This window comes from Mustela nivalis (genome assembly GCF_964662115.1).
Source record: "Mustela nivalis genome assembly, chromosome: 13".
NCBI lineage: Eukaryota > Metazoa > Chordata > Mammalia > Carnivora > Mustelidae > Mustela > Mustela nivalis.
In genome coordinates this window covers 49,234,068-49,306,156 of record NC_139032.1, presented here as the reverse complement: position 1 = coordinate 49,306,156, position 72,089 = coordinate 49,234,068, and the positions used below count along the sequence as shown (strand labels likewise).

General features: G+C 35.2%; 1 protein-coding gene across 1 annotated transcript; it reads left to right on the top strand.

Moving 5' to 3' along the window:
* The first annotated feature begins 37,199 nt into the window (after nt 1-37,199).
* On the top strand, nt 37,200-39,947 carry IZUMO3 (IZUMO family member 3). The gene is made up of 7 exons (XM_082695208.1): nt 37,200-37,642; nt 37,780-37,854; nt 37,989-38,078; nt 38,293-38,310; nt 38,772-38,852; nt 39,289-39,379; nt 39,700-39,947. The coding sequence occupies exons 1-7, from the start codon at nt 37,411-37,413 to the stop codon at nt 39,833-39,835; spliced, it is 723 nt and encodes a 240-aa protein (XP_082551334.1). The 5' UTR covers nt 37,200-37,410; the 3' UTR covers nt 39,836-39,947.
* Nucleotides 39,948-72,089: the final 32,142 nt, after the last annotated feature.

Genomic DNA, 72,089 nt, shown 5'->3' with positions numbered 1-72,089 from the left:
CCCTCTCTCTGCCTGTCTTTCTGCCTACTTGTGATCTCTGTCTGTCAAATAAATAAATAAAATCTTTAAAAAAAAGTTCATTACAGTGGGGCACTTGGGTGGCTCAGCCAATTAAGCGTCTGCTTTCTGCTCAGGTCATGCTCTCTGGGTCCTGGGATTGAGCCCACCCCTTCACCCCTCCCACCCCACCCATAGCAGGCTCCCTGCTCAGCAAGGAGTCTCTGCCCCTCCCCTTTCACTCATGCCAGCACTTTCTCTCTCAAATGAATAAAATCTTATTAAAAAAAAAAACTCAAAACAGTTACTTTAAATTTGAGGGAAAATATTTTCAACTTTTTAAAAAATGCATTGTCTATGCAAATATAACCTATTTTAGAGTTGTTTCTAGATTTCTCAAAGTATTTAACCATGTTTTAAAAGATGTAATATGGGGCACCTGGGTGGCTCAGTCGGTTAAACCCTCTGCCTTTGGCTCAGGTCATGATCTCAGGGTCCTGGAATCAAGCCCTGCATCCGGCTTTCTGCTCAGCAGGGAGCCTGCTTCCTCCCTTCTCTCTCTCTGCCTGCCTCTCTGCCTACTTGTGATCTGTCAAATAAATAAAATCTTTAAAAAAAATAAAATAAAAATAAAAGATGTGATATGTTTTCAATTAATGCTTTCTTATCAAAGTATAATAGGCCTCACAAATAAGTGCAAACTTGGTAAAGGTATAGTTTGTCATTGAAAAACATAAATTTATAACATTTTCAAAGATTGTAGGCTTATTATTTAAGTCAATTAATGTGGGATTGACAATAATAACCAATGAAAATGCATCATTTATATATAAGTAGAGGCTTATAAAAGCAGAAAACTGTACCCTTAGGACAAATATGTCTCTAACAATAGGCCAGTAGGAAATTTCAGGTCAATTTCAAGCTAGGCTATAAATAGATAAATGTTTATATGAAATATGAATCATTGGTGTTTGAATTAATATTGTCTCAATAAGGAATATATTCCTCATCACCACAGGATTTGTTTCTAATCTATATCTAGTATAAAAAACACAATGCATAAAAATATTTTACTTTGAACCTGTAATATAATTACTAAGTAATTAATGAACAGGCATTTTTGGATGACAATTTTTCTATTTAAATATAAAAAGTCTTTGGTACATATACACACACACATAACCATATATATATATACATATATATAAATAAATTGTAAGTTAAACATGGTAAGAAGTTTGCCTGATTGAAGTTAATATCACTAACGAGAAATTATTCAATGAAAATTAACTTTTTTTTCTTATTAAGTTAGGGAGAAATCCTCCAACAAAGTGATGAATATTTTCTTGACTAGAATTATTATTCTTGGTAATGAGTAGTGTTCTATGAAAATGAGGATTTAATATGTAACCAATTAGCAAAAAAATTAAGCTAATTACCAAACACAATTTTCCATGTTAAACATTAATTAAATTCTGTAGTATTTTTAATAAATGTAATATAGAAAAAGTGAATTAAAAGAAAAGTTCAATTTAACCTATTAATCAAAATAGTGTTTATCATTTTATATCAATATATTTTTATCAGAAAAGTGTTATATGTGATAAATTACTTATGCATTATTTTAAGGGCTAATTTACTATTTGGAATTCTAATCATATTTTATGCAGCAGAGAAATAGATGTGTTTTGTAATTAATGTTTAGTTGACACACAACTAAATCCCGAATGGAGTAATATAGTAGAAAGGAGATCATGCAAGATCATTCATTTAGGTTAGTGAAAAATATGATAGAATTATAGAAGTGAGGGTAAATGCCAAAGTCAGTGTTTTTGTAGCAATGAATATGAATGTAGCCATACATTCATACATGTTCATAATATGGACACAAAAAATCACATATACACAGAGAAAGTGGCCTATGAAAATAGGTATAAGAAAACCATGATCAGAATCAGTGGTTCTCAATTCTAACTTTTAGAAACAACCCCGCGGTTTAAATGGTGTAGGCTTCACCTTTGTTTTTCTGCTTCAGCTGATGTATAGGTGGGCCTAGGAGCCGCATCTCACATTTTATAATTCATAGGATAGAAATTTAGTCAGTGTGCGTCAGTTGCTTCTCTCTCTCATCCAGTAAGCTGGAATGTACAGCAGCCTCCCTCTCTTAGCTGCCCACTCAGCAGGAGTTTTGAGAGAAGGCAGACATCCTCCTGGTACCTTTTGGTACCTGTTACTGTACCAAAAGCAGCTGTCACTTTACCTATGTGCCAGAAAAATAAACATGTAAAAGACAACATAAGAGAAATGCAGAATTGATTGCTAGCAGCTCAAGTAAACTAGAAGAATAAGCCTTAATACCATCCCTGCTTTTAAAGTAACTCGACAGGTGACCTCAAAGCGATCCCTATGTCGCCTCAGTGCCTTCATGTAGAAAATGGGGCTCCAGCGACTGCTAAGATGATGACCACCTGAGATTCCCATTGATTCTATAATCCTAGGGCAGAGAAAGATAAAAATGTGACCAAGCTGATGACTTTTGACAAGGAGGATACTGAAGCTCTGTGGCTATAAAGAGCAGGAGAAAGTGACTTCTGTCAACTTGTTTTTTGACGACTTCATAACTGTGTCACAAGAGAAATGAAAGAACAGCGTTTTGGAGGAGAGAGGCTTTGATTTGGGGAGTATATACTTTTCATTTTATAGCTCACTGATCTAAATCTTTCGTAGCAACTTTAATGTTGTGTATCTGTCCATTTTAATTCCTAGTAGTGAGTTGGCTTTCAGCAGATTTGAAACACTTTAAAAATTAGTAGCTTCTACAAGGGGATGAGTGACAATTGTGCTGTTCTCTCTAAAACTAAGTTAATATGGAAAAATGACTGGTTTTGGTAAGATAAAAAATCTATCAAAAATTGGATTAATGAAATACACAATGGGAATGTTATTGGACATATTCTCCTAGAAACTAATCAACAGCATTCAAATACTATGCAATACTTCGCTAATTAAAAACTTTAGGGACAGGAATTAAAATAGGCTACAATCTACCCATAGTTGACAGAAGGAGGATTAGAAGTGAATAGGAATAGGTATGGGATGCTTAGAAGCTTTTGAGTCAATTAAGACTGAATATTTAAATGCTAATAAAGTGCTAATATTTTGGAACAGTAAATAAAAAATCACTTATTGGATAATAGATAATGAATACATTTACAAAAGAATAATAACTTGATAACTGTTGGAATTTAAGAAATGGATGAGAGAGGAAATAATGTATTTTAAAGAATACGTTGGTGAGGGGCGCCTGGGTGGCTCAGTGGGTTAAAGCCTCTGCCTTCGGCTCAGGTCATGATCCCAGGGTCCTGGGATCGAGCCCCGCGGCGGGGAGCCTGCTTCCTCCTCTTTCTCTCTCTGCCTGCCTCTCTGCCTACTTGTGATCTCTGTCTGTCAAATAAATAAATAAAAAATCTTAAAAAAAAAAAAAAAAAAGAACACGTTGGTGATTTCCTTGAATGTAAGATACAGAATTTATTGAAGATTTCAATATGAAGGCAGAAAGCCTCCCTGAGCAATGAAAGACTTCACTTTTTAAATTTTTTGTTGAAATTTGGGGCTATATTATTTTTCATATCTGCATGTGTATGAAGCATAAACTAAGGTATTTGTATTAAATACCCCTAGTTTATTCAGAGGCTAGTAATTCAGTTATTTCTTTACCTTTTATTTGTGTTGAACTTTCTGGATTATCTATATTTAGATGGCTGTACTTGTAATGTTTATATTTTAAGGAAACAAAAATTAATTAAAATTAAAATTTTATTTTTATATCATATATATTGTTAATAAACATTTGTAAATTAAGTGAATCTGCTACAGTTAGAGGTAATAGGTGAATCTGCTACAGTTAGAGGTAAAATATAGATTTTGGTATTCAAATGTAATTACACTAAGACTAAATATTCATAATATAAATCTTACTGAAGAGATTAAAACATTATTCCAATTTGCACTATAGAAATTCTGAGGCACCTACAAATGGCATATGAGCAGGAAAACAACTTTTAAATAGAAGCTGATTAAATTTTTTTTCTGAAAATTTTAATGGAGTTAATTAATGGAGTATAATTAGGAGCAAACCACTTGATGAGCAACATACTCTCATAGCTCTTATTTCAAAAAATTGAGAGAAAAATATAATTGACGATTCTCATCTATTTATGAGCAGACTTTAAATATTATAGCCTGCCAGTGGCTTATTAGGTAGGTATTATTTTTATAGAAGTTTGTCCTGTCAACAAATTATCACCAGGATCGGCAAGACAGGTTAATCTAGTGAGAAATTAAGTAAGCAGACAAATGATTTGTATGTGCAGAATGGTGGCTTTCCCTATTCCATGGTCATGAGCATATTTTCCTCTATTACCTTCTAAAAGACTTGGGTCTAAATCTAAAAACTACCTGATTTTTGCATTTGGTGTCAGATTTTACTATTTTCACATAGAAGTGACATTCTCCTACCATATTTTATTTAAAATTTTATTTTATTTAAATTTTTATTTATTTAAATTTATTTAATTTTATTTAACAAATTAAAAATTTATTTTATAAAAAACCTTTTCCTACCGAATGGTGGGAGTGCCACTATTGGCAATGCCAACTTTGTAACTAAATATCCATTAAAAACATGGATTTTTCTCTGAACTTTTGATCTATTTTCCAATTCTTGTGACAATATCAGTGTCTTAATTACAGTAATATTATAGTAAGTATTAACAGCTGATTGAGCAATTCCTCCCTACCTATTTTTCTAGTGTCTTTGCTATTTTGGGAACCTTTATTTCTTTGTAAATCTTATAATCAATCTTAATCACCTCCCCCACACACACACAAAAAAAAAACCCACAGGATTTTAGGATTTGTACAGGGATAATTTAGACCTTTTCAATACTGAGTCTTTTAATGTATAAATATACATGTTCCTCCATTTATTTAGACCTTCTTTCTCTTGACACTACTTTTACAGTTTTCTATATAGAAGTCTTACATAAGTTTCATAGTATTGATTCCAATATATTTCACATTATTTATGCTATTAAAATTTATTCTTTTTATTTCATTTTCTAAATCCTTACTGTTACTATTTGGAAATACACTTGCCAAATTCACCTGTTAGTTCTAATTGTTTAGATTCTTTGAGGTTTCCTAGGTAATCATATTAAATGTAAATGATTATAATTTCATGGTTTCCTTCTCAATATCTACATTTTATTTCTTTTTTACATCTTAATATTGCATAGACTTCAAAAAAATGTCAACTAGGAGGGGAGATAGTGAACATGTGATCAAATCTAGAAAGAAAAGTTTCTAATAATTCTTTATTACTATGTTATTTGCTGAAGGCCTTTGAAGATAACCTTTCTCAGATTAAGGAAATTTCCTTTCATTCCAATTTTACTAATAGTTTCATTTTAATTAATTAATATTGAATTTTATTGGAAGATTTTTTCCTGTCTCTATTGAGCAGGCCATGTGATTTTCTTCTTTATTAATGTGGTGAATTCTAATTTCATTTAGAATTTTTGTTTCAGGATTTATTATTGATCTATACTTAATGATGATATCTAAATTTACTGTCAAGTTTATGCTGATCTCACAAAACAAGTTGAAAAATGTTCCATCTTTTAATAAAATTTACCCACCTGAGAAAGTTTGTGTCTTTAAGTGTATAAAGAAAGGTAATGACACATTAAAATTCTTTAGTAATTATTTAGATTTTCTATTTTTATGTTAGTTTTAACAATTTTAGTTTACTAAAAATGTGTTCATTTCAACATTTTCTAGTACATGGTCATGAAATTGCTCACAATATCACAGTTATCTTGTTAACTTTTTAGTCTCCAGATCTGTAGTGATTTCTCTGTTTATATTTAGGCTATTTATGTTTTCTCTCCTTTAATTTATCTTGCCAGGGTTTTACCAATTCCATTAATTGTTAAAAATATTCTAATTTGCTAATCTTCCTCATTGTTTTAACTTCTATTAATTTATACTCTTTTATATCCTTCATACAATTTTCTTTAGATATAATATACTGGTCTTTTTCTAATTTCCAAAGGAAACACAGTAATTCTTACTAGTCATTTTCAATTTCTTTTCCCCTTAATATGTACATTTAAGTCAAAAAAGGACCCTCTAAGCATGATTTCCTGCATCATACAAGTTTTCATTTGTAGTATTTTTACCATATTTTAGAAAAATATTTTCTAATACCCATTGAAATTTGTTATTTCACCCATGGACAATAAAGTTTGGGGTTTATAAGCTGTAATGATTTCAAGAGTATTAGAAATCTATTGTTCTAACATTTCTGCAAATTTGACTTCTGCCACATTCCTTTTCTCCTTTTTCAGACTCAAATTACATATATATGAACTTTATACTATATTCTCTATATGTCCTATCTATTTTTGTTTTTCATCTTGAAGTTTCAGCTTTGTTTTGGATGATTCACTTATTCATATCACCTATGCTGGTTGATAAACTCAAATTCTAAATATTTTTAGTTTTCTTATTTCATATTTTAATGTCCTTTTATAGTTATTATTTGATATAATTTTAGTCTTGATTTTTTAATCTTTTTGAATACAGTATGACATTTCAGAGTTTGCATCCAACACATCCATTATCTGAAGGTCTTTCTCTCTATTGCTTCTGCTTGTTATCATTCAGGTTGTTTTGTCTACTTATCTGCCTTGTCATTTTCTGTTTTATCTCAGAACTTGTGTTTGAAAACTCATTTGTTGAAATAATGCAAGAACTAGAATAATGTTATCTTCTTCCAGTGAGGATTTACATTTGCATTTGCCAGGCTCCCAGGGATACTAATAATCTAAGATTGCCTTAGTTTAATTTGAAGAACAAAAATTATTTAATACTAGACTTCAGATTCTGAGGGTTTGTCTACTTGTCACTGAGACTGACTTCCGTGGTGAAGATCTTTGAAATCCCACCTCGGAGCACCTAGGTGGGTCACTTGGTTAAATGTCTGCCTTCAGCTCAGGTCATGATCTCAGGGTCCTGGGATCAAGCCCCACATCAGTCTCAGCAAGGAGTCTGCTTCTCCCTCTGCCCCTCCCCCACTCATGCACATGCACATGCATGCTTTCTCTCACTCAAAAATAAATAAATAAATAAAATCTAAAATAAATAAATAAAATCTAAAAAAAGAAAAATATCAACAACAAAAAAAATTCCTCCTCAAAGTACAAAAGAATTAGAAGGACCATGTCAGGTCCTAAAATTCCAACTTTGTACCTATATATTCATGAGCCTTTCAAAAGGGCTTTTTCAGACTCTCAAAGAGCATTACCTCTTGCCAAAATCTGAATGCATTACTAGGACAAATTCCAGGCTCATCTCTCCAGATTTCTGTCTTCTCCCTAATCTTAGCTCTAGAAATCTTAAATATATTGTTAGATCTTTGTTATCTTCAAATATAAGTACTTGGTATGCTATTCAGATTTTCCAGCTATACTTTTTGAAAGATATGTTCTGAATTCTCAAAAATAGAAATCATTAAACCATTTTGGAAGGGTCTTGTGTACCAGGCTGAGGAAATTAAAGTTAATCTTCTAGGCAGTGATGAGCCACAATATGGCCTATGATCTTTTTTCTGAAATTTTATATAGATAAAATATATACCCCCCCAAAAAAAGATTTCAGAAAAGGACCAGATGCAGTAACTGTATGTTATCATCAACAATGGTCTAGGTGGTAGGGGCAAAAGAAAGGACTGTAAGGAACACTCCAGAATGAGACAGTACAGATGTTAGAAATAGATGGAGTGAAATAAAACAAACATTGAGTCTTTGTGACAAGGAGAATGGAAAATCAAGATAAGTAATAAATATGTGGGAAATGGGTACTGTAATATTTATTATAAATAACTGGTTTTGATATATTATGTTTATAATACAAGTGTAAAATTCTCTGGAGATATGTCACCAATCAATTGGAAAAGAAAATTTGGAGCTAGATCCTGAGATCTGGAAAGTATTACCTTAGAGACAAGAGCTGAAATCATGGAAATAGACAAGAACCTAGTTTTTAGCCCAAGCTCTGCTACTGAACAATCATAGAAAAACCTACAATAATGAAATCTATTTAAAAAGGGGACTATATTATCCTAATTCCTGATTCACCTATAAAGCAAAACTACAGATTTGATCCAGAAATGTTTTCTATAGCATACCTGAGAAAACAAAAATCAATATTCCTATTTTACAGATCCTGAGTAGTAGTAAAAATTTCTACTTCAAACCATATCATTCAGTGCAGTGAGACTATGCAGATTTGGCATTATAGTCTATCATGTCTTATAATGTCTTTTCCATCTGCATTTGTCTTTATAACTTCAACATTCATTGAACAAGAGATCCCCTTTTCTCCAAAGAGCTCTATCTTTCATTCATGGAATGGCTGCTATTTCAATGAAACATGTTTTTAAATGAGATAACTGAGTTCCAGAGTGGTTAAGAGACCAGTTCAATGTCATTAATTGATGTGAATTTCAGCTCCTCGACCTGTAAGTTTATGTACTTTCTACAATATGATCATAAGGGTGATGGGAGAATAGTAAACATTAATCAAACAATTAAGATTTGCATGGGACTCTGTGCATTTTATCTATTCTATCTTTTCAAATAAAAAAAAATGAAGTAACCCATGATTGATTTCTTTATCTCTAGATAAGGAAAATAAAACTTTAAAAACTTTACCAAAAGGAATCAAGTAAGTTGCTTAAGTTTACATATTAAGAAATAAGGAGGTAAATTATCATTCAAATCATGAGCTGAATGACTGCAAACACAAACTCCTCTAATGCTTTATGTTAATAATAATATAAACTGATAAAAATAATGGACGAGAATTAAAAAGTCTACAAATTTAAAAACTGTATAATTGTGGGGGGATAAAACTTTGAAAATTGCATATGTTGTTTATATGCATTAGTATTTTTCATATATATTTTTTACATATGGCATATATGACATAAATTTTATGTATAGTATAGCAGCACAATTTCACTCCACAGTGTACATACATTATCTCTGAATACATTCAGTGACACAGCTCAAAAAGTAAATATAACATTTTCACCATAACAAAGTAGCACTTATTAGCTGGAAAAATATGAGTTTTCATTTAAATTTTAACGTATTTCAATCAGCAGCCATTGAAAGATTTTCCTTGTGCCAGACACTCTACTAAGCAATGGGGAAAACAAAGATGAACAAGAATTTACATATAGACAGAGCAGAGGTATATATGCAATGTGATAAGTGCAACTTACAGTGCTCTGGGAGCACAGAAACACTGGTAAGAACAAAAGCTTTGGGCTAGGGTTGGGGGAATGAGATATGAGCCACAATTTAAAGCTGCCAATAGGTTTACCATATAGAGTATAGGCAGTGGTCATCTCAACAAAGGAGACAACATGAGCAAAGGCATGGATGCCTATATGTGCACAGCATCCTCTAGGGGGTGCCCATTGGTCCAAGCCTATCAAATATGTAAGAGAAAGCCTTGTTCGATCTTTCTTATTGCCTGGCTTAAACTGTGGGTCAAATATATAATAAAAACCATGAAAATATGCTTAGATTAAAGGGAAGGAGAGAACATGGATCCACTTTAACTTGCCTATAAGTCTCACTTCTTTAAACCTTCTTAAATTTCAAACTCAACCTTTACTTATATACCTAATTAAAGACAAGAATGAGCAAACCAATTCTCTGATTTTCTATTTTCATCTCACAGAATGGCAGATTGCTGTTTCTGATTCCTAAATTCTTTTCTCTTCCTAACATTTGATAGCAATTTATGTTCTTTCTCAAAAGCTGATGACAAACTAGAGTACACATCTGTTTATTTAAGACCCTAACTCATCTTTGGATTGCACAATGATACTCAGTAAATACACTTTTCCTAACTTCCATCCTCAGTTTCAACCCTCCACTCTTCTGTTGCAGAGAGATCTAGAATGGTTTGGAGGCCTGTGTGTTTCTCTTGCCTTTATCCTCGGAGTTTACTTTGGAGGATAAATCACAGTTTCTCATGCCTTATGGCAGTGTGTCATTATAAAATATTTCATACCTGATGACCTTTGAGCATTTCTTATTCAAAGATTCATGAAAGCTTAGCATGAGGTACGTCTAATGATCCCTGTGTAAACACACTGAAAGCTCCCTCCTACAAAGGCACAGGCAGGTGGAAGACATATTTTCGACACTCTGTCTTCAATCTAAGCGTCACTGGCAGTGCCTGACAGGTCTCATTTGCTAAATAAAGTACAATGTGTCAATCTGAAATAAATGTAAATTATCACCTTTCTTCCTTGTTAATTAAGGTCTGATTAATGCAATACAAGCAGTTGTTGAGAGTACTGTAAGAGAATGGCTTTTGTTGCAAAAACAAAACAAAAACCTTCGGATATAAATAATGGTCTGTCTCTGCCATTGAACTTTGGGTTAGAAAGGTTACTTACAATGATTTGTTCAGTTGGAACATGGACAGATGTTCACATCTCAGTCTCTTAATAAATGAATCCCAAGAAGTAGGTAGGAAAAGGCACTGATGCTTTAGAGGTACGACTTAGCTATGGAATGACCTACACTTTGAATAAAGCATGAAGGGCAAAATTCTTGGTTCAGTTTTACAAAGAAATATCCAAGAAATCTAACTCAAGGCCCATACATGTTATTTTAAGGAATGTTTTGGTATGCTAACAGGTGAATTTTCACATGGACCCCCTTTTTCTAGAGGCTTAAGAAATTATGTGTTGGGGGGTGAAGGTACAAGAATCACTGTTTAGAAAGTAAGAAACTAAATATAGAAAGAATATTATTAGATGAGAAAATTTAATTCATTATAACCTAGAACCACATTTGGTTAGTTGTGTAATCCTAAGGTAGCTAAGAAGCATACCAAAAATGCTGAATTGGGGAATTTTTAGAAGTAAAAGGAACGTGGGCATTTGTAATTCTTTGAGATTATAAAAGGCATTTATTTTCATAAAGAACACAACTAGTTGGGGCGCCTGGGTGGCTCAGTGGGTTGAGCCACTGCCTTCGGCTCAGGTCATGATCTCAGGGTCTGGGATGGAGCCCCGCATCGGGCTCTCTGCTCAGCAGGGAGCCTGCCTCCTCCTCTCTCTCTCTCTCTCTCTCTCTCTGCCTGCCTCTCTGCCTGTGTGTGCTCTCTCTGTCAAATAAATAAATAAAATCTTTAAAAAAAAAAAAAGAGTTTCGTCTCTTAAAAAAAAAAAAAAGAACACAACTAGTTAATGGCACAGTCCACATATAAAACACATGTTTCCAAACTCACAATTATAGTGTTCTAATTTACTCCTGATTTGGCTACCTCCCTCTTTTATAAATTTGCTCCCTATCTATTGATTTTCTAAAATAACACTGTTGAAAATGTGAAAATTTTTTAATCTTTCACTAAAATACACTCATTTATGAATCTATTAGGCCATTTTCTTAAAATGAAGTTTTAAATGCATGTAAAAATGTTCCTTATTTGTTAATACTGTTTTCTTGGATGAAAATGTGATTTTTTTTACACCAAAATACTATTATCTATAATTTCACATTAACTATATTTGCTTACTAATTTTTTTCTCTATATATTTCATATAATTTCTGGGAATTATGATTATATAATTATGATCACAGAAAAGCAGAGCCAGGTTTTAAAACTCAGATCTGTATGAATTCAAAGCCAGTAAAGCAAATGGCCTCACTTCAATTAGAATGGATCATACTTTTGAACAATGAAAAGAAATTTATCTATTCATTCGTTCAACAAATGGGGCTCTAGTATCAGAATGATGAAAAGGCTCTGAAGTTCTGGAAACTAGTCAGTTGCAAAATTAGACATTCTTTAATGTGTAAATATTATCACCCTCCACAGCAATATCAAACAGACCCTACTATATTCCCTGTGTGCCTTCCTTAAAGCCATCAGAGGTAGTAAAGACAAACAATAGTTGTGATAGGTTCCACAAAAAGATAAATATAAGATGATGTTGACCCTATTATGAGTCCTCCCTTTAATCTGCTTCCCTCTTTTTACAGGCATAGATACCAGATGGCAAAGAGGTTACAGATTCAGAATCTGCTCAAATGAGAAGCGGTTTCTTTTTCTTTTCTTTTTTTTTAAGATTTTATTTATTTATTTATTGAGAGAGAGAGAGCAAGAGATAGAGCACAAGCAGGGGAGAAGGAGAAGCAGGCTCCACACTGAGCAGGAAGCCCCATGCAGAACTCCATCTAAGGAAGAAACATTAAACCTATTGGAATTTGTGAGCAAACAGTAAAGAAGGGAGTTATTGGGGGAGGGGAGCACAAAAAACTTCAGAGGGGTGTGCTACATGTCATTTGCCAATGTCTGGGTTGCAAATGTGTAAGTCAAAACTCTACAAACACTAGCCAAGAAAAACGCTTTCAGAGATGGAAACTTGAAAAAAGATATCAGAAGTCTCATCATGGTGGGTTATACTAGAATCCCAGCTCTGCAAGAGTAAAGAGACCCCTTACAAGCATGTTGTGCATTCAGTTGAGACCTCAGAAGGTGGGAAGTTAGAAGTAAGGATCATGTCCTAGAGTAGGGGATACACTAGTACTAAAGACAAAGGGAAATACAGTTACTCTCATAAAGAGTAAAGCCAGCCTGTCAGGATAAAAAAGAGCTCTCAGGACATTCATTTCTTTTCAGAACAAAATCCAGAAACTTTTAAAGGAGGATTACATATTTCAGACTACCTACAATATACCATTAGCAATAGCTATTTGCTTTAATTCCTGCACATGTGAGGAAGCAGAGAACAGAAACCCAAAATCAAGAAAGAAAGCAATCAATAAAAAGATACTACAGAAAAGAACTTTGGAAGCAGTCAGTATAAATCTATTTAAGGGCTTAAACAAAAAACACTCATTATGTATTAGCCTATATAATTGGTTCCTTTGTTATATTTTTATGCCTATGTATTTATTAACCAGTGACAGATGAGAAAGTCATTTCTAACAGGCTAATACTGGATAAAGATCCATTGTTAGTTTTTAGGCTAAAATAAAATAAAGTCCAAATAAAAATGCGAATCTATAGAAAGTAAACTAATTAATTATAATAATAATTATTATTGTATTATTACATTATATATAATTATATAGGATATGTTATATAATTAATTATGATTATAATTAATCAAAACAACCATTTAAATAAAAATAACATATTTTGGAATTTATAACATAAAATAATGGGAAAATAGTAACACAAAGGATAGGTGGTTAATGGAATTACACTGGTATAAGGTTCTTATATTTGACAAAAGATATTATGATATAAATTTTAAGTAGAATGTGATAAACTTGCATACTATATAATGCCAAGATGAATCACACATATACACACACAGAGTTATTGGTTTAAAATAAAGGGCAGAATAATAAAAATGAAATACTGAAATAGAAAACATTCAATTAATCCAGAAAAGGAGGAAGAAATAAGAGAACAAGTAGGAAGGAAAAACAATTGTCTGATGGTCAATATAAACACAAACACATCAAAAATTATTGTAAATTTAAATTGTCCAAATACTACAAGGAAAAACTAGCTTATAAGATTATATAATAGAGTGGTACCTAATGATATGCCAACTGTAAGACAATTTATGTATAAAGACACAGTTGAATATATAAAGGGATGGAAAAAGTTATGTCTTGCAGACATGAATCATAAGAAATCTAAAGAGACTGTAATAATATCAGACAAAGTAGACTTTCTAAGAGATAGAACAAAACTTCATAATGCTAAAGAGATCAATTATTCAGGAAGACATAAAAATGACAAATGTATATGCATCATAAACAGAGTTTCAAAATAAATGAAGCAAAACCTGACAGAACTAAATGGAGAAATAGACAAATCTTTAACCACAAGAAATTTTAGCAATTCTGTCTTAGTAATTGGTAGAAAAACTAGAAAAGAATGAAGTAAGAATGAGAAGAATTGAACAATATTATCAATGTGAATAGACATTTACATAACAATACCTTTGTATAACAGCCAAACTCTTAACCAGCTTCAATACACACCATTCACCAAAATAGACCATATCCTGCTGTATAAATAAGTCTCAGCAAATTCAAAACTGAGTCCTTACAGTTATGTTCTCTGAACCTCTAATATTATGGAAGTAATTACAAAATAATAAAAAGATAAAGTTCTCAAGTATTTGGAAATTAAGCAGCATATTTCTAAATAAACAATGAATTTAAACAGAAACCACAAAGAAAATTAGAAAATATTCCAATATGTGATAGTTAAAACAAGACTTAGAGGATATTTTAATTTTAATTTTTGTTTTAGAAAAAAGAAACTTAAATGATCTAATTTTCCACATTAATATGTTATAAAAAGAAAAGCAAATCAAACCAAAGTAGGAGGAAGGAAACAATAAAATATGGACCAGTGGTCAATAAAATACAAGAAGCAAAGACCTAATTCAACATAAATGAAATTGTTTCTGTGAAAAGATTATAGATAAATCATAACAATGGTAACCAAACAAAAAGAAAACATAAATTTACAAACTGAATAATGAGAGAGATTACTACCCAGTCTAAAAACATTAAAAGGAGGCAGTTTTATAAACTTTATAATAATGAACTTAACAATTTAGATGAAATGAACAATTTTTTGAAAAATAGACCTTAGCAAAACTGACATAAGAAATGAAAAATGCGATCTACTTTTTAAATTTAATTTGTAATCGAATCCTTTCCATAAAGAAAAAAAACTAAGCCCAGATGTTTTCACAGGTGAATTCTTCCCAAAATTTAAATTAAAAAATAGCAGATTTTCACTAATTTTAAAATATAGTGGACAGATCATATTCTATGCCTTTTTTGAGCTAATCCTAATTCTGATACCAAAAACTAAAAAATAAATTATCACAAAAGCAATTATAGGTTGACCTTACTTTTGAAAATAGATGTAAAAATTATAAAATTATCAAAAAGTCATATAAAGTAATATACAAATGAGATCTAGTACTATATGAAATGAAGTTTATTCCAAGTATGTACAGCTGGAGTAATATTCAAAAATCATTTTTTTCATTCTTAACAGAATAAAGAAGAAAAACATGATCATTGGAATAGATGTCTACAGCTAACATTCTGTTTCATGGTGAGAATCTGAATGCTTCCCCCTAAAATCAGAACAAGTCAGGAATTTTGCTCTTGCCACTTCTAATCAACATTATACTGGATGTCCTAACTAGGTAAATAAAGCAAGATAAAGAAATAAAAGATAAGCAAATTTGAAAGAAAGAATTAAAATAGTCTCTATTCACAAATAACATGATCATCTACATGGAACATCCTAAGGGGTCTATAGAACAAATACCGAGACTAGTAAGTTTAGCAAGGGTGCAGTATCCTAAGTCTTTATTTTTTCAAATACACTTTTACATATTATCAGCAAACAATTAGATAATAAAATTTTAAATAGTATTACTAATATTGGTAAAAAAATTTGAACCACTTAGAGATAATGGCATTTTTATCTAAAAACTGCAAAACTAGGGACACCTGAGTGGCTCAGTCGGTTAAGTGCCAAACTTTTGATTTCAGCTCAGGTCATGAGCTCAACATTATTAAATTGAACCCTTTGTTGGGCTCTATGCTCAGGACAGAGTCTGCTTGGAATTCACTCTCCCTTTCCTTCAACCCCACACCCACCTTGACACTCTTTTTAAAAAAATAAAATATTTAAGAACTATGACATAACTAAATAAACAAATGGAGAGACTTGTCCTGTTCATTGATTAGAAGACTCAAGATTATTAAAATATCTCTTCTCCCAAAATTGATTTAAATATTCGATGCATTCCAAATCACACTTACAAAACATATTTTATAGAAATAGATCAACAGATCCTATGAATTAACATGGAAACACAGACACTAAAACAACCAATATACGTGAAAGTGAACAAAGAGAACTCACATAATCATATTTCAAGACTCAATGTAAAACAACATTCATCAAAATAATCTTGTACCAATTTAAAAATGGACAAAATGATCAGTGGAATGTAACAGAAAATCCAGATACACTCACATGCATATGGTGAAACAATTTTCTTCATTTCCAATGTAAGTCACTAAGAAAGAAATCTTAATTAAATGGTGCTGGAACACCAGAATATATAAATGGAAAGTAATCAATTCTGACTCCTACTGAACACCAAAACCAAAAATATATTTGGGATGAATCAGAAAACTAAACATAAAGCTAATCTAGAAGAAAACATAAGAGTATCTTGATAAGCGTTAAGTGGGCAAATATCTCTTAAACAGGTGACAAAATGTATCCAAAATTGGTGGACTGGGTTCCATCAATATCAGAAACTGTTATTAAAAAAATATGAGCATTTGGAAAATAGAAAAGTGGTATTTATGGAGAAAATATTAACAGTATGAACATTTGACAAGGGTTTTTATCCAAATTATATAAAAGAAATCTTATAGCTTAATAATAAAGGAGAAATAATTCCATAAGAAAACAGATTAACCCAAAGAAAAGAAGTAAACTGTTAATTTGTAAAAATGGTTTACAGAAAAAGATATATACAACAGGCCAGTGGGGACAAGAAGAAGTATTTGGCATCATTGGTTGCAGGGAAATGTAAGCAAAACCACAGTGAGATACAACTTTACACTAAAATAGCCAAGATTCAAGACTGTCAATACCAATACTAGAATTGTTAAGGATTTAGAGCAAATAGCACATATCTCTCATGGGACATCAAATTATACAAAAAATTTTGGAAAAGAGTTGTAGCTGTTGTCACGTATCTATCCCATGATCCAGTAATTCACTTTCTTCAACAGTTATCCAAGGAAATAAAAACATGTGTCTACAAAAATATATATCCAAAAATTTCATATTAGCTTCATTTATAATCATGACAAACTGATGCCATTCAAATGTCCACCCACAGAATGGGTACTCAGCATGTGGCATAGTCACACAATTAAATATTACTCCAACCAAACCAAAAAAACAAAACTGACACATGCAACATGTATGAATTGAAAACTTTGTGTTCAGCAAAAAAAATCAGATGCAAAAGAGCAAACAAACTGTGATTGTCTTTAAAGTTCAGTAAGAGCAAAAACTAACCTGTGGTGATGGAAATCAAATCACTGGCTTCTTCCGTTGGAGAGTGGGGTACTGAATGCAAAAGGCACAAAGGAACTTTCTAAAGAAATGCAAATGTTCCATATCTCTGTCAAAGGAGAGTAGACACTTCGATGTACACTTGATACACTTGTAGCTATGCATACTTAAAAATTATATAGTTAAGGGCACCTGGGTGGCTCAGTGGATTAAAGCCTCTGTCTTCAGCTCAGGTCATGATCTCAGGGACCTGGGATCAAGCCCTGCATTGGGTTCTGCTCAGCAGGGAGCCTGCTTCCTCCTCTCTCTTTGCCTGCCTCTCTGCCTACTTTTGATCTCTGTCAAATTAATAAATAAAATCTTTAAAATAAATTATAAAGTTAAGATATGAACTTTTTCCTACTCCATGTTCAGTAAGTTCATTTTGGTAGCTTGAAATTGGCTATAATGAAGTATTTACACGTGGAAATCTAGAAATACAAAACCAAGTTTTCTTTTCATGAAACTACCACCACCATCTATCTGTCTCTAGGTGATTGATATCATAATAAATAAAAACCTGAGACTATTGACATCCAGCTATCATAGGAATTGAGCAAAAGAAAAATCCTGTCTGCAGCAAGTTAGAGAAATGAAAGAGATATTCAAAGAGAACGAAAGAGACAAGACTGAACAAGATATCCAGCATTCCTGGGAAATGGATAGCACCACCTAAAAAGAAAAAGGAACAGGGGATTCCAGTGTGAGGACTGGCCAGCTGCTGTCTTTAACTCACTAAAATACCTCTGAAGACTTAGTAGAAGATGAATTTCAGAAGACCGAAAACAATCCTGGCAGAACGAAGTTATCAAATACCATTAACTGTAAGACCAAAGAAGCTAATTTTATTTTAGTCATTTTCTTCATAGCATTCATTTATCATTATCTGGTATAATACCATGTATTTTTTATTTTATAGCTGTCACCCCAGCAACAGAATTAGAATGAGGGCAATATCTTTGTCAGACTTTTGACTAAACAATGCCAGAACCTAGACAATGTTTAAGACATTACCGGTGGACAATAAATATTAGTGGAATAAACCAATAAATGAGGAAGAGAAACAGTATTCTTACATGGAAGATGAGGTTTTAAAAGTTCTGTATCAGGTGACTTACAGAAGCAAATTTGGTCTTTGATAAGGCATTCCATTTCTTTTCTTTTGACTCTGAGCTATAGATAGGATAAACCTGGTGGAGACGCAGAGATAACAGTTGACTTAAGGTTAGACTTTTCAGGGATGGACACGTGTATCTCCAGTATAGGTGATAATTATTCTCTAATGGGGGCGTTAAGCCAACTTTTTTGGTGTTATTTTACTTGTTCTTTTATCCTTAAAAAAGAGAGCATTGGGAGACCCATATCCACCCAAGTCTAAGTTTTTTGTGTTGTTTAATTAAAAGAGAAAACATTTTGAGCACACAATGATGTGAGAAAATAGCTATCAAGTGATTCATGGAAGGAAATTTTTAACAACAAAGGAGCAAGCTTACAGCCTCATGGAATTACTCATTTTCAGTGAACTCTGGAGAACGCAGACTACAAGAGAATTGCTGGTGCTGCCAATTTGACCTTATGCCAAAGTGGTGAGATCCTGCTTTAAATTTAAAGTAGCCTAGCATTTTCTTTAGCCTCAAGTGAAATTGTTAACACTCACTTCAGGCATAACTTCACTTCCTGATAAAGAGAGAATCAAAACATGAGAAAAAGTAGTTTCCAAATTTCCCAACAATGTGGAACAATCAATAGCTCAGTCTCTTTTTTCCCTCCCTTCCTATGTAACAACCTCCATCCAAACCACCCCCACAACACACACAAAACTAAACACACACAAAAAAAGGGAAGAAAACTTATTACTTTATTGACATCAAGCTTGTTTTTGCTGTTGAAATCCACTTGTTTTTAGTAAAGATAATAAAGATTTCTCCCTGAAGAAAAAAAGTCTCAAAAAAATCAGAAAAAAGGACTTAAGAATGAGATCTTTTCATCTCGAATAAATAATCTTAAATTGAAAATACTAGAACTTTTCTGGGGAATATGCAAGTTTTATTACTTAATGGTAGACATATTTTTCATATGAACTCAACAGAGAAGGGGGAAAAAGTAAGTCCAAGTTTTTTCCCGCCCCACCCTGCATTCAATGATGAAAAGAAGAAGGGAAGTCAGATCTCGTGTATACTTTCCCTTCATCCTACTCAGTGGGATAGGTCAGAATGAATGGACATGGCCAACCATATCTAAGCCAACTTCCTACCAAATTTCACATATGATAGCTCATTCAGTTCTCACAGTAATGATATGGGATAGTTGATCAGAGGTTATGCTAAAGTGGTGGTATCCACTGATACATTTGGTACAGAGGGAGACAGCAGAAACCCAGGAGCCCTGGAACAGTTTGGTCTATAAGCAGCTACCACCACTACTGCCACTGGGGAAACTTTCAAGAGAGTGAATAATACAAGAGTATGTTATTTTTAGCTGATCTTTGGCTCCACACTCCAGGATATTCCTTGGGGTGACCTGAACTAGCCTCATGTAGGAGGCATTTTTGCCTAGACTAGATGTAATGAATGAACAAGCCAGAAAGAAAGTTTCTCTGTAATGCTGGACCTTAACTGGCTTTATAATCTTCCAGCATTTTGGAATTGTATCAGGTCCCCTTACCTACATACTTAAAAGCACAAAAAAGTGCAGAGAGTTGAAGATGTCTGGGCTTCCATCCAGAAAGAACTGGGTACTTCTCTGGCTCACCTAACCACCCTCTCAGAATTGAAAAGAGCAACAGAGAGGACAATGTGCCATTTCTAAGAGACTTTTTACTTCCCACTTCATAAAAAAAGAGGATTAGAAAAGTCACAATCCCATGTGAGCTCAACTTTAACTCTTTCCATTAACACAATAATGAGTAAAATAATTTCAAACTCATTTTAACTAAATATCTCAGATTATTTTTACTACAAGGGACATAATTGCTAGAATGCTGAAATTAAGAGAATATTTATGAATTCACTGGGAGGGCATCCCAATGTCACACAAACACATAGCCAAGACCCATGAAAAGATGAAACTTGGTGGATTTCTAGGACCCCAATACCACACAAGGCCTTTCATGGTAGGACTTTACCACATTCACACTTTAACAATTTTTCCCCCCAAATACATAGAATTTTATGTACCACTCTACCAAATGTTCACTATGTACTTCCAGACATTGCTCTAACACTTTTCCTTTCCTTCTCTACATATTTTGTCTTTCCTGATCCCTATTCATCTTTCAAGCATCAAGACTCAGATCTTGTCACTTATTCAGAAAGTCCTCTGTGACACTCCTCCTCCAATGTCCTTTTTCTTGTTCAAGTATCACCATGTGTATGTATCTATTATATAATAATAAAAAACAATATGAACAATAATGCTGGCTAACCTATTATATGCCAGACACTCTAATAGTTTACTGAATCATTTTTTCTATATAACATCTTTATGTATCAGTTACTAATGGCATACTACAGATGCTGAATGACCATCCAAGGCTAGATAGCCCTAAGTGATATAATTTACACTCAATCCAGCTGTATAACCAGATTCCTGGGCTGAGACTGCTAACTACTAAGCTATATTCCCATTTATCATTATTTATTATCTTTAATTTTCTCTCTCCACTAAATTTTAATCAACTTAAATGCACTAACTTTATCTTTGATATTTGGATTCTCCACAGATTTTATACTTACCTTGAACAATAGGTGGTCATTAAAATGTGAAATAAAGAAGCATATAAATAAGTAATGTTCTATTTCTTGAGATACCTAGTGTTTCAACTATTCTATTACTGAATGCTGGAGGGAAATGTTGATAACAAAAGTGAAATAACTCAGGCAATGGCAGAAAAATCCAGTTTCAAGACTCATATGTAGAAGAGCAGCTTTAAAGAACTTCCTTTGTGCTCATCACTCTATATGTTGACACCACAGGACACTCAAGCAGCCCAAACACTGGACCTGGGCTCATACAGACCTTACCCCTGATTCCTTCCTATCCTCCATTCACAGCTGTTAAAGAGAATGGTTGTTAAAGAAATAAAAATATATTATCATACTTAGTGAGATTCTACCATACTGGCTTCAAGCTGCTGCATGACATAAAACAGTAGCTTAACCACAATTGTCTCTGGAGTAGCAAGAGAAAAATCTCTCTAGTGAAAGATCATTTCTGAAAATTTATCACTACTTCGTGACCATCTTAAAGGTGATTAACCCAAAACTAGTAGGAATTCAGACTGAGTGGCCTCTGAGTTACAAAGACCCGGAAATAGAGCAAGTAATGCAAAGCAACCTTAAGTATATTCCAACAACCACGCAAGATGTTTCAACTGCACCACAAAAATTATACCAGAATCACTCAAATGTTAAAATTTGATGACTTTCTATGTAATTTTTCTGTGTAATTCTTAGACTGTCACATAGTGTAGGCAGAATTGTTCTTGGGCAGATTTGGGGAAATTCTCCTCAAGTTTCTAAATAAAATTCAGTAGAATCATTGACAAGAGTGTACATTTCTCACCTACTATGTAATCCTGGATAAGCAATTTCATTCATCTATGCACACAGATATGTATGCATGTATTATGTTTCTCACTAGAAAATAAGCTTCTTGAGAGCTTAGATTTGGGGGGGGGGGTTGTTCACAGCTGTAACCTAGTTTTTAGAACAATAGTTACAACCCTAGTAGGTACTCTAAATATTTAACAAAAGACAGCTCAACTATTGAGTAAAGTGAAGGTATGAAATAAATAACCAGCTAATGGATAGGAACTACTAAGGGTCAAAAGAAATGAAAGCCAGAGTCAGTGTTAAGATTGGGTCCAAAACTGGGACCTATTAACAGAGAAACTCAAAATTTGGAGCTTGAGAATAAGTCAAGAAATCAAAGCAGTCATGTATTCCTATGTAGGGAATTAGGGCACTCTAATCTATTTCTGGTGAACAGCATCTTGACATAAGCAGATGTTCAAATGTGGCAGATGTGTTTGCCTGGTCCCACTGTAGGCTATCTGAAGTGATCAGCATCTGACCAAGTCGATAATATAAGACCAATATTTGAGTCATGTCTTGTCAGTATGGACACTCAAAACTTTACTTTTTTGTAATTGTCAATTCCTAACTGAAATTACAGTATGTGGCCCATTTCCTAATAGAATCAGTAAGAGGTTTTTTACATTATGTTGAAAAATCTTCAGGTTTCTTCATTCCACATCCCTACAAATAACAATCCTATTTTCTCCTATCCTTCCAATTAAACTTTTGGGTTATCTCTTCTGTTTATTTTTCATCTCAATTCACTACACTCTGACATATGACCTTATAATTCCACAGAAACAACCCTTGTTAAGGTCATGCTTAACCTTGTACCAGGATCTCCCAAGTAATTGAATTCAAGAGGCCACGTTCAATTTTTGTCTCATATGACTTTATCGGAGAAGTTTAACAATTCTCTTCTTTTTCACAGGTACTTTTTTCTTGATACACATAATAAGAGATTTTTTTGATTTTCTTCATTAGCCATCTGGTTAATTTTCTTCTATCTTTTCAGAGGCCCATCTTCTACCTAGCCATTAAAAGATAGTATTCCTCCAAGCCAAGTCTTACTTCCTTTTTCTGTACTGCTCTATATTTTCTCAGGGGGCATTTTCAGCCACTCCTAAGATTTCAATTACCAACTAACCAGTAGTGATTCCTGAGTTTATTTGAAGTCAAACCCTTCCTCTGACTCTGGACCCATATTTCTAAAAACTTACTTAACATCTCTATTTGGATGTTTAAAAGGACCTAAAATTCAAGATATCCAAAATGACTCATAATAGTAACAATAACTTAACTAAGCTCTTGCTCTGTGCCACAAAGTGCACTAAGTTAGTTACTATCATAATCCTCATTTCATAGATGAGGAAAATGAGGCAAAAAGAATCCAAACAAATTGTCTAAGTCCCAGATCCTAACCAGTCCCAGATCCAAGACGTAAGTCCAGGCTTTCTGGATGCAGAGATCTATTTCTTAAGCATTATACTGTAACGCTTCCAAATTCCTGTCTAAACCTGGTCTTTCAGTATTATCCAAATTGTCCTTTATTGGTAACTTATCATAGGGTACAAGAGAAAGAACTTCATCATTCCTCCACCTCATCTGACTGCCAGGTCAACTATGCTCTACAGAGACAGTTTTCCCCTTGTTTCTTTGGAAAAATCTTCAGTGTACTCGGTATCTTATTTGCTCAGTCCAGATACACTAAGAATATCTAATTTTACTAGTTACCAAGGTCCATCTAACAGGTACAAAATCCAAAATATATGTCATCTGTGTATATGGCTTCCACTTCTACACCTCTGGCCCAATCTAAACATTTTCTCTCATCTTGACTATTGTTCAATAGCTTATTGCTTTCCCACCATATACCCTGGTACTTTGGGAGGTTTTCTAAACTCATGCTTGAGTGATCTTTCCAAACATAAATTTGATCAGATTAGCTGCTGCTTAAACTTCTTGAATGGATACTCCCTTCTGTGAAGGCAGAACAAAAACCTTTAACCTGCCCTGTGGGCCTCTGTGTAGTCTGGCCACTCTCTCTCTCTGCATACTCATCACATTACTTTCTGCCTTGATTCAGTCAGACTTTTTCCAGTTCCTTGAATTAATTATATTCTTCTTGCTTCTGGGCCTTTGCACATACTCCCTTCTCTATTTGGAACATTCTCTGAAAATTCTTTACCTTAGTTAATTCCCATTCATCTTTCAGATCTCAGCTTAAATTTATTTCTATCATGAGAAAAACTCCCTTAAGCAGCCATTATAAGTCAAGTTCCCTTGCTCTCTTAAAATCAGGTTTTTGTCCATAAGGGCCTTTACATATGTTTTAATCATTCATTTCCTTGTGTAATTAGACTGTGGCAGGGATTTTGCCTATTTCACTCCCTGATATATCCCTAGCAACAAGCTCAATACCTGCTTACTTTATAGAAAAATAAATGAATATTAGGCCATTGAGCAAGATAACTATGATAATATGCTTTAAAAGCTAAAGTCTATTAGTATAATATCCAATTTATTAAAAAATTCTGCCCTTCAAATAATACAAGTATTCAGTATCTCAGCATTGTATTAATTAGAAAGATCAAAAATCATTACATCGGTCCATAAATATATTTAAGAAAAATATGAGGATATAAGTTATATTGCTGCATACATATAAACTTTGTTAAGAATGGACGGATTCTTTTAGGTCATAAAATCTTAATAATCCCCATATGGATCAGTCAGTATCATTCTTCCATGACCTCATATCATACCGTCTGTCCCACAAACACATGGCCTGGACCACAGGGAAAACAGGGTGATTCACTTTATTTATTTATTTTTTTAAAGATTTTATTTTATTTATTTTTTTTTTTTTTAAGATTTTATTTATTTATTTGACAGAGAGAAATCACAAGTAGATGGAGAGGCAGGCAGAGAGAGAGAGAGGGAAGCAGGCTCCCTGCTGAGCAGAGAGCCGGATGCGGGACTCGATCCCAGGACCCTGAGATCATGACCTGTGCCGAAGGCAGTGGCTTAACCCACTGAGCCACCCAGGCGCCCCTAAAGATTTTATTTATTTATCACAAGTAGGCAGAAAGGCAGGCAGAGAGAGAGAGAGAAGCAGCAAGCTCCCTGCTAAGCAGAGAGCCCGATGTGGGGCTTGATCCCAGAACCCTGGGATCATGACCTGAGCCGAAGGCAGAGGCTTTAACCCATTGAGCCACCCAGGTGCCCCAGGGTGATTCACTTTAAATGGATTAGGACAAAATTAATTCCCTTACTTGAAAAATCACTGGTTAGATATAATTATCACATCACATTATCTACAATATAATAATGTTGCTTTATTCTGCAAAGGGGTAATGGAATGACAGTATAGGACAGTGAAAATAGCCTGAGGCCATGGATCACACCTATCTGGATTGAAATCTTGCTTCTGCCAAGGACCAACTACACAGCCATGCGAAAGCACCTTAACATTCATAAACCTAGCATTCTATCTACAAAAATGGAAATTATAGGTAACCTCTTCATAGAATTATAAAGAAGATTATATAGGATATAAGATCTGAGTTACAGCTGAGTTTTCAGCAACCAAAAAATTGCCCATAGATTTGTTAACCCAAAATTAACTGATGTTTAGATTGAGATTACTTTTATCTCAACACTTCAGTTTTCCCATGTTGATAATCTTCCAGTTACAACTCCAACAATAAACATTTTCTATCTAAGAATTCCAAAGAGCTTTTGGTCATAATTTGGCAATCATTTCTTCTCTTTAAATGACCTGATAGTTCTCCCTTTGCAATATACCGCCAACTGCTAACACAAATTACAAATAGTTTATATTTATATTCTAACAGAGTATAGGAATAGAGTATGTCTGGATTTGGTCATGCAATGGTGGAGATCCTCACTCACTGAATATCAAAATTCAGATAAAAGAGTTGGCTTCTGGGGAGCAATTTTGTTGTCCTTTCCGTCTGAGGAGTTTTGCACCCTGAAATTAAGGAACTATTTGAAATGCTTTAAAACTATTTCAGGGCTTCAAATACATAAGGTAAAATACATACCTTTTATATTAAACAAATCAGTCCTATGTCAACTTATGTATTTCTTATTATGACCTTACATAAAATAAAAAATCAGCAGTTTCCAGTTGTAAGTAATTACCTCCCAGATAAGAGTTATCCTCCAATTTAGAAGGAAACCACTTTTTCAACTTTCACTGAAAGTTACCTTATTTTCTTCTTTCAGACTGACTTCAAGTCAGAAGATTATTTGTCCAATTGAATATTTACAAAGGGACTTTTATTTTCAGTGTAACTCACATTTATGATAAACCAAAAGCTAAAGTTAGTGCAAGAAGTAAGGATAGGACTTAAAATACGTGAACAACTTGAAGCAAAAAATAATCTTCTTCACACCCTATGATTACCTCTGTTCCTTCGGAAAACTTAGTATTCTACACAGAATACGAAATAAATATTTCAGGAAGAAAGTAGATGAGGAAGAGGAGGATGCTATAAATTCAACATCAGAATGAGCCTTGCCATAAGTGAATTAGGCTGGATTTGCATAGTTTGTCCTCTGAGGTTACTTGTTTCTCCTATAAAAGCTATAGCCAAGAAGGGTGATAAATCTCTCATTCTAAATGGTGTCTGATACTATAGCTCAGTTACTCCTATATCAATATCTAGTGGAAAATGAAGTTGAGTATAGCTTTATAAAGTTTATTCCCTATATTTTGACAATCAGTAACCATGAAGTCTTCAAGCCCCATTTGGGAAATTTCATTTTAAGAGGGGAGATTCATGTATAGGACCAGGTTATAGATAGGGATTTCAGCTGTCCAAGTCACAGGGCTAGTAGAGATGAAGCAGAGTTAGCAGGAGGTTGAGGATAGCCCTGGGGAATGCTTATGATTAAGGGGTCAGGAAATAAACTGCATTCTGCAAGGAAAATAAAAAGAGCTAGGTAGACAGGAAAGGAGGTAAATAAAATTGAGAATTATAAATTATGCTGTTTAAGCAAAAGGTAGTGACCTTCTCTGCTCAGTACTACAGAGGCCAAAAAGATGTGGACTGAGAAGCATCATAGGACTTTATACTAAGGACATCATAAAGGCATTACTCCTCAATTTACATTCTATCAAGTACTTTTACATGCATTGTTTAGTTTAATTCTCAAACAGAACAGGCAAGATTAGCAGGGTAGTATATTAGAACGTCTACAAATAAAAACAAAACTTAGACCCAATTATTAGTGCAAGATCTTACAGCTACTAAATGAGAAAGCCAGGAAAAACACAGTTTTATTTGTAATCACAGTAACATTAACATTAGACATGCACATTTAGTAAGCATGAAATACTGCTAATTAACATCTCATTTAATCTTTTCAATGACCTTATGAGATATGTTTTGTTATTCCCATGTCATGGAACATTTGGCTATTAAAGGTTAAATAAATGCGGTGCCCAAGGTCACAGGAATAGTACTTTGAAGGATAGTTTTGATGGGACAATTCTGCTTTTCCAGCTTCTTGTCTTTCTCAGTCATTTGTCTGATGCTGAGATATAAGTAGTTGATTATTTTATCCTAATTTAAAAATTCCCTATTTATCTTATTCCACACATTAAAGATCATGTGTCTGATCACGTTTGGACTTCTCTTCTACACTACCAATATTTTCTAAGTAGAAATTCAGGTCAGAGGATAAGCCTTCAGGTTCATATTAAGCACTGTTATCAAACTTTTTTTTATTTAACTCAAATTGGACACATGTGACAATCAATGGCTTGCCCTCTGTTTCATATCCTCCAACACAAACAAAATACCCCTAAGTTTTCATCTCTAAATCTATTTATACTTTTGATGGCATTAGGATTAAATATAATCAAGATATTTAGTTGATGTGATTTAATTCAACTAAGTCTGAACATTGGAGTTGGACCCAACTTTGCCCCTCACAGGACACATAAGTTTTGACAAGTGATTTTTCCTTTTGGAGATCAGTTTCTTCACTTAACAAATTGAGAATACCAAACCTTTGTCCACGGGGCTGCCAAGAAAATCGAATGGCATAGTACTTCTAAAAGTGTCTGACATATATCAGGACTTCATTAAATATTCAAGATCTACTCCCTTGCTAATACTGTCCATAAATTCACAAGAAAAAATATTGTACAAAAATTAGCTTTAAAAAACATAGCAATGTTTCTCTATTAGTAATGTGTTATATCATAGTTTATTTTTTTCTTTGAGTATATTACTAAAAATAGGATTGAAATTATTTGTTCATGGTTAAGAATCACTAAAAATTCTATTTTAGCCTCAGTACAATAAAGAGACTCTACTGTTTCTGTATCGTATTAAAAGAGAGGTTTTAATTTGATCAGTTATTTTGGATTTTTCCACTTAAAAGTCACTGCCTCAATGGCGAGTAACTGGTATAGAAACAGAAATGTGGCTCTTCAGATTTTACAGATGCAATACTTAGCTAGTATGTGTTGCAAATTTTGCTGGAGTAGATCTGATCATTGGAATCAGTGCTTAAGTCAATACCACCTTTTGTTTAATTACTTAACCTTTACCTCTGCAGACAACACATGTCTTCAACAATTAAACTGTCTTTTCCAGATTATCAACCTCCTGAGCTCCTGCCCACCAGATGTACCTTGAAAAGCAGAGTTATATATTCAAATTTGTCAATTCCTCCCTTAAGAGTCGCAGTACGCACACTCCCTTTTTCAGAAACTTCAATTAGCATCTAAGAGAATGCTTTAAGTAATGCTAATTTAAAATGTTCTACCTTCAAAAAATGATATTAACCTTGAAACCTTTGTTATTTCATGGGGATTTTATATACACACATAACTGAAAACTCCAGAGGAGGAGGGCATGTTCCTTGAATAGCTTGATCTTAAGAGTTACCAAGACCCAGTTTCTCAAGGTTCTCTGCTGGCCTCATGCTGTCTCTACACTATGAACTCTCTGCAGTTACTCAAACAAACAATGGTGGGGATGTTGCAGGGGGCTGAAAAAGGGACAAAGGGGCCAACACCTTCACTTAAAGCATTTGTGGTTTCTATGATGTAAATACTCCCAACATGGCCACTTCAAGCTACCAGTATGATGTCACCAAAGACAGAGTGGATTATAGGATCAGCTATCATGAGCTGTTAAGGGTCAGCTGACCTCTGGCAGTTGCAGTTCCAGTGTTCAGATTTTTTACCTCACCAAGTCCTGAAGGACAGCTCAAGTTTCTTCTTAGTAGCTCCTGAGCAAAAAGGAGGAACTGTGTTTTCCCCCTGAAACCATCCACTAGTTTTTGCCAGTATCTCATTTGTTTCCATACCCATAACGATGCAGTTTCTAGGGAATTAAAAGTACTAATTAAAAATACTAATTGGCTTAAGCTATTTCTGGGTTCACTCTGATCTGTGGACAATACTACCCAAATGTTCATCTGCATAGAACTGAGTGAAAATCCCATTCAGAAACAAGAGGACTGCTAGTTTAAAAAAAAAAAAAAATCATATAAAAGAAAACCAGTTTAGATTCCATGATCAGCTCTATACTACTTGATTCTCAAACTCTGTGAAAGTAGAGGCCTTTCTATACTCATCTTCCTTTTTACCGATCGTCCTGGTAAATGTTCAGTACTTGTGGAATGAAAGTAGTTGGTGCTCAGTATTTTTGACTGGATAAATTTTAAAAGTTACAATTTTTAAATAACCTAATGACTAGCTTCTCATTAAAGTTTTCCTTGGACTTTGACAGATGGGCTGGTATCAGTAACAATAGTTCTGTAGACAGTCATGTTAGAGTGATTTATACCCTCTCAAATGATCCACAGTCGTTATATTAAATTCTAGGCTATGCCAGGCTATGCTGATGGACTAGTATATCCTTCCAGTTTGCACTGAGAATTGACCCATTTCCCTGCACCAAACAATGCTGTTACCAGAAAAGAACCCGCTTTAAGCTGTTAATAGGCATCTCACTTATTACCCCATCCACCTAATGGAGCACGTAGCAGAATGTACAGTGGTCGGTGATACATGTTGTTAGGGAAAACAAAGATCAACCAGATAAAGAGCCAACTGTGTTCCTCCATAGGCACTGCTTCAATGTCAGCAGGTCATTATTGATGAATTTAAGGGCTGCTTCTATATTTGGGGATCACTGAAATAATTTAGAAGTAGCAAACAGACAAGCATCTCTTTTATTTCCTCTGCATATCGCAGTTTTGCAAATGTTAAAATAGCTTCTCAATTGTTTTCTCCCTAGTGTCCTATGTATTCTGTGGACTATGTGGAGATTAATAGCAGCCTGCAATAATCTGTTGTCCTTTGTGGAAAAAACTATGCTGCTGTTTCTGGAAAGAAATAATTGGTACGTAGCTTATAGAGTCAACGTCTGAATTTAATGGAGCATAAAGGGGTGGTATTTCTCATGAAGGAGGCATATTATCCGTTTAAACAGCTTTCAGTCTTGCACATAAATTAGGCCTTCAACAAGCTTTGGAAAAAGAGAAACCACACAGTAATGAATTAACATGCTTGCATATTCCTAACAAAGAAACCATCTCTATTGAAAAGAAGAGAAAGCTCCAGTGTCTCTGCTACATTTGGAAATCTGAAATTAATTATTGACTTTTCCATATTGTTTGCAGCCACTTTGTTTGCCCATTTATTGTAAAATGTATATATGGTAATTGTTTTACACGAGCTCATAAAACTCAGACTGCAAATGAGATAATGTATGACCCATTTATTGCATATGCCCTTCAGACATAGAGCTACACCTGGCATAAATGAGAAGTGGGCAATGAACACTCTGTCAAGGTCTTTTCTTATAGCACCAGGGCAAGAAAATGAAACGGTGAAATTCTCAGATAGCGGCAACTGAAAAACAGTTAATATTTTTCTCTCGAGTTGTCCCCCTACCATTAAAAAAACTGGGGTGGTTTCTACAATCTATTTTGGTGACTATGTTTATGCTAGAAACAGCAATAATTTCTAGAGCACAGAACGTGATAAACTCTTTCCCCATCTAGTGTATGTTGTACCATAATTTCCATTCTTTGAAAAAGGAACTGACCATACATCGGTTATTAAACTTGCAATAAATTTAAGGAAAAATGATTATGAAATATACTTCAAGTTATATTCTCTGTGTAGCTGTGTTAGCTACACAGGAGAAATTTCTCCAATGGAGAAATTCCATTGGAGAAGCCCAAACTACTAGACTAGACTGCCCAGCACTGAGAGAGGTGACCAACAATCTTCTCCAGGAAAGGAGATTCCACACCTACTATCATAGCTTGTTCCAAGAGTTACCATCAATAACCCAATCCACTAAGATCTTCTTTCCTCCACTGAATTGAAACCATCGTGCCTCAGAGTTGATTCGGTTTTGTCTTGTGTCATTATGTGGTAAATAGGGAGACAGTACATATTGTTGAGACCCTTTTACAAAAGACCATGCAAGAAACAATAAAATCTGATCTAACTTAAAAAGAACTGATTAGTAACCTAATATAGCTATAGTGCTTAAAGGGGATTGTATTTAAGCAGAAATATTTACTTAGCATATTAGAGAAAACCAAGAAGAAACTCAGTCATCTCAAGACAACAGAGAGCTTCCCAAATAGGGAAAGCTCCAAATGTAAAATTTTATATTAATGGAAGGTAGTATAATGCAAAGGAATTATCAACAACAAGATCATTTATCAAAGGGTAGTGACCAGGAAGTTCAAGTTCAACTCAGAGTTTCTTCCTTGACTTGATACTTTGAAATCTGTTCATATAAGGACCAGAATTAGAATTGAATGTAGCACCGTGTACTACACCACAATGCCTCACCCACCAAATGCTGGTTTTGCAGCAATATGACAATTCATTATGCACATGAGCAGGACATTCACTTTAGGGGGTTTTGTGAGGTTTTTCTGTTTTTGGCCAATAAAAGACAAGAGACAGTTTAGCGGTTAAAAGAACATACATGGAGAATCAGTCAAAATGAGATTAAGAATTCAAGCTACACACCGGAGGGCTGTGTGATCTCCTGCAGCATCCTTAACTAGTCAGTCTCAGTGCTCTCATCTCTAAATGGCAATGACAGTGCCAGCCTCTTAGCATAAGGATTTTATAAGAACATGCACACAATGAATATAAAACACTATTTGATAACAGACTATGTGCTCTATGATACTACTTGTTGTTGTTGTTGTGTTCTTATTGTTGTTATGTTGTTGTTGTCTTTTAATCTGCTTTGAAAGGAGGAGAGCAATAATACTGTATTTGTCTGGTTCTTATTTAAGGTAAACTAGATTAACATCTGTGCCTTTTTATGCACGGTGTTAAAGAAAATTGAGTACTGCAGTTGACAGATGAACAAGCTACAGTAGAATATAAATAGTCTTTAAATCCTTTATTTGGGTAATTAGAGAGGAGGGGAAAAGCAAGAATCGGGTATGGAAGAAATATTCAAAGTTACTTAGGATTATAAACTCCACTTCTTTAAAAAATAAACTAATGCGAAATAAGAAACCATTTTTCCTTCCTTGCAAAAATAATTTCCTTTAGGAAATTCTTACTAATTTGAGGCAATGATGATTGTACCTGGGATTAACTCTACTCGAGAAACCTTTTGGTATTTTGGAAACAGAACTATGAAAGCAGACAAATCTGTGTTCCTGCAAATCTTTTACTTACTGGGTGTGTGAACTTGGGAGATTTCCCTTAGTGTGTCTGAAAACCAGGCTCATATTTTCCAAAGTGGAAATACTAATGCAAGCTTGTCTTGAGAATTAAATATTACAGTGTTTATGTTGCAAGGTCACACATTTATCTACACTTGGTCAGATATACAAAGGAGACATAGCTTCTTTGTGTTCTATAACTGGTCTGTGCTTTCTCTGAGCCACCTCACTTCTCACCTCACAAGAGAACAAAGAAAAAAGGCACTAACAGCAGAATATGAGAAATTCAATCCTACCCAATATTTAAATACTTTTTTTGGTAACTAAATACCTTTTGGAAAAATCATTCTTTTATATTTCCTTCCCATTCCCTGCTTCTTCCAAAACGGGATAAAGGGCCATTGTTAATGTTTTACTCCAACTGGCTCTAACCACCTAAAACTGATAAGGAACTATGAACATTGAGTAACTGTGGAATGTTAGACCTCTCTTGGGCCTGAGAAAACACTGTCCTAATCACTGAAACATCAGGCTTGTGTTAACTACCAATCCAACTATCAATTCCATCCATCTTACCAACCATACTCAAATCGTGGTAAGTACGATTACCATGAACTCGTCCCATTTAAAATCCCTGCCTTTTCCTCTTCAGTAAATTATCCAGCGGATGTCTTTACTAATAGGTGTTCCCTTCCTTGAATGACATATATTTAAATGTTGAGTACATTTGTTTTGTTCTTTCCTAACGTGTGGGTATCTTCTAAGGCAAGCTTGGTGCCACCCCATCTCTGAATCTTCTTGTATTTTCTGGGAAACTGCATGCAGAGCACTTGAGGCCTGTTCTCTATTTCCTCAGGATCTGGTGGTCTTTCCTGACCATTTGGCCCCATCAGGTTCTTAGGGATTGCTGCAGATCCCTTTTCTTTTCCTGATGCAGTAGTCTGCTATCCATCTTTCAGACAGGGTCCCATTACCTGAAGCCTTGATGATACACACTGGCAAGTTTCCCAGTCAGATCCCAAACACACTTGCACATCCTTGCCTAGCAGCCAGTGGAAGGACAGTGGCGCTTCCACAGTGCAAGGTACTATCACTGTCTCCGGAGTGCCTTCTATTAGCCAGTCCTGACATGATACTATTTTTTCCTCGGGTTCAGTTGTCACATGTGCATAACTGGTGTAGCCTTGGTAGTTCCTCAAGGATGCAGGACAGAAACTACACTTTCCTATAGTATTCCTTTTAACCTAACTAATATAATCTCCCCTTCTGCGACCCTAGTCTAGAGAGCAGAGGTTATGACATAAATCTTTTGCCATTGTCTCCCCTGTTTTCCTCATCCCTAACAGTATCAGCTTTTTTTGGTTTGCTTTCCTACCAGAGAACAATTCCTTCAAAGTCTTCTAAGCTCCAAACTTAGAACTTTTTCTTTTCTTATGATTTTATTTATTTGAGAGAGAGAGAGAGAGAGAACAAGCAGGGGAGGAGCAGGCAGAGGGAGAGGGAGAAGCAGGCTCCCCGTTGGGCACAAAGTCTGACACGGGGCTTGATCCCAGGACCCTGGGATCATGACCTGAACCAAAGGCAAATACTTAACTAAGCCAGCAAGGTGTCACCGTTATGACTTTTTCTAAAGAATGAGTGGAATATGGGGAGAGAAACTGACTTAATCGCAATTCAATATAAATGGGCAGGCATACAGAAAATATTGAAATCACTTTATTTGTGAAGGATCTGGACTATAGAAATATTTCAATATTTATAATTGTGATTATTATGCTGCCTAGATAGCTAGCTTCCAACATGGCCAGATACCAAGTATGAGTTTCCTAGTCCCAGATTATAGTCAGGAAATAATTTAATCTCACTTAACTACAAGAGGTCTCTGGATTATTTGCCAAATTTCTAGAGCATCTACTGAAGAGCTACAGGTGGAGAAAGAATGCAGCAGGGCTCGGCTGGGACAAGTAACCCACAAGAAAAGAGGCTACAAGAAGCTTGAGCCACAGAGATTCATTATTTTCATTTTTGTGTGTGGATGTGGGAATCATATTTGCTATGGATTGAGGGAAAATTATTGTTAAGAAGCTTCTTGCTTTTCTTAATGAGACTTGGTTTTTAGATTTTAAACCTCAGTGTATCATTTGATTTATAACAAGGGTCAAATGTGTACAAAACAACTGATTCTAACCCTTCAGAGGGACTAAATAATAGGACTAATTGTTTTGTAAAAAAAAGAACATATACAACACATATTCTATCTGTGAAAAACCTGGGATCTTATCTAAGAATTACAAATGAATAAATATATCTTTGGTAAAATATTATGCATGCATGTGCTACTATATATCCGTTACACTTTTTTAAGCAAATGAAGAGTTTGGTTAGCTATTCCACAGATTCACACTGACTATAACCCTATCCTCTCCATGCCAATCCAAACCAAATATTAGCATCATCAAGGAAGGATCTGGTATTAGCCTTTTGCCTCCTAGATACAAGTATCATTATTTTAATTAAGTAATATGATCATTATATTATCTATTTCCAGATTGCTCTTTTCCAAATTTCGAATAGTTGACATCTACTAAATTTAAAGAACAAGCCCAGGATAATGTAGTCATTTTCTTATACGTCATCCACAACGTCATCAGCACTTTCCAGATGCTTCTCTTAAAACATCTTGAATATTTCTGGGTTCCCACTTCCCATCATGTATTTGTTAACTCCTGTTTCTAGTGTCCTAGATCCAGCTTCTCTAGAAGAAATTCCTCCAGATTTAGTGCTGCGTGGTCTTCCTATAGAAAGTACAAACCGTGTATACCTCTGCCTGGATCATCAGCTCACACTATTATTATCCATTTACTGTTTCCTCCACGGGGGTGCTATTTCCTCCATTATTTTCTGTCTTATATGTCCCTTTCAATTACAACTTCTGTCTTTTTAGAAAGTGGCTTGCTATTTTCCGTCTTCCCAACACTGTCCGGAAGTCGAATCATTTTTTTTTTCTTGCATCCTACAAATCCTGGATTGCAAATTAAGCTGAAAGAATGAGGCAAGGATAAAAATAGTAGAGCATGTGGTCTGGTTCAAGATAATGTGCCACTGAGCAGAATGAGTCAGTAATATACCATCACTTCCTTTTCAAGTATCCAAGCTGAAAGTAAAAGTATGTACTGTTAACTAGAAAACATCACATCTATAATGTATATTTTCCCTTAAAGAACAGTTTTTCCTCATACCTGGCTACCTGCCTGCCAAGTTTTAGCCCCTTTTTGTATCCAACTTTGATTTCCAGAAGTAGTTTAACCCCACCACCTCAAATGCCTTCAGACTTCAGCATGTGCAAATTTTCCGGAGGGTCATCTAAAGATGAGATCATCTAGCCAAGGGAAATAAAATCAGACCAGAGGTGTGGATTTGGATCATCAGAGGATTTGAATTTCCTTTGCAGTCATCTGATTTATAATTCCAAGAAATCATTTTCTGCATTATCCCAGAAAATGTTGCCCAGACAGTGAATGAAGTGTAAAGAATTTAGAATCAGAGAGACCTGAGTTCAAATCCTAATTCCATGACTACTAAATTATTTTGTAGAAAGGATTGTTTAATATTTCTGAGTCCTATCTATAGGACTATCTATAGATATAGAGTCCTATCTATAAAACTGGAATAATTTCTCAAAGTATGCTGTGCCATCAGGACTCATAATGATCTATCAGAAATGTTTAGCACATGCCATATCTGGCTCATGGTAGGCATATAATTGTAACAGTTCTTTGGACTTCCCTCATAACTTTTCATTCCCTAACTCTCCCATACCTTAGCTCTCAATTCTACCCCCAAACTTTTAAGATTCCAGGCTCCCTGGTTTCTAGGAGGTCACAGACATACAAGCAATGTAAGAGAGAAGTTACTGGTACCCTGCAAAGTCTGTAAAGCAACGTTAACTTCTTTAAATGACAGAGAACATTCTTATTCAAAGAGCCCTAAACTGAACTGTTTATCTGGGCTCCTTCCACAGTGGCCTGAGATGGCAGCCCACAGTAACTGTGCTGGTTTTCTAACATGTCTCACATCTCATCCTTAGTACTTGTAAGATATACACTAACGAACCCTGAGTGTTACTGGAGTCTCACTTATCACCATATATTCCTCAATGGCTGTTTCTAGTCTCCTTGCTCCAGACTCTTTATAAAGAGAATGATATAAGAAGGCTATTATATAGCATGGCTGGGAAATCATCCTACAGACAAAGATAGCCTAAATTACATCAAAATTATCATCAATGATACATCAATATCATCAATGATATATCAATTACATCTAGACACCTATGGCTAATTTTCAACAACTGCTACCCTCAGAGACTGGCATGCCAACTTAATATTCCAGGCTTTTCTCACCTCCTTTATAGCAGTAGAACCTTGAGACACTACTCTACTCCTATGGTCGGGAGGAACGTGAGAAATTACTGAAGACACAAGTAAAGAAGAAACCTGAAGAAAACGTTTTCCTGAGAAAAGTCTGTGCTTTTTTTTTTTTTTTTTCCCTGCATGGAATTTTGCTTGTGTGAGCTCAAGATTTCTCTCACTTTCTGTGTTCTACACTCAGAACTCAGGTATCTGCTTCCCAACTGGCAGTTCCCTCTCTCTGTAATGAAGGGTAAAAGTCAGAAAACAACTGAAGAGCCTTAGGGAAATGAAATTGCCTAGAAGTGGGATGGAAATGCAGGGGAAGGTGAAGTCAGACTATCCAGGACAAAGCTCTTATTCCTGGATTTTCGAAGAAAAGGGAACGAGGTGAACTAGTTGCCAGGACAACCGGCTGTTGGGGCAAGGAAATGGGAGACCTATGGTTGCTCCTGCTCCTGCCCCTGTCCCTGGCAGCCTACCATGGGGTCAAAGGCTGCTTGGAATGTGACCCCAAATTTGCAGAAAATATTAGGTTCTTGCTGGCAGAGATGGTACCCTCAGAAGTCCCGGGCCGAGTTCATCTGCTTGAACGGCAAATTAAGGAGATGATCCGTTTAAGCATCAAGGTCTCCCACGGGGACAAGACGCTTCGGGTATTGGGTGAGGGAAGTTTGAGTCCCTGAGAGTTTTGTGGATTAAAGGGAGAAGGGGAGGCAAGGAAGAGTGCACCTGAGTCCACATAATTTCCTCCACAGATGTAATTATTCCCTACATGTACCTTTACTTCTCTTCTCTAGCTGTTGATGATGTTATCAAGTTGAGAATATGGCTGAAGAATGAACTTTATAAACTGGGCAATGAAACATGGAAAGGTGAGATAGAGTTTCAGTGTTAAAAGACTGTCTTTCCCAAGAAAGTATAAGGAAAGTTCCTTTGAAAAAACAAACAATTAGGATTAATTTCTGAAGAGGAAGTCCAGTTTGACACCCCTTCTACCCCCTCTTAGGTGCCTTTATCTTTCAAGGCAAGCTTCTCAACGTCCGCCTAAACCTGGAATCCAAACTGAAAGAGATGTTAAAGAACTTCTCTGACGTTGGTAATAAAAGATATCTATCTAACAACACTCAAATTATGTGAAAGGAATAGGAAATGAGGGTGAGAGGAGGAAGGTGGTTTCATGTTACAGTTGTTTAGAATGGATGGAGGGGTGGTTGGAACTTCATGGGTAACCAAATGAAGATTATTGGGTATAAATACAGCAAACTCTGAGTTGACTATAGGCTCATTAGAACTTTCTGATTCTCTTTTAGCTTGTTCTGAAGATTGTGGTGAGTACAGTACATGCAACACCTTAAGAATTCAGTCATATTTTCCCATCTCATTTGCTCTATATGGCTATATCTATCCTACCTGTCATACTAAGAATCCAATATATAGAGTTGGGATTATGGGGGTGGAAATATCAATCAGACCTGACAACAAAATGTGTCTCTCTGCAATCTCAAACATACAGTTTAGAGGAGCTTAGGCCATCTAAAGTATAGTTTATAACCCATAGGACCAATATACACTGAGGCATCATTTTTCCCACTTCTTCCCCTGGAGATCTGACATAAGTTACAGAAGGTTTTGACCCACCAAGAAATGTGATTGTTAGGAGAAGAAGAAATTCACAGCAATGTAACATTAAGAATCCTGGAAATGCCCGAGATCTAATCCATACTTCATGTCTGAGCTAAGAGAACTGCATGCCATGGCCCCCTTCCGTTATTTTTCTTTTCTTTATCAGTCGTGACTGAAAGTCCTATCCTGGATTGTTGGACCTGCCTTCGCATCAACTCCCCATGCTTCAGAGGAGAGTATTGTGGAGGTAACAAAGACTGTAGTATAGCATTTGGAGGGGTCAGCATCAAAGTACTGAGTTGTCCATTCATTCATTCCACAAATATTTGGTGAGCACCTTCCATACAGATCATGGTAATGTCACAAATGAGAGCCAAATTATCAGGCAAAATTTGTACCAGGATGAATTACTGGACACTGGATCAATTGAAGGGCTGAGAAATGAAAGAAAAGGTGCTCCACTAAAGGTGGAGAAATTAGGTTGGGGCAGTAAGGGCAATCATGTTGTAGAGCCTAGCGATCTAAGTGTAATAAATAGCAGGATAACTAGAAAACAGTGGTGGAAGTGATGAGCAGAGTAAATTATCTGATGTTAAAAAGAATCATCTATTATGGATCAAGTTCTCAAGTTAGTATATTTCCTCTCCCAAACTCACTCTCCATTTTCCTCTTTCTCCCTCCAGAAGAGGATCCAAAGAAGGCTGAGAATCGAGAGATTGCACTATTTCTGATATTGCTCACAGAAGTTGTGATATTGGGAAGTGCTTTGATACTGTGAGTTTTCCTCCCTCCACACACACACTGGGTCAAGCATTCCTTTGGCAAAGAGATTACCCGATCCCCCTCTTCCAATGGCAATAAGGGGAATGAAGTCATTGCAAAGTCTGAGATACAATACTGACAGGAATGAAATGGACAGAAGTTTATGGGATAAAAGCTGAACCACAGGAAATGGAGGAGGTACAATTAAATATGAGGAAAACTCCTGGAGCAGTAGCCAGAAAAAGAAGGGGGAAAAAACATGGTTATATAATTGTCCTTAAGAGTTGGCCTACTAATACTGAAGTCAGGATTATGTTATTTCTCTACTCTAGATTCCATATTTGTGTGCTTCATCGGAGGAAAATGAAGGCAATACGAAGGTCATTAAAGAAATACTTGGAGAATAAACTTGAAGAATTAATGGGAATGACAGATGAGAAGGCAAAGGATGATTTGGGAATCAGATAGTAAATACAGTACAGGAGGTCTTTCACAATTCTCTTAAGTGTTGACTCAGAACAGAAAACTCAGAATTAAGCTGTTTAAGGTCATAAAGTCATAGCATTTTAAAAAACTGAAATAGAGGTTCTCTAGTAAAGAACCTTATTCTATTCTGAGGCAATGGCGGCGATGAAAGGGCAAATGATGCACCCAGAGCTTTACAGAATGGAGTGCTGGTATGTTGCAATGTACATAAAGATGATACACTGCATGATAATAAAAATGCATGCTTGGTAACTCTCATCAGTGGCTATAATTATAATTTCTAGAATCTCAATTTCTAAGGCTGCTTACTTCTTTTTATTTTCTTACTGTTTCTGTATTCATCATTTTGTTCAATGTAGACAATTTCTTCAATAATATGTAACAATTAGTCTTCATCATGCTATCTCACACACACATCCAAAATATTAGTTCTGAATAGTTGAGAATTGCCCCTATTTTTCTCTAAATCTATGTTCCATGACTGAATTAGATATTAATTTCTATTTCTTTGAGTTGTTCCTATCGTATACCTCTTAAATGGATGGCAGCCTATGAAATGCTTTATATCTATATCTAACTGAACTCTCACAATAATCTTAAGACTTGGATAATCTGGATACTTTTAATACAAGTACAAACTAGTAATATTGACATAGGGAGAAAAAATAACCCATAATTGCCAATATTCTTTAAAGAAATTTAAATGGTATGAGCATTACTGAAAAAAACAGCCATGCATAAGGAAAAACCTTGAATGATATACAACAGGTTGACATTGATGTCTATCTGGAATGTGAAACTATGATGTCGTATCAGATTTAGTGTCTGGTACTTCATTGCATCATTTACTAAAGTATGGAATACAGGAGAACTAGTAAATTTGATGGAAATGGCCAAAGTTCTGTTTTGAAAATACTAAGTATTGATTTTGTTGTGCTATCAAAAACAGATATTCACTGACTGTTTGGATTTACACTTAAGAATATAGCAAGAAGATCAAAGCTAATGAAATGTATTTCAAAGCATTTGAACAAAGCAAATAGTGACCCTGAAAGTAAGACTTATATCTCCAGATAGAAGGTAGAGAATTAAGTCATGAAGACCAAGGAAAGATTACTACAAATCCCCACATGATGGTAATATTTAAATATAACTGTTCTATATAGTCTATATAGTCAAAGCCTTTGAAAGACTTTGAGATGCTGACCTTCTGTTGAAGTCCCATCAGCTTTAGGACTATTGCTTTTACAGTATATGATTCTTCCACCTTACTGTAATTACTTTATAATAAATCTAGAGCGTGATCTTTATCATTTCTAGAATCGCCAGTATGAGGAGGGGCTGGTTATATTGTGTTTTTATGTTTTTGTAATACAATAGAATGAAGATGATCTAATTAAACTATGTGTTCATCTACTAGGAAAGGTCTTCTCAAACTTGTTTTCAAATGTAGACATGATACAAAATTAATTGCTTACAATCCCAATTTAAGCGTAAGCTAACAGTTAACATTTACAAAAAGGATATGTAAAACCATTTTCCAAAAAGCAAACACTCAACCAAAAACTCATTGATAGCAATAGTGAAACAATACAAATCATTTTATTACTGGAACAATCGTATTTTAAGAGCTAATATATATTCCAATGTCCTGATGTTAATACTGCATGAAGTTTAGCTCTAATATTTCCATGGGATATATAAATCATTAGAGTAACATATTTCTCTGATAGTCTGAGACCCTGGCACAGTATAATTTTTTGCAACCCTATCATTCTTGGGGCTACTTTTTTAAGAATCAGTATTTTCCAAGGTTCTTTTGTCTTTTCTCAGGGGGAAAAAAAAAGGACAGAGGTGAGATTTCACTTGACTTTTACTAAATGAAAACTTAATAATTCATCTTATGTGGAGATAACATTAAAAGGTATTAGACAATCCAGTTAAGGTACTCAAAACATACATTATTAGGACACAAAAATAAAAGCTAAGAGGATAAAACAATAGCTGGGTTGATACTGGAAGATTCTTAATTTCCAATTATTGATAGTCTTTCCAACTTCACACCTTCACATTCTGACACAAAAAGAGGTTGTACCTTCTTCCATCTCAAGCAAATGCATTAATTTTGTGATTTATGTTTCCTGAGCTGCAGCTTCTTCTAGAATATTCCTTCATTATTTACCTCCCATCACTATCTCCCTCTGCTTCAATACTAGATCTTTCCTCTCAGTGTCTATTACTATAAATTAAGGCCCCTTTCCTTTATCCTTTATCTACTTCTACCTACCACCCCAAATCGCCATGCCAAATTTCTTAAAAGAACATTCTATATCATAACTATTTCTTCATTTCTAATCTTTCCTCAAATCACCACAATCTGCATTCTGTTCCTCACCGCCATATGGAAATTGCTCTAAGGTTGTCAGTGATCTTTTAATTGTTATATTCAAAGAGTTCTCTTTATTCCTCAAGTTACTTGTCAGTTCTAAGTTTTTTGAGAGTGCTAATGGTTTCTTTAAGCACACCTCTTACATGAGGCAGGTTTTGTTCTTAGGATGGAATCTCATAAAGTTTAAGTGATTTCAACTATCATCTAATAATCCTATCTCCAAATTCTTGGGCTTTTATTTGCACCCCCCTTCCAAAGGCCTCAACCTCTGTTTTTGAATACATACTGGATATATCCATCAGACACAAAATAATGGCTTTAAACTCCACATGCCTAAAACTGAAGAAGATATGTGTTGAACGTAGACTACGGGCAAGGCAATTCACTAGATTTTATAATTATCTTCCCATAAATCCCACAAAATTATTTTCAGCCATTTCTGTATAGACATAGAAAACTGAGGCTAGGCAAGTTTAAGTAACTTCTTCCAAGTGATTACTTTTTAAGTGGCAGAGTCAGGATTCCAACACCCAGTCTCAAGTCTTTCCCCTAGCTAGCAATGGCTCTATGGATACTGTAAATTACCCAAAAGGTAAAAACCTCAACTTATGCTGGAATCCTCTCTCCTCTTCAGCTATCCTAGCCAGTCAGTCTTCAATTATCATTGATTTTCACTCCTGAATCTCCTAAATCTCCCTGCTGCCAGATCTGAAGTTCTGCCCTCTTCTCTTAGGGCCTGTTGCAATGGCCTTCTAATCAGGCTCTCTGAATCCCACCTCTCCATAAGCCAAATCCATCTTTCCTTTTGCATGCAGAATGATCAGTCTACAAACACAAATTGATTTCAGACTCCTAATTTATATATTCCAGTGGCTCCTCCACTCTTAAAAAAGAAGTATAAACTCTTTGATACAGTGTTTCTCATGCCTTCAATTTACCATCCCACCCTATACACAATATCTCCCTTGGCCAATTGCCTTCCTAGGCCTTCCCTTTTACTTAGAGTTTACCAAACATACTGGATTTTATTTCTTACTCCTAGCTATTATTTCCTGTCTTGATGGCCTAGTAATATTCCTTAGTCTTCAAAATGGTTGTGTTTCAAAACCTACACTTAAAGACATCTCATCTCATACACTCTTTCCTGAGATGGTCAGACCAAATTACCCATAACCTTTAGGACCCACAGTAATTCATATACTTCTGTAGAGCACAAATCACAGAGGACTGTTAGTGGTTTGCACATGAACTCCTCAAGGACAGGGACTACGCCATGTTTATCTTCATATTCCCAACAACTAGCAATGTATCTCAAAATTTTGCATTGGTTTAAATATCACTTATGCAAGGTAGACTTTCCTGGCCCCCTCACCTTATGTTAGCCCTTCCAACTACATTGAATCACTGCCATTCTTTTTTTGCTTTGTAGGAATTACATAACCATGAATCAAGTCTGATTCCAAGAGGTCAGAAATCACATCTGCTGTTTGTGCATACAGCTCGTTGTAACACCTGACACAGAAAAAAATGTATTAGTTGAATACAAATATGAATATATAAATGAAGCATTAATGAATCCTGTTATTTAGAACTGAGCATACCCTAGATATTCTTAATATTACCACATGCTACCACACTTTGTTTGCCAAACTGCCTACTATAACCTCCTCAGTCTTTGAAAACCTTTGCAGCTTGATGTTCAACACAACAGTGAAATCATGAAATAAGAGCTCCCACAACATTGTTTGGAATTAACACATTCCATGAAATTTTAGATCAGAATTTGGGTAAACACCAAATTTCCAAATTAAGTGCACAGGTTCCTAGTAAGAAACTTTTTTGAAGGGCTATGAGAAGTTCTAAGCTCCTTCATGTGTACTTCCGAGGAGCTTGGTTGACTTTGCCCTACCAGGCAGCCTTCATGTCAGCTAGACCAGAAATCTGAAGAAACCCCAAGCTTTCTAAGAGTTCTCAGGAATTTTTAACATTATCTAAATCCAGAAATTATCTCAGATATCAGCAGACTGAAGCATATCCTGCCACCCTCCAAACTACCCTGATTATGGGTTTAAAGTAGAATTTGGATAAAGTGCAGTGATTTTGGCATTTAGGTACCTGATTGTCTTAAAAGCGATAAACACAGAAAGCTCTGGAACATTGTACTGAGGCTTTGCTTTTCCTGACTTCAAGATGAATGTTTTTATTTTTCAAATCACCTAAAAATAGTTTGAATAGCAAGACTGAGTGTAAGACAGTAGCTAGTGTAAAGCCATAGAATGGAAGTAAATATCTCAAGAATAAATGAAGGGCACTCTGCACTCCACTTCATCTCAAGGAGCTTGCCTAACTTCAAGCCCTTCGGTTTGCATTTTCACATCTAGCACTGCTAACACTGCTAAGTGATTTTATACTTGCATGCACACCTTCCTCTTAAAGAGGAAACAAATACAAACTCCTTCTAATCAAAAGGCAGCAATGACAGGTAGGCATGTTTGTCTAGCCTCCACTTGGGATGTTCTTTCTGTGAGGGACTGCTCTTAGAACACTTCAAGCCTTTACCTAATGAGGCTTCATCAGTCCACCTGATGAGGTGGCCCTTCATGATTTCTGCTGAAAGTACTAATAAGCACAAGCTCTTCAGGATTCAGAATTCATGTTTTCTCTTTCATCCATACTCTCTTTACCTTACTAATAGTGTCAGAAAATGTTCAACAAGATTTTCTAGTGAATAAAACACTTTCTGGTCATATCTTTGTCACTTTAGAAATCTATGTGAATAATACTTTCAAGTCAACAAGACATCATTTATTAAGTTGTTGTTTCTATAATGGATAATCTCAGTCTGGGCTATGAAACCAGTCCAAAGAGAGTTCAAAGAAAAGGGTGAAAAGTATTAAATACAGAGTTTGTGATGCAGTGCTTATTAAGACAAACCAAACCCTGTCTAAAAACTAACTGTATATCTTTGAAAGAAAATACAAGGGAAATCTATAGTCATTATCTCTGGGTGGTGTACGTTATAAGTCATTATTATTTTCTCCGTGTTGCTTTTTGTGTTTCCAACTTTTCTACAATGTACTTGCATCTTATATGGGAAAAAATGCTATTTAACTTCAACATGAGGGCAATAGGACGTCCCTGGCAAATACAATGTAATTTAATTTGTTCCAAACTGTCCAATGTTAATCTAATACAGTATTTCATTCATGGAATAGATTTTACATAACAAAGTGTGCCATATTACTGCTTCATAAGATTTCTATCCTTGGAATTAAATTTGATTTAACATTATTTTCCCCATCCTATAGTTCAGGTATCTTTTGTTTTCAAGGTTTATTGTGGTAAAATTCTTTCAATGCCTGTACATAATGCACTTAATACCATGTGGAAGGTTCAAAAGAGATGTAAATTCAGTTAACACTTTTTAAAAGTAAAACTAGTAATAACTAAAATTATTATTATTAAAGCAACAATCTACTTGTCTTTGATTATAAGGCACAAAAGACTTAAAAGTTATGTTTTTAATCTTAAACCCTCAAACCAGTCCAAGCATTATACACTAGTCACCTGCCAACACAGTAAGATAAGCTAAGGACCTCCTTCTCTTTTATTTGCTACTAACTCTTAACTTGCCATTAGAGTCTCCCTTTTGTTGTCATATCCCATTTACAGTCTTGGTATCTCGTGGTTAATTCCATGTGTTTTCCTCTTCTTTAGACAGCACAGTCTAATAGAAACAAAATATAAACCACAGATAGACTTCTAAATTTTCTTGTAGCCACATTAAGAAAATACTTAAAAACAGGTGAAATTAATTTTTATACCTTTCAATCCAAATACCATTTCAATATGTGATCTATGTAAAATTATTAATGAGCTATTTAATTTATGTTGGTACTAAGTTTCAAAATCTGGCTTGTATTTTATTCTTTTCAGCATATCTCAATTTGGAATTTGGAATTAAAAATACCTAATCTGCATTTATATATCATAAAGTGTACAGTTGGAAAAGTAAATCCAAGGTTTTTTTCCAAACACACTTAAAAGTTCCTCATTCACTGAATCCAATATCAGTTTTTAAATCTACCTTAAAGTTAAATAAAATTAAAAAGTCAGTTTCTCAGTAACATCAGCTATAAGTGAAATAGTCAGTAGATACAGGTTTTAAGTGGTTGCCATATTACACACCACAGGTTTAGAATCCACAAGGTTTTTCTGTTTCAGACTTTGTAAAAGTTTTTTTTTTTTTTCCCCACCTCCTTGAGGATTAATCCTCAGATCTGGCCCACACATCAAAGTCCAGTTGTGACCCTTACAGACCTTCCAAAGGAAATATTTTCAGGTAATAACCACCCCAACACATACACATACACACACATACACATACATACACGCACACACGCACACACGCACGCACATGTGAAAAAATTTCAAGATACACCTCCACCTAATGGTTACTCCTGGCATATAATAGGCCCTTAAGGAACAACTGTTATATTCTGAATTTACATGGTGATAATTCTGGGAAGAAACACATAATTTTGTAAAAATATAAATGGTCTCATGTTTAAAAATACAAGTAAAATTATAAATGGCTTGCTTTAGAATATATATCAACTCTTTCTGGCAATAAAGACTGATTTATTAAGTTACCAACCCAAAGGCAGACTATTGTAGTACTACAGGAAAATAAATTCTAGAGTCACCTATTGTACTGTTCTCACTTATGACTGTATCTGGGGCTTTTCTCCCCTTGTTGGATCCCAGTATTGCCAAATACAGACATTAAAAAAAGAAAAGAAACAGATGATTTATGTGGCCCTTCAATGGGAGGGGAAATAATTTTGTCTTCTTTCTACGAGAGGATAGAAAAACTTGAACAAAGATTTTTTTAATTTTTTTATTTGTATTGATTCTATTTAAAATTCTTTGATGAGAAAATAAATTTTCCACAAAATTTCAGACTATCTGGGAGAAGAGGGTCCTTTGTAATATCAATATAGTAATATGGTTGCAGGAATCACAAGTAGGGCCTACCCTTCAGATAAGAAACATGTAACTAAATGAATATTTTGTGTTTTAGATTTCACAATGTTATCTTCCTACACATACATAATTGCAGTCTATTTTTCTTATGCTTTTTTCTAATGCATCATATACTATGAATTATATAGTTTATATATAACCATTTACCCACAACTTAAACATGTTTTAAGGTCAGTAGATACAGGAGTAGATACATGAGTTTTTGTTGTTTTTTTTTTTTTTTTTCAGTGTTCCAAGATTCATTGTTTATGCACCACACCCAGTGCTCCATGCAATATGTACCCTCCTTAATACCCACTACCAGGCTCACCCATTCCCCCACCCCAACCCCTCCAAACCCTCAGCTTCTTTCTCAGAGTCCACAGACTCTCATCCTTTGTCTCCCCCTCTGATTTCCCCCAATTCACTTTTCCTTTCCTTCTCCTAATGTCCTCTATGTTATTTCTTATGCTCCACAAGTTAGTGAAACCATATGATAATTGACTTTCTCTTCTAGAGTTATTTCACTCAGCATAATCTCTTCCAGTCCCGTCCGTGTTGATACAAAAGTGAAAATAAACTTTTGGGACTTCATAAAGATAAAAAGCTTCTGCACAGCAAAAGAAACAGTCAAAAAAACAGGCAGCCCACAGAATGGGGGAAGATGTTTGCAAATGACACTACAGATAAAGGGCTGATATCCAAGATCTATAAAGAACTCCTCAAACTCAACACCCAGAAAACAAATAATCATATCAAAAAATGGGCAGAAGACATGAACAGACACTTCTCCAAAGAAGACAACAAATGGCTAACAGACACATGAAAAAATGTTCAACATTAGCCATCAGGGAAATTGAAATCAAAACCACATTGAGATACCACATTAAATTAGTTAGAATGGCCAAAATTAATAAGACCATAAACAAGTGTTGGAGAGGGATGTGGGGAAAGGGGAACCCTCTTACCCTGATGGTGGGAATGCAAGTTGGTGCAGCCACTTTGGAAAACAGTGTGTAGATTCCTTAAGAAATTAAACAGAGCTACCCTATGAACCTGCAGTTGCACTACTGCGTATTTACCCCAAAGATCAGATGTAGTGAAAAGAAGGGCCATCTCTACCCCAATATTCACAGCAGTAATGGCCACAATTGTCAAACTATGTAAAGAACCAAGATGCCCTTCAACAGACAAATGGATAAAGAAGATATGGTCCATATATACAATGAAATATTATGCAGCCATGAGAAGGGAGAATGTGAGCTATTTCAATGTAGTTCTGAGCACGTCAAATCTCTTCATTCAGAATTTTATCTCCTTTATCAGTAGTTTACTTTATGGATCCTGTAGACAACTCTAATCAACAGATGTATAATTCAAGCCATAAATGAAAATCACATAAGTAGTTTTAAATTTTGTAGTCTTTTACTTTTACATTTAAAGTAAATTTATATATATATGTGTGTGTATATATATATATGATATGTATAAAAGAAAGAGGTGTAACTGATGTATTTTATTAAATCCAAATGAGATATCTTGCCTGTTTTAAATTAAATCATTGAAATCTGGTGTGTATTTAATACTGACAGCCATGTCAGTTCAGACTAATCATGCTTCAAGTACTCAGTAGCCAAATGTGGCTAGCTGGCTGCAATGTTGGACAACACACCAGCATACAAGAAGACAATATTCACAGTGAAACCTGGTCAAGTTGCTCAATGTGTTACTTCGTCAAGAAAATTGGAAACACAAGACCAGGTGAAAATTATGTTTAACAATCGGTTAAATGTTACATTTACATATTTAACTAATCAAAACTGAAAGAAATCTATGATTTTCTGTAAAAAGGACTGCTAGCCTATAGAATTATAGCACTGTTTCTATTTCCTATATGTGCTATCAGCAAATTTTCAGGGTGGGCTCACTAGATCTACAAAGAAGAGTTAAATATCCTATCATGGTTCAAACTAGTCCTTGAAATTAGCTCACATATTTATCTGTCAGTGGAATATGTTATTGGATTTTCTTTTTCTAAAACATTTTTTTAATCTAACATCTTCAGAGCTCCTTTAGAAAATTGAATGAGATATTAGAATGACACACTCTGAGTGAAAAAATGTTAATTTCTATCTCACCCTTCTATTCAAATGTATGATTTTTTTCAGTGTTGAAAAATCTGCAGCATTAATCTCTGTGACTTAAAGAGTAACCTTATTTTACAGCATAGTTTAGTAAGACACTGGATGTGCTGCAGACATATTTACAAAAAGAATATATCCACAAGCTATTACATTGTCATACTTTGGTGCACTTGTCTGCCTATGTGATATTTTCTCCATGTTCAATGGTGCATATCAAGTTAACAACCACAATTTATTATCTAATGTATTGTGTGATTAATGGGATAGCTCATATTTTAATCAGCCATAGATTTCTTCTCAAAGAGGTCCACTTGCCTTAAGCACAATATAGTCATAGAGTCTTAACTTTTTAGTTTTTCTTTTCCTTTCCTTCCTATTTATTTTTAACAAAAGAGATTTCATGTGAATGTTGTTAATAGATTTAATAAATCATTCTGTGATTCTCTTATATTTTATAAGACTTATTTATTTAGCTCTGCAAGAGAGCTTTGGATTTGGAGTTAGCAATAACTACTGCAAATAGAGTAACTATAGTCTATTGATCACCTTCCACCTGGTCAAAGGTATCTCCCTTTCATTCTTAAAACCACAGGACTTTTTTCCTATTTGATTTTGCCTACCACAATTTATCTTTTATTACAGTATCTTGTACCCCCTGCTTAATTATAAGCTTCTTAGAAACAGGACCGATGTTATATTTTCCTATTTTATAAAAAGCAATGATGTAACTTACATTTAGTAGATGTTTCATAAAAATATGTGGACTATATATGAATCTCTGTAAGGCTGTGACCTCACTAATAGTGTATCAAGTGAGTTCAGCAGTCCAAACCAAAACCTGAGAGTCATAATAGCTTTATTAGCTACTATATATTATACTAAAATGGGAATATTCAATAGTTACTCTATAGTAGGTATTATATACATTAGCTACAAAGTTTTTATTATTCTATAATCTTCTAGTTATCCTATGAGGATAATTAAATACAATGAAGTAGGCACTATGAGTAGCCCCACAGCAAAAAAAAGTAAAGTGAGATTTTGGAAGAAGAAAGTACTTGTTTCAAAGACAAGTGATTGAGTCATGGTTTGAACATACCTGTGTCTGAGTGCAAAATTAGAGTTCTAACTACTGGACAACAACACTTCCTCTTGAGGTCTCTGGTTCTCAGAATCTTAGATGGCAAGATGGGTAAACAATGGAGTTCCTAATTCTGAGGATGCTTCCACTGAATGATAGGCATTAGATACATTAGGCAAATACAATATAAATCTATCATTCATAAGCATAAGAATTTTTTAGACCAAATTACTGAAATCTTCATTTGTAACTTGGTCACTGGTACTTGATAACTTTTTCTGAGTACGTTTTATGTATCTAACATGAAACACCCTAATTCTCTTTGAGGTTTTGATTCCTTTCCCCACCCCCAGATTCTGACATATTTGTATTACATATTTGTATTTGTATAAGATGAGAAAAAAGTTCTCATCTCTGAGAATGTGTTTGAGTCTGCCATTTTATAACTATACTCAAATTTAGAGTGGCCACTATTGATTTTTAAACTTGGCTAGACAATTGAATTTTCTCACTAACCAGAGGCTATTAACAGTTTGTTTGATTAGAGTTACTTGTTTCCTTTTTGTTCTGAGTTGAAAAATCATTTACTATCAACCAGTGTCTGTTGAAACATGTTCTTGAGGGAAACTACAAACAAATCAAACAAGTAAAAATATACACAAACACAATTTTCCTATACTTTCATTTTCATGTATTTCTCAAATTTGTTCCCTCTAGAAAATGCAGAATGTCTTTATTTCTGTTGTATTTTTGGTTTTATATATATATATATATATATATATATAAAACTGAATATATATTTGTATATTCTAAATGTATTTTAAAAAACATTTCTAATTATTATATATTAGGCATAATTATATTTTAAATATGTAATATTTAAATGTAGATTTAATACATAAGAACATAAATACATATATTTACACTGCAAAAATATGTTAGAATATAGATTAAAAGTTAAGGATCATAGCAAAAGCATTCCATAAACATCCCAGTAATGTCTGGTCATCATACTCCAAGTTCCAATGATTTCTTCTAGGATCCTAAAAGCATGATCCTAAAAGCTTCCATCTGAGCTAGAAAGAAAACCAGAATTTCCGTTTTCTATATCCATTTCCTTTGTACCTCTATACCCCTTACCAGTTCCAAATTGAGCAACACCGTTGTTCTGGAATCAAAGAGGTTTTTAATTCCCAAGTACTTTGGTTTCCTTTCCATAGTGGAGAGAAAGAATCAAATATGGAAAAATATTGGCAGCTTTCTGGCTTAATCTGCTTCCACAAACTGAACTGACAAATGGTTGTAATCAAGTAAGTATTTCTACGTGACCAGAAAGTAGTTTGCCTCCCAAAGTTCAAAATTCTGTCAAATGGGACTCTTGTCTGTTATTACCCATCCTCTAGAATAGTCGTACAAAAATGGAAGGCAGGGAAAGAAGGAAAGGAAAGGAATGGGAGGAAAGGAAGGAAAAAGGAAGGGAATGGGGAAGGGAAGACAAGGGAGAAGAGGAGGGGAGGAGGAGGGAAGAGAGAGGAGGGGAGAGGAAGGAAGGGAGGGGGGAAGGGAGGGGAGGAGGGGGGAAGGGAGGGGAGGAGAGGGGAGGGAGGGGAGGAGAGGGGAGGGCGGGGTGAGGAGGGAGGAGGGAGGAAAAAAGATGTGTGATTTGTATTTCTGGTAAAGAAAATTCTGAAATCTGCCCTTAAGTAATGATGCTTTTAGAATGCAAGTGAAATGAGACAGAGAGGAATCTAAGGTCCAAGAGCAAAGTAGGGTTTCCTGAGAGCAATTATTGTACCAAAAAAGCCATCTTCTCATTCTCCAGGAAGCCTTTCTGTGAGGCCTATGAATTAGACCAGCTCTACCTCCCCCCTATTTCCTACCTGATGGAAGTGTGACTGAATCTTCCAGCACTTCAGAAGTCCTACTTGTTTCCTATTCCTGGTGTCATATTTTTAAGAATACTGCCTTTGTTTTTCTTTCCCACCATTTAGCTTTTTAATCAGACATCATTAGCAACTTCAGTTGCTATTGAAGTATAAGGATTTCTTCGGAGAAACACCCCATGTGTATTCACTTTAGTCTTCATCTGGGCAGTTTTTCTGCTCCACTGACCCTCTTTTATTATATTGTCACTGGAAATAACCACCATTTTATTATATTGTCACTGAGAAGAACACCACCACCGTAGTCTTGGCTAGGTATCTTAACACACATTGTTGCAAATCTCTACGGAAATAGAATGGAGTGCGGCTCCCATGATACAAATGAGGGGCTCACATGAAGTCATGAAGTTCATGAATGAAGGAGTTAAACGTAAGTGAAATGTGCATCTCATATTAAGAGAGGCATATCTTCTACCCCCTTCATAATCAGAATCAGAAAGGAAATTGATTGTTCTAATCTCTGGACACTCTTCATTATTTTAGCCTGAGCCCCCTGGACTGGAGGGTTGAAATGTAACACTGTTGGAAAAGCTTTTCAGGATCATTCTTCAATTGCTGACTTTAAAAGGTATCTCACAAACATAAAGCCCACTCCCACATTCAGCTCATGCTACCCCATCTTCCACACCAGACAGTACGATGAACCACAAACGATTTGTCCCGTTTCCTAAAGATTAATTTGAGTAAGAGACAAAAAGGAATCCTGAAGGAGAAAAATAATAACTATCACAACCAACCAAGACACTTAATCTGAATTCAGAGGTTCTGGCTAGTTCAAACAACTAATAAAGAAAATGGGAAAAATACAATTTGCAGCAATTTTGCAAAAGAGAAAAAAACCTTACTTTACAAATAGCTCTGGCTTCATATCTAGCGAAGCAAGCAGCAAGGCAGAGGCAGATAATAATGTGATTACTCTGGTAATGATATGCATTAGATACATTATGGGAAACAATAATGCTCCCTACTGAATGCAGTCAATCCAGTTATTGATTTTTCTTAATGTTAAAAGCGCTACTCTAAAACTGAAAAGAGATATCCTTTATTTATTCTCTTTCTTTTTCAGTTTCCAAGTCCATAGATCCTTTGATGCAGAGTAGTATACCAAGATAATGGAGTAATGTATATCTAATCTGACACCTACTGGGCCAGGCTAATGTTTCAGATAAAAACTGCTAGAATACTGCTGCTCATGGAAAAAGCAATGTATGATAGGGGGGAAAAAAAAAGAGTCTGAACTTTCATTTTTGTTTGGTTCTGTTCTCCAAAGCATCCTTGCAGACTAAGCATGTTTTCCTTTCAAATCATAATGGTAACATACTGATTAGACCACAGATTAGTCAGCTGATGGGTCTACATTAAGATGTTCTTCTCTCCAGAATTTGTTTCATCCATTTAAGCTTTCAGTATATTATTGTTGCAAAGAAAACACAAACATAAGCACCTGGATATAGTTCCCTTTCTTCCGTCCTCTACAACTATAAATAATTTTTAATTAAATCATCATGTGCACATACACACATACACACAGAGTCACACCCCTACCCTATCTTGCCCTGATTCCACACTTTATGCTTCCTCTTAATCAACAATCAGTACCTGGAGTTGCATATTTCTAAAGAGTATCAGAATAAGCATTTCAATAAATATAAGATAATGTGGCAAATCTTAAATTTCCTTTCCACTTACTAAAATAGAGGATTTAAAAAAAAAAAACTTCACTAAACATTATTTCACACTGTCATTGCCTAATGAACAATTAAGTAAAATAACAGACTGAAGTCAAAAGTTCCTTGTATGATGATCTATTCCATCGGAAAAATCAAACAATGTATTTATACCAACACTTTGATGCCTGAAACTTATGTTCCCCATTCATCTCATGTCTCCACCACCTTTTTTTTTTTCTTTAACTCTAGAGGAGAATAAAAAGCATTTCTTCTTGTCATTTTCACTTGGCCAATTTCATTTAAACTGGCCCCAGAGGATCTGAAACAGCATGTCCAAGGTGACAGACCTAAGACCAGTAACAGAGAAACTAAAAAGCATCTCAATACCATCCTCAATTTAATCAATGGAAATCATATGTGCATTTTCTAATTAAACTTTCCATACATTTTAAGAGTGGAGAATCAAAATTAAAAGGAATTCAATTTTATCCATGTACCTAAAATGTGATCTACTCTGGGTCTCTTAAAATTATTTAAATGAGAAAACTGCTTAATTTTTGAAGATCTTTCCCCATGCAAACTTTTCATTTAGCATATTGCTTGCTGGGCCTGAAGCCATTTAGGTGAATAGAATAAAATATTTTAGCCTGGTATAGAAAAACAAACAGTAGAAATTAATTATTCAGTTTTTCTAAATGGCTGCAAGCCCAGTTAAGATTACTTCTTCCAAATTTTAATAAAAGAGATATGATGTATAAAGTACTTAGGAATAGAAATGGTTCCTTTTTTCTGAGTTCATGAAGACCACTATTTTCCCCTTGCTGCCCAGTAAGCTTTTGTGAGGATAATTTAGCTATCTTGTCATTTAAATGGTTTTCTGTGGAAAGTCTTTTCTTGAGTTTTCTCTCCCACCTTACACCTGAAAATTCTCATTCAAAGAGATTTCTTCCATTTCTTCTTCAGATAAAAGAATTTTGAGACCTCTTATTTTTGTACCTGAATTAGCCAAAAAGGCTTGGGCATAAACAAAGTATCCTCCATCTAATTTCTTGAACATTTGCCAGACCTTGTGCTACAGACATTAGAAAGCCTTTAAGCTATTACCAAAGCCCGTAAGTCAATATGCGATCAAAGGCCTTTATATCTTGAACAGAGTATACACCCTATACATTAATTTAAAATTATACAAAAGGGTACAAAGTAGAAATTTCAAAGCACTATCAAAATAATAAGTTGTCCTTTGCTGAAAAAAAATTAAGTGGGTCTGAAAAAATTTCTATTACAACAGATCTGAAATGTTTAGAGAATTACTGCTCTGGTTATAACAGATCTCTATTTAAAAAAATGGAAACTTATAAACCTTTCAGCAGATAGTACCAATGGTAATATATCCAAATGAATTATTTTTGTTCTACTTATTTCTTGTCCATGCTTAATGTTATCATACAAATGGAGAAAGTACTCTAATCATATATTATTTTCATCTAGCAAACTAGGTCACCAGCCAGACCCCAAGAAGTGGCCTTTACTGCACACCTACTTATACTCACTAAATTTAGTCTTACATTTTTCCCCTGCCTTTCCTCTTAATATAGAAAAAATCTAGCTGATGGTGACAGCCCTGAAAAGGCCTTCCACAAGCCTAGACCACCCAGACCTGTTGGCTAAACCCTACCCCCTGACTGGTGCCTGAATGGTCACCTCTGGAATGACCAACCTTTACCTCATTGTAATACTAACATCTCCACCCAAGGAAAGGAGCACAAGCCTCATTTATATAATGTATAATGTATGTACACACATGTCTCCTTAAGGCACACACACTTTATGCCCACCTCTACAGTTGATAACAAGGCTTCCCTGTCTAAATATTCATCCTAACTATAAAATACCATCCTAGATATTTTATTTAGCCTAAATTAAAGGAACCCATCCACCCTTACTTGGAGAGTCAGAGCTTTAGAAGTCATTCACTGAGATCTCCCTGTTTGCTGTAAATAAGAGTTTTCTTTGTGGGACAACCCAGCCTGGTGTCGTTTCTGACTCACCAAGGAGTGAACACAGCACTGGTTTAGTTACAACGCTAGGATGGTTTTAACAAAAATAGCTATCATTCATTTCTTTGCTAGTCTAATAAGATGTTATTTTTATAAAAAGACATATCTTCAATACTTATTTCACACATTTTCATTAGATTTTACAAGTTGCAAACTGTTTTAGCTTTGGTTTCTTAATCCGCAATAGGCATACTTCCATCCATTTCTCAAGTTAGTATGGCGCTTGGATAATTAATGCAAATTACTTGCAGCAAGGTATGCCCTGTAGTAGGTACACATAAATAGTTTGCTCCTTTCATTAACTTCCCAACTACTATGCAAAAAATAAAAATTGATTCTAGCAGTTACAGTGAGAAAAATGAAGTCCAGAAATAACTGACAGATTCTCCATGTTCACAGAGAGAAAAGACTAGAATACAACTCTTCTGCTCCTAGCCTAATTTCTTCCCTCATTTATATCCATGTCCTATAGCTTCTGCAGATGGACTGGTCAACAAGAGAGACAAAGTTCCTATGCTCATGAAGCCTGTGTTTTCATGGAAAGAAAATCCACAATCAATAAGCCATGTAACAGTAAAGCAAAATCAAGCAGGGATAAGAGTCACTGTGGTTGAGAACAGTGCCTCATTTTATGCAGAGTCACAAGAAACAGCCTCTTCAATGAAGACCTGTTTGAACAGAGTTCTGAAGGGAAGTCAAGGAATGAGACATGTAGGTGTCCAGAACATCATTATAAGAATGTGTGCTCTAGAGACAGCACGGCAGCCAGGGGCTCTAGAATAGCATAAGGTAACAAGAAGAGATGAGCACAGTCTGAGTCACAAGCAGATCCTTCAGTGCCCGTTGTCCTGTATTCTTACCACACTGCCATCCTGTCCTTCAGTGCACAAGTGTAGTTTGTACTTTGTGGGAAGGAACTCTTTTCCGATACTCCTCTTCCCCCAACCATTCATTAGTAGGGTTTGCCAATGCTTCAATAATGATGACATAAAATTTTATTTGTTTCTCCAAATATATCACTTGTCAGTCATCACAGGGAAGGTGTTATCATTCCTTGTTCATAGATGAGGAAATAGAGACAGTGAAAAACTGACTGGTTTTTGCCAGAGCCATAATGCCGGAAAGCAATCCGCTTAATTTTGAAACTACAGTCTCACTGTACCATGCAGCTTCTACCCCACCATAGCCTTGTCAACGTGCACTTAGAAGAAAAGCTCCACGTAGAGGCTACTGTGATAGTAGGAATGCTTGGTTCAGAACAATGTTGCATCTCAAAATCACCATATGCTGTTAAGTGTACGTGAAATATTAATCATCAAGATGCTGAGAATAAGCTTTGTACAGATGAGAAAATAATCTCTTCACTAGAGCTAGGTTTTCAATAGAAAACATTCAAGTGTTAATGTTTTAATAAAAAGGGATCTTGTTATATGAATGTGGTTCTTTTTTGGGGGATTCTGATACCTAATTTTGTACACACATACACACACACACACACACAGAGGAATAAATTCCATTAAAAAATAAATATAACCTCTAATTTTCATATATCAGGTTTGTTTAAAATCCAACAGTTTTACAAATATATTTTATAAAACATCTCCAGTGACCCTGGCCATATAGTACCATCACACTTTTTTGGTTTACCATTAATAGACATGAGGCACATAATAGCAAGGCAGCAAATATCATTTGCTCTTCAGCTCTAACATCTAATGTTAGAAAAGTTAGGTGAGTACATAAATTAATAGGAACTTCCACAAATATTTTATCCATAGCCAGAAAACATCGAAGTTTTGTCTACAGCAGGAATAATCTACATGCTGGCCAGCCATCAAATTTAATTAAATTTGTAAGGGTCACATCGGAGGTAAAGAATATTATCCACACGGGTAATGCAACAGGAATACTAATTCACTCAAAGGGGCCTCAGTTGCCCTTTCAGCTTCACCCTTTCTTATAGAAATTCTTGTTGTCAGAATAAAAATATCAAGCTAAGCAGATCTACTAATTCATACCCTTGTTTAAGCCCAATTTGAATGTCTCATAAAATCATCCATTACTATGGGCAATAAGTATTTATATTGAGGCTTCATCCATCTGTTCTCATTCAAATAAAGGAGGATATTGTTTGCATACGGGAAAAAATTTGTATCCCGAGGAAATGTGTCTTTGCCATTTGCTCACCACAAAAATACACAGAGTACAGTAATTTGAGTGTGCCTCATACCTGCAGGGCATGAGGTAGAAATTCAAATATTACAATTAGTAACTCTAAAAACGCTTATCAAAATTTGCCACCATACCGTGGTAATTCCTTCAAGTGCCTTGCCCTTTCAGGATACCATCTCCCCCTTCACCCTACCTCAGAGAAGCTGGTTCGTGATGTTTAGGGCTCAGGTTCTACCATCAACAGACTGATCATGATTTCCTAATGAATAGATTAAGCTCATGTAGATCTTGAAACTGTCAACATTTGCCAACAGATTTTTAGTGGTTGCATTCTTCTGAAATGTTTGATTTCTTAAGCAGAAGGCCAATAAAAAAGAACACAGAAGCTTAGAATTGAGCAGACCCAATTAAAATCCAGAATCTGACTAACTGTGTGAAATCATGCAGGTTGCCTAATCCCTGAGCCTCAGTTTCCTCAGTGCTAATATGCTGATATTACTCCCTAATTCATAGAGTTGTTTTGGCTCAAATGAGACAATGCATATAAAATATCAGATAAGTATGGTTTTATGTATATAGGTATTAGAATTATATAACACTTTCTTAATATGTAAGTATTATTAAATATGCGTGCGTGTGTGTGTGTGTGTGTGTGTGTGTGTGTGTGTGTACCCTTCTACTTCTGAGTATGCATCCTCTGTAAATATCATACAAAAAAAAATCTTAGGCCCACAAACCCCAAATGAACTGATTTAGGATAATCCCGAGCCAATCCTGGGGTGTCTGGGTGGCTTAGTTAGGTAAGCATCTTCCTTCAGCTCAGGTCATGATCCCAGGGTCCTGGGATCGAGCCCCGAGTAGAGCTCCTTGCTCAGCAGGGAGCCTGCTTCTCCCTCTCCCTCTCCTCCTGCTTGTGCTCACTGTTAAATAAATAAAATCTTTTATAAAATTAATTTAAAAAACCCTGAATCAATCCTAAATCAAATCAGTGGGCTGTAAAAGTTCCTCCATCTGTCAAGCTACCCTGTCATTAAGTGCCACATGAATTAGAAAATTTAGTTAAGTTTGGTTCTTTATCTTCAACTTACATCATTCATAACACTGACTCCCATCCCATACCCTCCATAAAAAAATTTCCTAAGTCCAAGTTAATTCAATAAATACAAATTGAGAATTTTTTTTAGAGAATTAATTTATTTGAGAGAGAGCACAAACAGGGGTGAGAGGCAAACAGACTCCCCACTGAACAGGGAGCCCAATGCAGGGCTCCATCCCAGGACCCTGAGATCATGACTTGAACCAAAGGCAGACGTTTAACCCACTGAGCCAACCAGGTGTTTATAAATTGAAAATTTTATACAAAACAGTACCAAGTGAAGAATAGACATTAAGAAACCATCTCCTGCTGAAAGATAATTGTACTTTGGAATTGCTGTATATTTACCCTGCTATTTCATATCAGTAACATCAGGGAATTGTGCATATGGACAAATGCTTATCAAAATTCATCACCCACGGGCACCTGGGTGGCTCAGTGGGTTAAAGCCTCTGCCTTCAGCTCAGGTCATGATCCCAGGGTCCTGGAATCAAGTCCCACATTGGGCTCTCTGCTCAGCAGGGAGTCTGCTTCCTTTACTCTCTCTCTGCCTACTGGTGCTCTCTCTCTCTGTCAAATAAATAAATAAAATCTTTAAAAAAACAATTCATCACCCAAGCTTCTCTATGTTGATTTCAAAGAAGTCTTCAATAATGAAACAATAAATAGTATAATCTACCTGGTTTAGGGGAATGAACAACACCTTGACACAGAAGAATGCTAGGCTCTCCCCTTTTATGGCTCTGGACCTCAATCCACCCATTTGGAAAATGATGAGTTTGGAGTATTCAGTTTATCTTATTTGTTCATCTATAATTATTTCCCCAAATTTCAAATACTCCCCCAATTTAAAATGTTAGCTCTTGCACAGAGGAGGGGGCAGGAGGCAGGCTTGGGTGACTCAGTTGGCTAAGTCTCTGGCTCTTCATTTTGGCTCGGGTATGACCTCAGGGTTTTGAGATCAAGCCTTGCCTCTCTTTCTGCCTCCCCTTTGCCTTTGCCCTTTCCCCACTATTTGTGCCCTCTTACTCTCTCCCCGCCCCCAAAAAACAAACAAAACAAAAAAGCAAAACAAAACTTGGTTAAATGTTGGAGTATTTCAACTAAATAAGATGACTGTGATTTTTCCTGAAAATATTTTTTTCTGGAAGTAATCGCACAGCTAGTTTTATTATAAAATTAATGAAAATTCATTCAAACATAAGGAAGACAATTAAAACTGGAAATAAAGGTAATATAAGATTTTTTTTCCAGAAAAATATTTGAGTCAAATATGTTGGAGTATTTCCTATCCAAGTATGACATGGTTATAATCCTAACTTTGACATAAGATTTTTTTAAAGTTTGTAATGATCTCACATGTGGAGTTAGAATGGAAAATGCTTATTGGGAATTTTCTTGCTCAGGATATATGCAGGATTAAAAAAAATACTGGACACATTTTAAATGTAAATAAATTATTTTACCAGAATTTATTTCCATTGCTATTCAAATTAAAGATGTGCTAAGATTTTCATTTTCAATTTGAGAAAAGACAATACAACATCTTAGTATAAAGTTTAAGGTAAAGCTGGGCAAGACTGACTTCTCTTTAAAACGACATTCTTTGGTACCTGGGTGGCTCTGTCAGGTAAGTGTCTGCCTTTAGCTCAGGTAATGAGCCCAGGGTCCAGGGATGGAGCCCTGCCTACATCAGGCTCCTTACTCAGCAGGGGGGGCTGTTTCTCCCTCTTCCTCTGCCGCTCCCCTCTACTTGTGTGCTCTCTCTCTCTCCCAAATAAATAAATAAAATCTTTAAAAAATAAAACTACATTCTTTCCCAACTTCTAAATGTACCAAATGTATACACACACATGCCTCAGAATCAAGAGAGCACACCTGTGTGTGTGTGTGTGTGTATGTGTGTGTGTGTTTAGCTGGTGGTTGTTATAAAGAAAAGATAAAACTGCCAGTGAAAAAGTCCTCACTCATAAGCTTTGGGTAAAGAGAATGACTATTTCATTTTACTTGCAATTGTCATTTCAAAGCCCTGTCTCTAGTTTCTTAAGGCTCTGCTAGCTCTGTGATATAACTAGATGGAGATCATTCTACTGTGACCAAGTTACATCTCAATACAGAACCCTCATTTTTCATGTCTCCTGCATAAAAACAAACAGTAAGCTCCAGAAAAAGACATGCAGTTAGCTGATATGAACTTACACTAGAACAGTGGCATTTTCAGAAATGAAATGAACAATTCTCAAAGGATTCACATCTTAAATCTTTATCCACAAAGAGCTTTCTAAAATCTTGCTCTTTGAGATATGAACTAGTTTTTTATCTCCTAAGGCAGGTCAGCACTAAGCTGTTTGTGATTCTGGTTTCATGGGAATGTAGGGGGCAAGAATTATTTTCTTCTGAATTTCTCACCTAAAAGCTACATTTCTTGCCTCTCACACGAATATATTTGTGCTTAAGATTTTTGTATTCGAGTAAAATTTCAGAAACTATGCATTATATCAGCTAATGATTCAGATGTAACTGAAACTCTGAAAAAGAATGACACCTAGGATATAACTAAATTTTATTTCTTTGCCTCCCGCTGCCCACTTAAAATTTATCCAATGGAGAAAGCAATTCCTTTTATATTTTGCTAACAGATAATTGAACAATAACTTTAAGCCTTGTCTCACTCCAGTAATTAAATATGTGCAATTTAAGTTATCAACACTTCAATCTTTTTTTTTTTTTTAATTTATTTTCTCTAGAGTTAAGACCAACAGTTCGTACCCAGCCTGCCTGCCTTCCAGACGAGGATGTTGTGGATTCCTGCTTTTGCTCTTCTCAGTTTCCCATCTCTACCTCAAATCCACTGCTGATTTTCTGGTCTGCTAAAATCAAAGAGCATGCATGACAAAGAGTAGTCAGAAAAAGAACGTCCTCACTTGCTTGTTCTCTGAGCCACAGAGATGGTTCAGCATGTGTGTGCCATCAGGGGGCTCCTCAGTGGCCTCTTGCTCGGTCTTCCTGACTGTAACCTCCTAACCAATCCTCCACTCAGACCTGATTCTACGGTTGACCACGATTCACCCTCCTGGAGCTCTTCAACCCTCCCAGCAGAGTCCCTCTGGGCAACATAACATTCCAGTTCACATCATTCTCTGTGGTGTTCAGTGTATACATGGTTATTTCCAAATAGCAGCCTCCTAATTTTATACTTTGCCCAAGCAAATTTGGCTTTAGCTTTCCCCAGTGTGGTCAGGCATCACACAGCGTCCTTCAACCCCAGGGAATGCATATCAAGCCTCCAAAAAGTCCAGTTGAAGCACCATCCCATTCAAGGCAGAGATAGTATGTTCTTAATTCCTCACTCTAGGAAGAAATCTTCACCCCAGAGTCCGGGAAACAGTCCTTGTTCATGTAATTTGATGATTTCTCTAAGGTTGTTTCACCCTTACTTGAGGACCTGACAATTTTATCTTGGTACCTCAGCTGAAATGTTAATTTTGTCCTATTACAGTTATAGATGTAAAACCTATCTGACATGTAGGATATGACACAATATCTGACACATATGAGTTCTTACTTAAAGGTAGTTGCCATTATTATTATTTATCACCACCATCGATATAACACTTATCACATAGGGACAAGAATATTCTACCTACCACATCTTCACTGTTCACTTATACACTAAGGTCTATAGCAACTTTGTCACAGCCAAGAGCTGGAAACAATCCACATGTCCATTAACAGTTAACTGGGTAAACAAATCATGGCCTATTTCTACAATGCAATCCTACTTAGCAAGAAAAAGAAGAATGAACTACGGATACACACACATAGATAAATGCCAATATAATTATGATGAGTGATAGAAGCCATATTCAAAAAAGAGTCCATAATATATGATTGATTCCATTTATATAAAATTCTAGAAAATAAAAACTAATCTGTGGTGATGAAAAACAGATGAGTAATTGCTTGGGGAAGTAGGTGATGGAAGAAAAGGAAGGGTGGGAAACATTATAAAAGCCATGGGGAAACTTCTAGGTTTGATGGATGTTTATTATCTTGAAGGCAGTGATTGTTTCATTGGTGCATATATATTAGAAAACATTAAACTGTACACTTTAAATATGTTCGGCTTACTGCAAGTTAATTATACTGCAATCATGTATTTTTTAAGAATTTAAACCACTAAAAAGTGGGCCACCCACTAAAACACACCAAAATACTATTGCGTTTTCATTCAAGTGTTCTCAGTCTCTTGATGATCATTATACTTATAAATTTAATACTAGGCACATGCTCTTTCCATTGATCCAGATATTCAAGATTCATGTCCTATAAAAGATTTATCTTCTTATTCAGTTTACTTCAGCCTTTTAAATATATTTTATTGCTAATTTAAATATAATTCTTCTTAAGATTTTCTGTGTGATTTATTGTGTTATAAGCATCACTGAGATTATGCATTTTTTTTTTCAATTTTCCACTTTGTAAGAAATATACATTAATTCTAAAGGCCGTTCAGTAGATTCTTGGTTTTCAGGGTAATCTGTTTGGAATTTTTACCTTCTTTAATCAGTATTTTCATTTAAATATGGAAAACGGTATGCCTCTCATCATTGTACTGCTAAGATTTAGCCAAAATTCCTTTGCTGTGTTTTTAACAGCCTAGTTATATTCTTATGGATAAGCCATTAGAAGAAAAGAATTTGTCCCATATGATAAATATATATTTGCTGCTATATACTATTTTTAAGACCAAGTGTCTTACTTTCCTATTTGTACCTCTCTGTTAGATGGAAATTATAAAGATCTTCCTTGTATAAAAGCTGTGAAACTTGCAATGCTGTTTTTAGAAGCTGTACATTAAAAAAAATTATGTAACTTTTCTGTTTTTAATTTAACTTTTAGATTAAAGTTCCCTGTATCAAACAACATGTTTGGTTAGACTTTAATAGACTTTATGATTTAAAGTCTTAGGGCAGAGCAAAACTGAGTGGACAATACAAAGATTTTCCACATGACCCGGCTCTCATTAGCATAGCCTCCCCAAATAGCAACATCCCCCACCAGAGGGGTACATTTGTTAAGAAGTGATGAATCTACATTGCCAACATTATTACCCAAAGTCCTCAGTTTGCATTAGGGTTCACTCTTGGCATTGTACCTCCTATGATTTGGACATATGTATAATGACATGTACCTACCACTACACCATCATATAGAGTAGTTTCATTGCCCTAAAAATCATCTTTGCTCACCTGTTCATCCCTTGCTCACCTGCAACAACCTCTGGCAACCACTGATTTTTGTGCAGTCTCCATAATTTTCCTAATTAACAAGCAACAATTAAGAAACTGTTTCTAAGGAAAAAATATTTTTTTGGATAGTATGAAAAATTTTAAAGCACTGTCACATAAACGGTTCCACTTTCTCCATGGACCATTCCTATTTTATGAGTCAAAGGTAACAAAATCTAAAACCACCGAGTTACTAAGATAATGAACTCACAATCCTCAATGTCATGCCTTTTCCCACTAATCTCTGTAAATCCAGATGGTGCTGTCGTTATATATATGCCCTGGAGGGGGACTGCCTAAATCTTAAACCCACCCTTGGATATATAATCTTGAGCAAGTTTTCTTACCTGGTCGACCTATGTCTTTCATCTTTAAAACAACAGTATCCTCCTCACCAGAGTCTCATGTGGATGAAATGACATAATGGACACAAAACTCTTAGCATAAGACCAAAACATACGGCATCCCCAGTAATTATTTAATATTTTACTATTATATTTTAAATGTGTGAACAGTAATCATTATTTTGTAAATCCTGAGTCAAAGGTAACAGGAATGCAATGATAAGTGCATTTCTTAGTTGTCTAGCTATGATTATGGCCTGTTTTTCTCATGATCTTAGTAAGCAAGTGATTTTAAAATGGAATCATTTGATCATATCATAAATTTACTACAGGGTAAAGATTACTAGGTAGTATGAAATAGAATTTTATTTTATGTTGCACAAAGCTTGTTATTTTCTGTGGTAGGTTATTCAGCATCCCACTGATACTAGAATACATTATTTGAATAGCAAGATTTCAGCATTTCACTAAAATCTTAAAAAGTAAAAGTTGTAAGATATTATCATATATGAAGAGAGATGCTATCATTGTAGCACCTGAAAGCGTGTGTAATCTATGATGTCATTATGACATTAAATATACAGATGTACTCCCCCCACACACAGACAATGAAGGCACAGAAAAATTAAATTATGTACTTGATATGTGAAATTTAATAACTCAAATAAAACTTCAGAATGTTGCATTTGGAGGAAGGCTGGCCAACTCAGCCTTGATTATCTCATTAGTAAAATAAGGATAATATTACCTACATTAAGTGTTTTATGTCACGGCTTATGGTATGTGTCCCTAGCCTCCTCCTTCCTAACAATTCTGGAGTCTCTGGCTCCTTGCCGCCTGCTCATCAAGTAAAAGCAACTGATACAACACAGTCTAGCATATGGCTGAGAAAAATTAAAGTCCGGCAAAAATTTACAATCATTTATACAGAAGAACATGTATTTCCTGTATAGGTGTATAAAGCAAGCTATCTCATATTTTCATTGTAAGCAGACTAGACCAAAAATATATCTTGAAAAAAATGCACAAATACTGGTCAGGTAACTCCACAGCCCAGCATAAAATTTGAAACCAACAACGTCATGTCATGCCAGATCTTGCTGGAAGAGTGGGTGGGCCAATCAGAAGACCTTGTGAGTGGGTGAGAGAGACCTCTGCCCCATCTTACTCCCTCAACTCTTACCCCTCAACAGAAAGATCTTTCAATCAGAAGTTACCTTCTCAACGAGGCCCTCTCTGATACCCTATCATAAAGTTATACTTCTATTCCCTCCCTGATATGTTGTCATCTTCATCACTGTCATTTTTACTTATTAAGGTTATCTGTGCACTCCTAGTAAAATACGAACTCTATTAAAGGCATGGATCTTATGCTTTGCTCACTATGATTTTCCTACCACCCATAACAATGCCTGATAAGAGGAAGCTCTTTAATTCTTGTGGAATTAAAGATGAATACAGACAGGAGGGTGAAACTGAGGGAACTGAGGAAGGAGAAATGAGGTTAGATTTGTGCTCACTCACAGCCTTCTTTTGTGTCTGGCTGCTGATTAAAAAAGAAAAATCAAATGTTGGCACTTCTGGCAAATCTGACTCTGGAGGCTATTTCCAAGACAAACATGCATTTGCTCCTACATGGAAAACTGTGCATTTCACCAAATCTTAAACCCGACTCCAGGCTCTTTGCTTTGAGCATATCTCAAACTCAAACTCAGGAGCTCCCCAATTGATCGACTCTCAAGTGGTGCCTTAGAATGGACTTGGAAGTTCCGCCTTGTACTGGTTTAATACCAAGTCAGTCTTTCATGGATATCATTTTTGTAATTCTTTGTAAAGATATATTTAAGGCTTCTAATACGTAAAACCACTAAGCTCTGAGACTGGCAGTAGCTAACTATAGGCCTTGGATTGGAATTCTGTTTTCTCTGCACTAATCTCTGAAAATGGTATTTTAATGCTGTGGCTTTCTACAGACTTTGGATTTAAATTTCCTCAGTCTTCATCCTAGATCTGGCGTTTACTAGCCTTATAACTTTAGGCAGGTTACTTAGTATTTTCAAGCCTTAGTTCTCTCACTTCTATAAAATAGGCATGGTAATAGTCTCTCCCACATAGATACTCCCAGTGGGGTAAAATGAGGTAATATTTGTGAGAACTCAGTATGATTGGCAATTTTGTGTGGGTTCAAAAAGTACTATTGTTGTCATCAAATTTTTAATGCATGAAAGATAATTTGTATTTTCTTCAGACCAAGTAAACAATAAAAGGAAGGTAGTGACAAATATATGTATTAACTGCCCAACTCTGATTGATGACAGTCTTCTGATAATCTAGGTCAGCAATCCTGTAATATAAACATAGAATAATCTGAACTAATATTTAATTTGCTGCAAGTTAAAAGAGTCTTGAGACAGTGTAAGGTTTACTTTTTTAAATGCCTTTTCTTGAAATTTCTGCATACATGTGAAATCATTTTCTTTTTCATTTCCTTTCCACTCCCATGTGTGAAGAATAAAGTAGGTGAATCCAGAGAGTAATCAGGAAATGATGGTGTTGGTCCCTGAGGAAGGTCATGCCAAGCTGAATTCTATAAAGAATGATGGCCACATCCACCACTGGGAAGAGGGGAAGAGGAAGCTAGGGAATGGACAAAGGAGTAGAGGTTAAAATCTCTCAAGGATTCTCAAAGCAGTATTGTTCCTGAGCTAATCTGGGCAATAGCAAAATCTTTACTGCCATTCTTCAATCATGTGAATTATTCTAAAGCTTGATTATTCTGAAGCCAATTGTTGTCTTTGTCTGATATGACAATGAACCAGTGATAGATTTCCACATTCAAGGCTCCATCCCTCAAAGTCATGCCATATTCGATAGATGAGAGAAAGATGTGACATTATATTACTTTGTAAAATGGCATTCTATTCTTTGGAAAGGAATAGAGGAAACCCATTTCCATCATCAAGGTCTAGTACTCCACATAAGCCAATGCTAAACATTTAGCATCAAGCCCTTTACCTCTATAGCCACCTGAGTTCTCTTCACCACATGTAAAACAGTAGTCCTCATCTCCCACAACTCCCAGTCCGCACACCCTGCTTTGTATTCCTCCATGTCACCTAGTACCACCAGATACTATATAATAATTTCGTTGTATTTTCCATCTTCCCACACCAAAAGGTAAGCTTCATAAGAGCATGGTTTTATCTATTTGTTCACTGTCCCCTCCCTCCCCATGACGTAGAAGTACACCTGTTACACAGTGAGCTTTCAAAAGACATATGGACATGAGTGGATAATTTCATGAAATCGGAGAATATTACTTCAGTCTTTGTTTTCATAAGGAAATAATCTATGTGCTCTCTCAGTGCTTTATCTGAAGAGAGATAGTTGTATTAAAAAATTAGTCTATTACAAACTAAAATAAAGCCAAGAGTGATTAAAAAAAAATACTTGGGAAATTTGTTTAAATAATAAATTCTAAACTAGAATGCATGGCTCCCTACCATCACCATCACTCAAATCACACATGGATGGAATTAATTTCAAAAATTTCACAAGACTGAAAAAGATCTAATCATCTTGTTTGCTTTATTAGAAGAACAAGAATACCCAGATATTTAGAAACATCTGGAGTTTATGGAATCTCTAATTTTTAATCTCAATAAATGGGATTATTCAGAGACAATGACTAAGACAACTATTATGGTACATTTAATATTTTGAAATATGGATTTTCTAAAATTGGTTATAGCAGAAAAGCACCACCAAGACACACCTACCTTTTTCTACATTTTTCCTTTCCCAAGAAATACCAAGTGGTAATAAATAAATAAATAAATAAAGCCAATTTGTCCTGAGAAATGCTCTGGATTTACAAAAGGAAGTTATTTTAGCAAGATCAATCCCAACTTGGCTTCCACAGAAGGCTCACACTCAGCACTTGAATCTGTCCTTTATCAGTGCACTGGGATTTAACATGCACAACTCCATTAGCATTTATTGTTGTCATGCAGACATCAATTCCCTGGCTGTCAATGACTGAGCAGACCCAATAAGAAACACTTGTTGAACATCAAAGAGAATCAGGCTGAAGTTATCCTCTACAGCATGATTGATATCCTTTCATTTTCCCTTTTGTGCTTAGAAAGTCAATGGATATAATAGAGTCTAATAGCAACAAACATAGAGCCATATGATCTGAGCCCATTTGACCTCTCCCAAGACACATCTTTCAAAACATTTGGAAGAGTTCTGTTAGTACTTTTACAAACAATATGTTCCCAAATTGTGTAAGTGTTTGGCTACTTGGAGTTTAATAGTGGACTTTTTCAAAGGAGTCTCTAAGACACAGATTTGTCTTTGATAGTCTCTTTGTGTCATAAATATTAAATATTTCCATCACAGATTTTTACCTCCATTCCTTTATTCAAAGAAACCAACAAAAAATACCACCTGCCATTCAGGAGACCTACATCTCATAGGGATGATATACAGAAAAGAAGCAAATCCTCTTTTCCAGCAGCTACCAACAACAGTAAGAAAACCAAAACAAGGCCTTAAAATTATGTTTCTATTATAGATCTTTTGAGGCTAAACTTAAAATATGAATGTGAGTCATATAAAAGAGACCAACTCTAAGATGTACACTAAAAAAAAAAAAAGTCTGATCTCTACTTTATTCAAGAAAATCAGACTTTAACATAGTCTATATTAGAAATCTGCCAACGTAATTCATTAAAGAAATGTTCAGCATGCAAAATTTGAGCATATGTATACATCATATTCATTTTGTAGCACATATTGAAATCTACTTGAAACATTTACCTTGAAATATATATTCAACAAGAGAAGGTATATGACAGTATTCAAAGACTTATGATCTAGGTTAAAATTCCTGGCTCTGTCATTTACGAGCTTTATAACCTTGGAAAATTACCTAACGTCTCTGAATCAGCTTTCTAACTAATAAAACAGGGGTAATAGTATTATCAAAACTTCAAGTTCCAATGGCTGTCAGAGAGAACATTCCACACATCAAAGGCTTTAACATTCATTAGTCTTCATTAAAGTCATTACAAATATTAAGTGTTTTAGAGAGAATAGTACATAAATAAATAGTGTGTTTTTGTATATATATCTATATACATGAAACACAAATATGTGTATTTGTACACAAAGACATACATAATCATGTACCATGAGAAAATTTTTAAAAATATTTTAAAGTCCTACTACAGTTATACAGCCTGATTAAATATGAGGAAATTATAAACATGTAAGTAAAAACCTCAAAGTAGGACTCCTCCAAATACTAATCAAAAATATTGGAAACCTTTAAAATTTAAATGCCTTTTACAGTAATTTGCAAGAGTTGTTCATTCCATGACTAGGAAATTCACATAGCGTCCATTATATTTTTTTATCTACATTTATTTCTATTCATGCTAAGGGACTTCAACTTTGTCTTCTAGCAGCAAGTTTCAGGGTTTTAGGAAGTTTCTACTAAAACACCAGGCCAGGTAATTTCTCCCTTTATAAGTCAGCCATTGAGCTATTCATAATTCTTAGCCCTAAAACTATTTCCCCTTCTCACCCCCGATCCTGGTAGGCATTTCATTCAATATCAACCTGCCCCTAGAAAGGATCTCCCAGAAAACGATCTCATGAAAACCATGATTCCCCAGTGTAGCTTAAGGTCTGAGGACCAAAGTGCAAAATATACTGGTGCATCTAAGCCCCATGACTGAAGCCTACAATACCGGACTACGATACTGGCCACCCTTCCGTAATTAACTCAGTGTCAGTTGATTTCCTGTGTTTGTCTTTCAACAGAAGGGGATATAATGCAATAGCTTGAAAAATGAAAGGCCTTCTCATTTACACATGAAAAACCATCTTATGTGGTAGCTCCACAGGGCTGTCTGCAGAGCTCTGTGTATACACTGCATTTAAGGGCTTAGATCTCACTGCACCTGCTGTGTCACTACAGACCCCCACTAGTTTGAAGCCTGTTAGAGCAGGAGACTTTTCAGGCTGTGTCTACAGGACGCCAATACAGCTGGTCAATTCAATTTATTTGATGAGGAAAAAAAAAAAAAAAAGAAAGAAAGAAAAAAGAAAAAAACTCAGTCACTCCAGTAGTGGAAAGTTCATCAAGCTATTTCTTTGGTGTTGTGTAGACAAACGGGTTACCTTCATTTTCCATTTTGAAACCTGTTCTGTGGGGCTGTAGAGACCCAGCTCCAGGCTCATCATTTGTTTTAATCACACTAAATGCAGCACTGAATCAAGTTTCCAATCTGAAAGCTGCCATCTGCTCAACTCCAGAGAAAAGATTTAGAAGATGCCACCCAGTTGCAGCCCCACAGAGGCCGGAGGCAGCTTTTTCCAATGACAAATGCAGTCCTGGTGACTGTTTCTGTAAGACTGCCCTTAAGAGACAAAGTATTTTGTGTATTACTATATAAAGAGATTTATGTCCCCGACCAGTTGTTTATAATGGGGACGTGGCGTTACTGAGCCGATAAAAGGACAGTAACCATTATCCAGTAAATAGAGTTATTAACTAGAGTCAAATTGGTTCAATAATCTGAAAGCAACAGGGAGTAGCTCAGAAATTCCTTGACCACCCACACACTGTGAAGGACTTTAAGGGTAGTCACAAAAACAGTCTATAGAAATGCAGAGAACATTAATAATACAACACACATTCTATTTACCTCTTTTGCATTGGCGCATCTACAAGCCACTTGGAGAATACATCTCAGAGTTTTCTTCTCAGCTGCCTCATTATTGGTATCAACCCCTGAGAGTGGGGAATTTATCCCTGGGTACCAACATTTAAACAAAACTGTGATATTATTTTTTTTAAAAAGGATAAATGTGTGCTATTACCTATGCTTCATAAATTATGCAGAAGTATTTAATATTCATGTAACAAAAGTAGGTAGCTTTACTGTATATCTAAATTTTCTATTGCTCTTATTTTCTACAAGAACCTATGTTCAAGATTTGTTTTCAGTAA

Coding starts and splice junctions, on each gene's coding strand:
- IZUMO3 (XM_082695208.1), top strand. CDS start 37,411: ATGGGAGACCTATGGTTGCTCCTGCTCCTGCCCCTGTCCCTGGCAGCC. Junction 38,853..39,288: donor CAGAGGAGAGTATTGTGGAG/GTAACAAAGACT, acceptor TTCTCCCTCCAG/AAGAGGATCCAAAGAAGGCT. Junction 39,380..39,699: donor TTGGGAAGTGCTTTGATACT/GTGAGTTTTCCT, acceptor TCTCTACTCTAG/ATTCCATATTTGTGTGCTTC.